General features: G+C 41.7%; 1 pseudogene; it reads right to left on the bottom strand.

Annotated features, from left to right (window-relative positions):
* Positions 1-7,858: 7,858 nt before the first annotated feature.
* On the bottom strand, positions 7,859-46,956 carry LOC108709034 (annotated as a pseudogene).
* Between the last annotated feature and the right edge of the window lie 4,373 nt (positions 46,957-51,329).

Genomic DNA, 51,329 nt, shown 5'->3' with positions numbered 1-51,329 from the left:
TACATGTACTGTTAATATGAATGAATTTTGTTACACCAGCGCCACCTGCTGGTCAGTTTCTCACCAGTCTGACCACCAAGTAGTCAAGGAAGTTGTCAGGAGAAAGAAAGAGACTGCTCTGATGTTCTTCTGCTTAGGAAAGATCTGAGAAAGGTTTCTATTTTTTTTTCCTAACCAGAAGAACATCAGAGCAGCCTCTTTCTTTCTCCTGACAACTTAAAATAGCACCCTCATCAATTTTACATTCACGTTTTTCAAAGATTTACTTATCCTTTAATATATAATGCATACCGATAACTTTATCAACCTATGGCCAATAGAGAGGTGGCTAACACAAATTATCACTCTCTATTATGGGTTCCAAAATAAATGACTAATCAATCAATATTGGTTCCTCTTCCCTACATAATGTTTCTTCCTAACCGCAATAGCAAGGATATGTCTTCTTGAAGGTTGGGCTGTTCCCACTAAAAGTTATTTAGAGCTCCCCTACTTTTCAAAACTGCTTTTTTTGCCTTTCTATAGGCTGAGGAACCCAAAATATAGAATGCTAAGATATAGTTAAGCCAGCTATTGGTCTTCTACCGTATATAGAGGAAAAGCCCTCATTGCCACTAAGATCCTGAAGGCCAAAGTTCATGAGTTCACTCTCCAACTATACATAACATACAGACAAACAGGAAGGCCTCCTAGGAATTCATTGCTAGGAGGGATTCCTTCCCACACGTCCCCAGATAATCTCCAGCATGATTGGTAATCATCAGACATAATCAGAACATCATCAGAACGTAGAATATGAACATCTGGAATGGATGTGTGGATTCAATGTACAGAATGAACCAGCCCATGAGGCAGCCCATCTGTACATTTGCTTTGTCCTTGTTAAGCACAAACTTGGCAAGTAGATTTGCCCCATTATCCAACAACCTGGGCCAAGAGCCGGATTGTTTTGAAATGACCTGTTACTGTTGTACTTTTAGGAATTTCCCACCAATATTAATGGAGGCTTCTGGCCTCATACAATAATGCTTTAAGGCCCAATGATAAAGCATATTTTCTATGGCCATTTGAAGTCCACGTTTCTGCTGTATGTCTCCTACAGAACAATGCTCAGCCATAGGGCCCTAAATCTATTAACTTTATTGAGCCCACTGGCTTTAAATGGCTCAACCATAATTTCATGCATCAGCGAAGGATAAATATATAATGTACAGAAGCCAAGTTAGGCTTGTATTAACACTGAGCAAGCAGAGTGGTGTAGAGCGTGGGGACCATTATATAGGGAACTGTTTTCATAAGAAAAAAACACATCATTGTATGTATGAAAAGTCTTGTTTTTCTTCCAAGAAGGCACACAGAGCTTGAGATAATCTGCCATCGCTTTGCTTACTTGTTTGGTTCATTGTTCCCAGTTCCTTTAACCCCTCTGTGTCAATGCTAAATGGACAGGACACTATAGACTCTCTGGCTCCAACATCATACACCTAATATTATGCTAACCGTACATTCATCTGCCCTAAGCATTTCCCCTGAAACAAAGAGGAAGTTTTCCTTGTACAGAGAGATATGAAACATGGATGCTGAAAGGACTGCTCAGTAGGGATGTTAAAGGGGAAGTCAATGCTAAAATAGAATAAGGCTAGAAATGCTGTATTTTGTATAGTAAACATAAACATGAACTTACTGCACCACAAGCCTAATTAAACAAACGATTAATGCTTTCAAAGTTGGTCACCATCTTGTAACTTTGTTAAACATCTTTGCAAGACCAAGACTGTGCACATGCTCAGTGTGGTCTGGGCTGCATAGGGACCGTCATGAATTATCAAAACAGCACAAGTCAAATAATATCTGCCAGAAGCTGATACAGCAAGACTGATTAATAATCAGAATATACAGACTGCACTGGGTCCTGTTTTGTCATGTAATCTAAAGTGGATTTTATAGTTTTTGTATTGTTTAATACAAATTTTCTCCAACGCTGCAGATTTAGTGGCTGCAGCAAAATAATCCTCCAAATAGAATCCCAGTTTATCTGTTTATATCTGGCTCCTCTAGCTGGAAACAGTAAAGGGTATGTAAAGGAATAATAAAATCCAGTCACAGACTGCTCTACAGGGAAACAAACAAAGCTGCTTGAGTTCTGCATGGCTGGGAAGTAAGGCGGGGGCTCCCCCTGCTGTTCATAAGTATGATTGTTTCCCTGCAGGGCACTTAGGGACCATCTGACAATTCCTATCCACAGCAGTAAATGAAGGGAGAATTTCACTGCATACAGCCAGGTTTCTTATAAAAACAGTACACATTTTTTAATTAAAGTATATTGGAGATAGGTTTCTTTTTCATTAAAGAAAGTAAAAATGGGATTTTATTTTTTGCCTTTACATGCCCTTTAATAAAGGTCTAGTGACATGCAACAAGTGTTAATTGTTTAATGGCAGCCAATATCACTGTTCTACACCACGCTCTCAAATCCCTGCTGGGTTATTCTTCATTAATAATACAATAATTAATAATAAAAAATGTCCTTTGAGTGAAGTAAGAAATAAATACCTATTGCACCACGAGACCACAGACCCCCACGCAATGCACCAAGAGACCATTCTGATTTACATCTGCTGGCACAATATTTTATCATTTGTATGAATTCCTTATCCCTCAACAGTGACATACTTCCACCAATGACCCATTTCACTACAACTCTCACACTTTCTCTTTTACAAAATAATAGTTTAAGCTAATTAATGGTACATGAAGGGATGTTGTAATTTGCTTTTTGATATGCCTGCAGGTTATGTATTACCGACAAAGAACTCCAATACAGTGTTTTTAAATTATTATTAGAGCAGAGTTTATTTCAAGCTGCACCCCCTAGGGAGGAGTAAGGCAGTGGACTATTAGTCTACTTATGCATTTTGGGTGATATTTGGGGTGAGTGCTTATATCAGCCCTTGGTACCCTTAGAACTATAGCAGGGTGACTTACCCAAATCTCACCCTAACTGTCCTTTAGGCGGGCCCCCTTAGCTGATAACAAGGTTACAGATATACAGAAAAACATTGGGGTAACAGTCACCCTGCTATAGTTCCAGAGGTACCCAGGACACAAATAAACACTCACCCCAAATCTCCCCCTAACTGACCTTCAGACTGGGCCCCTTAGCTCATAACAAGGTTACAGATAAATAAAAACATTGGGGTAACAGTCACCCTGCTATAGTTCCAGGGGTACCCAGGGTACAAATAAACATTCACCCCAAATCTCCCTCTAACTGGCCTTCAGACTGGGCCCTTAGCTCATAACAAGGTTACAGATATATAGAAACATTGGGGTGTCACCCTGCAATAGTTCCAGGGGTACCCAGGGTACAAATAAACACTCACCCCAAATCTCCCCCTAACTGACCTTCAGACTGGGCCCCCTTAGCTGATAACAAGGTTACAGGTATATGGAAACATTGGGGTAACAGTCACCCTGCTATAGTTCCAGGGGTACCCAGGGCACAAATAAGCACTCACCCCAAATCTCCCCCTAACTGGCCTTCAGGCTGGGCCCCCTTAGCTCATAATAAGGTTACAGATATATAGAAACATTGGGGTAACAGTCACCCTGCTATAGTTCCAGGGGTACCCAGGGTACAAATAAGCACTCACCCCAAATCTCCCCCTAACTGGCCTTCAGACTGGGCTCCCTTAGCGCATAACAAGGTTATTATAAGCAGAGGGAAAGGGTGACCAAATGCTAAATCCCAAAGGAAAAAGTGCATGTATAAGTACACCAACCTGCTTTATAGTTTATAAAGACAGTGAAGTAGTAAGTTAGAATTTAATTATCAGCTTGTGTTTTCTAGAAATGAATGGGGTGAGAGCATAAAGGTGAGGAGTTGTTAGCACGAGCAATAGATCCCCAGGCTGAAAAGTTTACACAGGGACCCAAAAACAAACCTAGGAACAAACAAGAATCTCCTTCACCCACAGTCTGAACAGTCACATATTGTCTGATTTGGAAACTCATATGTTTGGCCAAATAAAACTAGGGAAATTAAAGGGAATAGAGACCCAGAGGCCCCTTGCTTCTCACTTCTGGATCTGCTGATACTTCAAGAAGATTGAATGATCCATATGGACAAACTGACTTTAAGGTGATCTTCAGTCGGCCTGTCCAAACTCTCTGTCTAGTTGCTTGGTCTTAATTTCAGACTTTCTCGATCTGTATTTATTTATCCTTTTATGTCAATAGAAACATAGTACTTGAGATAAAAAAATACGTCATTGAGTTCAATCCTTGAAAACTGCTGTAGAAAGCTGTTCTATATCCATCTACCTGTCCATCTATGTTGGTTTATCCATCTATCACTTGCCTCTCTACATCTGTAGATACTGTCTGGCTGCATCTATGTAATAAGTCTGGCTGTATCTTGAATAACTCTATCTGAGTTTCCCACTATGCTGGATATAAGGCCAACAGCTGTACATAAATCATGGGATTTCAATATGAAAGTGTTGGACAGTAAGGGCTGTAGCGCACAGCTGATTGGTTTGGTGGGCATTGCATTCAGTGAGATATGGATGGATATTGTGGGACTGTAATGTCATAAATTCAATGTACACTGCAATCTCATTTGCTTTTATTTCACATGCAGGATAATTCAGTGTCCGATCCCCTAATCTATTCCTGTGCCGGACATCTGCACTGAATATTAAAGTTATAACTGTGTTTTCGAACAGCACATTATGTTCTCTTCCTTTCTGAAACTCAATTTTCCGTACTTTTTTTTGTTATTACTTTCTATACTTTTTATTAAACAGCATTTATCTCTGGTGAACTTGTGTTTCCGGCTCAGTGAACATCAATCAGGTTGGCTTCTCAATTACACGGCATCAACAGCGATGGAGAAATGAGATCTTACTGAATTCGCACATGTGAGGCTGATAAAAGACAAGTCTATCAAGTTCAGCCTGACTAGTTGATCCAGAGGAAGAAAAACAAAAAACTAAACAAGCAAACTTAGGCTGGTACAGAAACCTATATTATAAGGTGTAGCATATCTAGCCTACATCTTGAACTTTAGTTCCCCTTTAATCATTTTAGACTGTCTAACATTTAAGGGGTTATTTATTATAAACTCGGATGCCAGTGCTAGACCCCAAAAAAGTGATGTAACTGTAAAGGAAGCAGACCCTACGATTGCGCGAGCGGGGGGGGGTAACAGGGGGTCGAGATGGTGGGGTCTACTTTCTCTATAGCCACTCTACTGCCAAAAAAGTGCAAATAGGCATGAATAGGTGACACGGGTGAGTGTGTGCATGTGGGGGGAAGGGTTCGGGTACAGGAAAGGTCTCTCTACATGTTGGGGCCCGGGCCCCTCTGAGGATTTTTTTGCAGGTGGGCCCAGTACCCTCTGGTTATGTTACTGCACTTAGAAGTTCAAATGTATTTTCTGGGTCTGGCTGCACTTCTCTGTCTAGAATCAGGTCCTAAATCAGGCACTAGACACAGAATACAACTCCAGCAGGCATAAGGAAGCCCTGTCCTAAGGAGGCACGTGAAGTCCAGGCAGTAAGTACAACCTGCACCCGTCAGTGCTCATTTAATTAAATACATTACAATGCCACAATAACAATCCATAGCTCAATATATGTAATGGCAATTTTCTCGAGTTTTATTTCCCCTTTAATCATTTTAGACTTTGTTACACTCAAGGGGTCATTTAATATGCCACATTAGTGTTCATTTAAAAAATACTGAGCATTGAGGTTTGGCTGCACTCTTTCAATGAATTGGAAATCGGGAGTGGGTGCAAAAGTGCAAGGCAGGGAGCAAATGTGCAACAAATATGAGTTTGCTCCTGTTTTTTGCACTTAGCACCCTATCCTGTATTTAGTAAAAGACGTGTTTGTTCATGAACATTATGGGAATTATATAGTGTGGTGGGCCATGAAAATGGAGGTAACATTGCTGCAGGAATTGGCTGCAACAGTTGCAACCGGCTTCCAGCATCCTCAGGAAGTTCAGTGCTGGCTTAGGACCCAGAGAGGTGAAATAAAGCTGTAAATTTAGGTTTGACATGGATCCACTTCAGTGACTCTCTAGAATAAATACAATACCCCTAACCTCCCAGACTGTGTGTAGCCCAGATAGCATATAATATCAGGAAAATCCCATTGTCACAAAATGTGTTTTGTTAATCTGGGAATCCACCCCCCCCCCCCAGACCAGTCAACTCGCCTGCACATAATGGGAAGCACAGATGTCAGGGGATGGGAGACATATTTGCAGTAACATAGTAAGTATGATCTGTTCTTCAGGTGTTTGTATTTTATCCTTTGTTACTGTGACTGAATAGTTTAAATCCTTTCCGGACAGGTCTGTCCCAGGAGGTGCCATTAGTAGACTGTGCTCATAGCCGCCCTACACACAAATGTACAACTGTAAGCGCTTCAGAATCAGCTCCCGTCCCAATGGAATGAGCTCTCATCCCCCCCCAGAATAAGCTGCCATGCCCTGGTCACTTCATTATATCCCTTATACAGGGTTCCCCAACAATGTTCCCTCTTATTCCTTCTTGGCTAAGTGCTTCAAAAAAACTTGTGTGCACTGATTTTAATAACTATGTTTTTTGATGCAAAAATTTTGTGTTTTAACACAAAATTTGGTGTGACACCACAATTTGTTGTGAGCACTAGCTTCAAAATTTGTATGCGCACACACAAGCACACACCTTAGAGGGAACATTGGTCCCCAACCTTTTTTCTACCCATGAGCCACATTCAAATATAAGAAGAGTTGTGGAGCAACACAAGTATGAAAATAGTTTCCGGGGTGCCAAACGAGGGCTGTATTTGGTAGCCTCTATGTGGACTGGAAAATTCAAATGGGAAGAGACCCTTTACTAGTAAAGCAGTAGCCCAGGTATTTATGAAGTTAAAAAGACTTTATTAGGACATGCACTAGCCTAACACGTTTTGTGCCTGAATGGGCACTTACTCATAGGCTGTTGGTCTCCACTCAATACAATCCTTTTAAAGGGGGGGGGTCAACTAATACAGTTTACATATATTGCATCACACAGAGCCTTATCCAATCAGCAAAGTCACAGACCAATAGAAATATATTACATCACACATAACCCTATCCAATGAGAAAAGGGCACATTACACAGGATTTGGACCAATAGAAAAAAGTGGGTAGGTTAAGCACAGCCAATGTAAGTGTTTGATAGTAAAAGTACACAGTGTAAATATTATTTCCATATACTGTGAGTGTATCTAAGCTCCGTCCTATAGGGCTGGGTATGTCTTATGTGTACAAAGCAGTATAAAGATAAGACATAGACATTGGATGGATGAGTAGGACGTAAATACAAAGTGTTGGTGAGTGAATAATTATTTGACGAAAATAATTAAAGGTATAAATTAAACTAAAAATATTAAAGTTTAAAAAACTATAAAAGTTAAAAAACAATTGGTAGCAGGGTAATATTCATTTGTCTTAGGTCTCAAGGTCTATGTAGACTGGCAGCCTACAGGAGGCTCTCTTTGAGCTGGTTTAAATGAAACCAAAACTTGCCTCCAAGCCTGGGATTCAAAAATAAGCATCTGCTTTGAGGCCACTGGGAGCAACTTCCATGGGCCTGAAGAGCAACATGTTACTCAAGAGCTATTGGTTGGAAATCACTGCCCTTACTGGTTGTTTATACCTTCTCCCCGGCTCATAGAGTCCCTAGTGTAGGCTGAGGCTCCAGACTATGTTCTCACTCAATTAAGTCATGTGCCAGTGAGAAGATCTGCTGGGTTACTTCCTGACCTTGACTGTTTTGGGGCACCACAGGTCAATTATTTAGACACTATAAGAACTATTAAAGCGTGATCTTTCCAAGGCTGTAGATTGGCAAAGATTTTGGTCCTGCAGGTGGCATCTAGGACACAGTACATGCCAGGGACGTGAGCTCTGAGGTTAAGGAGAAGGAACAGAAAAACAGTCCAATCTGTCAAATCCTAGATTTGTGGATTATTGTGAGCTGAAAGCAAACTCGTTGCTTTCAAAAGAACAGAACTTCTGCCCACACTGTGCCCAAATAAACTGCCTGTGACTGAAGGTCTTGTAAATTCCTTCCCATGTTGCCCCATAATAATCAGGGAGACCTGTAGAACATCCAGCTATTACGGTTGCATTCAGTCTATAAGCCTAGGGTATTGTGGGTGCAATTGTAACTTTATCATAAACATACAGATCAGCAGATGTACCTTATTTCTGGGTGAAGTCTTCCGCTTACCTTGAATATCATCATTGAAGGTACAGTACTTGCTACGATACTTGTTCAGCAGACGGAATGCATTGGAATTGGCAAAGTCCTCAAACTGGATCCGGCTGTTCATCCCATAACTGGAAACAGTTATAACCAGAGATTCATTAGCCGAGTATAATACAAAGCCTGTAATTCTACTGATTACAAAGAACACAATGCAAAGGGAGAGAGGAGGGGGAAGCAGGTATAACCAGGGCAATAAGACATTATTGTACCATGGGGGAAATGATACAAGTGAAATTATTAAGAAAGGGTTTTGGGCCTCAGGTAGCTCTAAATAGAGCCCCATATGTTTATTTAGCAGAATGAATTAGCTCTGTACCCATCTCCCTTTAGTTAAATTAGGCACAAACACTTTTATCCAAATTACCAGCTATGAAGGGATATAGGATTATTTGCTAAAGTGAAAATCACAAATCCAAGGAAATGATTTTTCAGTTGAATTGAGGCCTCGCTATGCGCTCATTTAATAAGCCGGTCCCTGAAGCAATCTGCAAATCCACACAGTGATGAAATCAGACACATATCGGCAGCCAGAGAAACCAGGGGATTAATGGATTGAAAGCAAGGAAATGAAATATATATTTTCCCTTGAGTTGCTACAATGGAAAATGCAAAGGCAAGTGTGTTTATACCTAGCGTCACTGCTCATTTAATGCAGGAGGATTCACATTTGGGCCACAAAGACAAGACCCACGTTCATTCCAATCCCTATTCGTAATCTAAAAAGCTGGACGATTGTAGAGCACCAACTTGTAGCATCAGTAGCTGGCACTGAACAGTTTGGGATAGTGCACCCTCCCTATAGTCCCACCACTTTGCTTTTGTCTGGCACACCCTGGATTTTGTATTGGCAAATTGTGTGCAATTTGGGTTTGAGTATTGTTGATGTCATTGTGGGTGCAAATTACGCCATAAACCACTTATTAGTGTGCAGCATAGAAGGTGAGGGCCACAAAAGGAGCCCCGTATGTAACAGCTCTTTAAGGCAAGTATCAAGCAAGGGCTTCATTACATCTATGTGCCTCTACTTTTCACCTTGCACCCTATGCAGTAAAGGGTGTGCAATTATGTTCACAGGTGCAATGTGCATCACACGCAAAGCTGAGAATCCATGGACACTATTCATAAAAGTCAACGTAACCATACACGCTCCTTTAAACTTGCACCAAGAGCCCACCCATCATGAACCAGTGAATTGCACTCAAATATGCTTATGGGGGTATTATTATCGCTGCTTCATCAAATATATATGTCAGTTCAAGCGCTAGCCCAGCTTCACATTATTCCTTGTACAAATCCCTTCCTACTCTTTAAAATGAAATCTCCTTTCTTCTAATTTGAAGGGTATTAAAGAATAGAAAATCTGCTGTAACGGTGGGTGGCCATGTCCCAATATAACAAGCGTCTTAAGGAGGATTACATGAAAATAGATGAGAGTCTTTGCACTAAGCAAGGTACTTAACTTCAGTTATAGGCACTGGGCGAGTTCTTTAAAGGAGAAGGAAACCCCCAGGGTGCAAAAACCCTCCACCCTCCCCTGTGTTGCTCGCCCTCCATCCTCCCCCCTGGCCTACCTGTCCCGCTGGGCAAATGCCCCTAACTTGTTACTTACCCCTCTGCGCAGGTCCTGTCCACGGAGTTCACAGACACCATCTTCTTCCACGCGATCTTCTTCCTGCTTTGACCGGCGTTTTTGGCGCATGCGCAGTAGAAGCATTTTGCCGGTATGAATCTACTGCGCATGCACCAAAAGTCATGAAGTTTTCCGATTTCACTTCGTGACTTTTGGCGCATGCACAGTAGATCCGTACCGGCGAAATGCTCCTACTGCGTATGCGCCAAAAACGCCGGGAAGAAGATCGCGTGGAAGTAGATGGCGTCTGTGAACTCTGTGGACTGGACCTGCGCAGAGCGGTAAGTAACAAGTTAGGGGCATTTGCCCAGCGGGACAGGTAGGCCAGGGGGGAGGAGAGAGGGGAAGCATCACAGGGGAGGGGGGAGGGTTTTTGCGCCCAGGGGGTTTCCTTCTCCTTTAAGAGGAACTAAAGTCTAAAATAGAATAAGGCTAGAAATGCTGTATTTTGTATACTAGACCTAAACTTGAACTTACTGCGCCAGAAGTCTAATTAAACAAATGATTTATGTTTTCAAAGTTGGCCGGAGGGGGTCACCATCTTGTAACTTTGTTAAACATCTTTGCAAGACCAAACATGCTCAGTGTGGTCTGGGCTTCAGTTGGGAGGTTAAGCTTAGCAATCGTCATAAATTATCAAGACAGCACAAGTCAAATAATATCTGTCATCGAAGCTGATACAGCAAGACATAAAAATATCAGAATATACACATTGCACTGGGCCTGTGGATACAAATCTCTACACGGTCCCCTGCTGCTCTACAGGGAAACAAACAAAGCTGCTCGAGTTCTGGGAAGTAAAGTGGGGGGGAGGGCTCCCCCTGCTGTTTGAAAGTATGATTGTTTCCCTGCAGAGAATTTAGGGACTGTCCTATCCACAGCAGTCAGAGCAAGTAAAACAAAGGGGGAATTTCACTTCATACAGTCAGGTTTATTTTAAAAAACGTTAGACATTTTTTAATTAAAGTTTATTGGAGATAGATTTCTTTTTCCTCATAGAAAGTAAAAATGTGATTTTATTTGTTTGCCTTTACATACACTTTAAAAGAGAATTCACCAACTGAGATGTTTCAGATCCAAAGCTTGAACATCAAAAGTTCCTTCCTTTACTCACAACTCTGCTTCAATGCAACATTCCCAAGCTATCCCTTAACAAAAACAAAGCTTTGTTATGCAAAGTAAAATACGAGCCTGGAACCGGATGACTTTATGTAGAACGTTCAGTATAAGGAAGAAGGCATCATGGAGTTTGGTGCATATCAGAATTTATTTTTCCAAAAGTCCATTTCTTGCAGAAATTAATGTATAAAAAAAGCTGAAATTGGCACTGGAAGAAGGATAAATGACTTCAAAGTTGAAAAAAAAAATTTGGCATCTTTGATAAATTATTCAGATATTGGGAAAGTTCAGAGCAGTTTCATGTCATTTATTTTAAAAGTTTCATTTGGATCCCCAACCAGCCAGAGTCCCAAACCAGAGACACATCTCTGTATCTCTGATAAAAATCAGCACAGTTTTGGAGAGAGATTGAAGAATATTTGGGATTTTTTTTGTAATTATTGAATATAATGACTGCTTTAATGTGGTTTTTATTTCTGCTCTGAAAGTAAATCTTTTCCAAGATAATAATTGTGAGGTCACTGAACTGTTTTTTTTAGCATTTTAGAATACATTTCCATCAACATTTTGCCATGGGGCCACACATGGGCCAACCATAAAATAATTTGACCTTTCAGCCCACTGAATCTGAGGGAAATGGAGGTAAAGCTCCTTCTGTTCCTAATCTACTGATGCTCCGTGATCCCAACATGAAGAACCATTGAAAAGGTATATATTCAGCATGGACTGGACAATTGTGATCTGACGGCCCAGAGTCAAAATTTCTGGTCTACCCCCATGGTGCTATATATATCCATATAACTAGTCAGTATGGTCAAAACTGGCCCAACCTTTCAACCTCATCTAGAAATGCACGGTCAGCTTCATGGACATAAATATTCCGGGGCAGGGAGTGAAAATTAATGACTGTCTCTGTAAATTAAAGACAGTAGGTAACTACATATTTGGAATATTGTGCAATATTAAAGCACAATTTCCCTGAATCTCAGTCTTGCAAAGGCCAGGTGGTATCTAAAAAGTGTATGTGCACCTACCTGCAAGGTCTCTTTTTTTTTTTCGACAGAACTATCATTTCTGTTATTTCTCTTTTCAACATGGGATATGAGATTTTACATTTCTTTGTCAAATGACCTTACATAGCTAAAATTCATTGTTTGTGCTTTTTCGTGAATGTGTATTACTATCTTCTATTCATCTAACTTGCATCTAATGGTACCCCAGCAATCATACACAAGATGTCAGATTGGAAAGGATACAAAATTATTAGGCTGTGAGCCACTTGAGTGGTCAAAGTTGCCAAAGATCCACTTTTTTCGAGATCTTACCAAATGGAGAGACCACACACATACAAGATTATAATTACCCTACTTTATGCAGAAAATAGAATTAGAATGCACCTCCAATTTAATTTAATTCTGTCTTTTAGGTTGGACCCCAGAGGAGGAGAGGACTTGTTCCCAAAACTGCTATGCTACTGTAGCTTGCAGTGGTCAGCAGTTTAAGGAACCCTTTGCACTTTTTGTCAAAGATATACAGTCAGTCCAAAAGTACCTAGTACTGCAGCCCCCACTGTTACACCCTGCTTGTATAGCAATGTTGCTTTGGACAGTGTGCCTGCAATTGCAACTATATTTTATCTTCTGCTGCCTCCATAAGTTTCATCCTTGAACAGTTCTGGTTCCTGTAGCCAAAGTAAAACATCACAGCAACAGTCCATTAAATCCCATAGTTCCTTCCATGCCAAGAACCAGTCAAATGCAATGTAAACTGTGATTTAGCGATAGAGAGGAAATAATACTGCTGGCCAGTAACCCATTGGCTGGTCTTATCAAGAGGGGAAGCAAGGATTGGGCCCCAGATAACTGGGCTTCAAGCTAACTCACAGTTTACTGGCTTGCAAGGTTGTGTGTCTCTCTCTGCTCATTATCATGTTTTGGATGGATAAACTCTGTACTCCTTAGGGTCTCCTTACTGAAATCTTTCTGCTGAGATTGCGGCCGGAACTGAGTGAAGCCAACTTCTGGCACCTACAGAGATCCGACACACTGTGACCATTCACTTCTGGAAGTCTCAATGTGTGGTTGGGGGGGGGGTATCTGCATGCTATAAGAGAATGTTTCCAAAAACACAAGATAAAGGAAGAAGAATAAAACATATTTATATAAACTTTTGGATACGACTTTCTTGAAAACCATTTCTGTAGGCATAGGACAAATCCCAGAACTGAGATCCAATTAACCAGCAGAGATGAAGCAATGCTGCCAATCCCCATTACACGGCAAGAGTTTTTCATTTCACACATCCCCAGTCTGGCACGGATACAATAGTTGGACACTGCACAGATATAGAGGGAGTATATGTACATTAGGGGAAGGCTTAGCTTGCAGAATCAGCCAAAATATTTTAATACAGCAGAAAAAAAAACCTCTTATAAAGGGAGGGTGATTGGTAGAGAATTTTTCATAAGCTCCTGCGGCCAAACTATGCAGAGAACATCAGATACGAGAAAGTGAAACCTCTCGTGCACCTTTTTGATGGTTGGTTTGATGGTTGACTGCCCCAAATCATTATAGGAGGCATACAAAGATGGTTTAGTAGGAGAACACATCCAACAGAACCACGGTCGAACTGGCCCTGCGGGACACCTGGAAAAAACCCGGTGGGCCCCAGCCCTCATGACCCCTGCTATGGTTGCCACCTTTTTGATCTGCCCCTACCGGCTAGTGATGTAGAGGGTGGGGGCAGGAGTGTGTCATTCCGGGGGTGGGGTTTTGATGTTCCAGGGGCGGGATTATGATGTTTCGGGCAGCGTCACTGAGTTTTGCTAGGCAGGACTGCAGCCTTGGATTAGGTGAGTAGGGGAGAGGGGCAGATCTGAGGCAGGCCAGGGGCAGAACAATAGGGATTACAAATTTACTGGCTAATACATTGATGGTAAATTTGCAATGCCGGCCCCGGCCTTGGCTGGTATTTTAAAAGATAAGATGGTGAAATACCGGTCAGGTGGCCACCTCCCCATAGCTGCTGGCACCCACAAAAAAACAGCGCATGGGCATGGGGGGCTCTGGAGGTTTGTAGCCCGGTGGGCCCCCAATGTCCAGTCTGATCTGAACCAACAAATGAAAACAGAGCCCCAGAATGAGTCCAGTAAAGGCAGCAGGAAACCAGTAACTGGTGGAGAGATGCTCCTGCTTGTAGGTACCTCCAATGTACAAAGACACCTGTCAAATTGGCTGGAAGCCCTGTGGACCATAGAGCCTGCTGTGAACTTGCCCATAGGTGCTATTACATTGGAAAAGAATCATAATGAACTTCAAAGAAGGTCACAAAATACTCTGCATTACCATGTTTTTATAGACCTCTCGCCAAAAATCAATGTAGGACATAATTCCCCGATTATCGTCTTTGGCTGCCATAAGAATTCTATTGTGAGGTTAAGAAGAAAAAGTGGGGACTGAAGCCAGAGTGAAGGGGTCCTCTGGCAATGTCAAGCTTTCAGCATCCCTCTGATGGCTGCAGGTTATATAAAATATAATAAATGATGATGATGATAGTTTCTGTTTTTCACCCAAAGGAACCAACTGATGGGTACCCAATAAATGTCCTTTGGGCTCTACCAAAAAACTTTTGCCAGACAGATATTTTCCATGAAATGTGATATTTGTTCCCCTGCACCCAAAAATGAACTGCGGTTGCTATGGCAACAGAGGTTACTGTAACGGGACAACTGATGTTTATTAAGGCTACAGTTAAACTCTCTCTGTAATTATCTCACTGTAACATAATTACACGTGAATTTTCTATAAACACAAGGTTCCTGTGTCCGGCTATAGAACAGGGAGTATTTTTGGCCTGCGGCATTAACAAATGGTATCGAGTATTTCCCTGGGGACAAGCTCAATAAGACGAGGATGCAGCTGTTTATGGCCAGATGACTTGGATGTCAGTTCAGGCTTTTTATTTTAATATTTTGTTGAACTCCCTAAGCAATGGAGGTGACGTAGCACATGTCTGTACTGTGCATCAGATGTTTGCAATCTGACTTAACCTAATTGGTAACAGGATTAAAAGGAAAAAACGGGGAGGGGGGGAGAAAAGAAATAATTCTGTGCAAGGCTGGGAAATCCCTGGAAGCCAGAAATAACAGTGAGCGATTCCCATACCCCGTGCTGCATTCCTTCCCTCCATTTGTCATACTTAGAATAATCAGGAGTTTGAGGCTCCCAACAACTATAACAATAGGATTTAAGAAATGATAGAAATGCTTTGCCTCCAGCCACAAAACTAGTTCAAGTGGTAACATGCCAACTACTCAACAGTGAACTCCTGCGAGAGCCGGGCCAACACAGAAGAGTGTCCAGGGCAAGCCCCCAGCATGGCACCCATGATCAGAAACCTTCAACTAAGCCTCTTTCTCAACTCGGCCGCCTGCTCGACAACTTTTCTTCCACTGTGGCAGCCCCCCAATCTGAAAGTGAGAGAGATAGAGGCAACAGAGGCAATTGCTTAGGTAGCGTCACCACTTTATAACCCTAGGCACATGCCTCTTCTGACTAGCCTTAGTTCCGGCCTTGATTCATGACACTTAAAGGAACAGTTCAGTGTAAAAATAAAAACTGGGTAAATAGATGATTTACCAGGCAGTAACCAATCAGTGACTTGGGGGGGGGGGGCACATGGGTCATATCTGTTGCTTTTGAATCTGAGCTGAATTCTGAGGATCAATTACAAACTCACTGAACAGTTATGTCCCATGTGGGCCCCCCTTATAGTCACTGACTAACTCAGAGTTAGAGAGCTGAAAAGCAGGAAGTAGTGTTCTGGCTATTATGTTATACATCCACTCACTCCAGCCTTTATACATTACATTTTTGGCTAACTAACTATATTAGAATTTTTTTTAATTTTGCACAGCCTATCTATTCACCCAGTTTTTCTGTTCCCTTAAAGCAGAAGGAAATGTCCAAGTGATGGGGGTGTCAAATGTTAGGGCACCCTCTAAGGATTGCAATCACTTACCATACAACCTGGGCTCCTGTTAGAAGAAAACTGCACCAGCCCAGGGTACTTGGGAGCGTATGAACCTCCCTCCTTTCTTCGCATGGGTGCGCAGGTGCAGTAGAGTTAAAAGTCTTTTTCGTTCCACTGTGCATGCATTGGCCACAGGATTTTGAAGACGGAATAAGGGAGGAAGAGGATCACTTTCTTGGAATTACCCTTAACCCGTGCCGTTTTCAGAACACCAACCAGGGGTATCAGGTACGTGACTGCAATCCTTGGGGGGGGGGGGGAACATTTGGCATCAATTGGACTTTCCTGTCCTTTAAAACATAACCTTTATACACATATTAAAATGTATATGTTGAAAAATCATCTCCACCATCTCACAGCCTTAGAATGGTGCCTTAGTGCCCTTAGAAACAAATTATAATGTGAATTGTTAAAGAGTGTGGCTCAGTTACACGCCTGTTTCACTTCCATAGTCATTATCACCCCAATCACCACCCCACCAGTCAATTCTACCTATCCAAGTTGGGACTGGTGGTAACTATCCAAACCCATAGTCCACATATGATCCCGGCAACTGATAAACTGAAATAGAGACGTATGTATCGTAGCAGTGTGACACCATGGCAATTACTCATCTATGTGCATGGAAACAAGATGATTGCCTTTAAGGCCATTTTCTTTATTATGGGGATGGAAAAAGCTGGCAATAAAGACAAACAAAGCATCATTACATGGGGAGAAGCTATTACATCCAAAGGTCAGGCAATTTTTTCAAAAGCAGATCATTACATGTAATTTGCACTAGTCTCAGTAATGCATCTGGTACCTGCTATTTTCAGGGAGGAAAATATGGAAAGGGCAATTTCACTAGTTCCAAGAGCAGACGAGCCAAACGTCCAAAGCTTGAGAACACTCTGCTCGCAAAATGTAATTGAGGGCCCCTCTTCATGGTGTAATCTACAGTAAATGAGTGACCTGGAACCGCTATATAACTGCAATAATGTAATATTAATTTGTTACTTCTTGAACAAATAGAACGTCATGATTGTAGGATGCACATTTTACAATTATGATAAATATAGCTTGCCTGTCTAGTTCTGAAGGTTTGCCTTTCCTCTCTCAGGTTTTAATATCTAGAATTAACTACTGATAACAAAACTCTGGTATATTATGGACGTGTTTGCTTTTACAGAATGGACAATGCCTTGTTCCTGTAGCAGAGATTACACACAATAAGGGCAGAGAAAACACGGTCAGATTCGGGGAGATTAGATCTAACCGCGTGTCTCTGCCCTAAGAGATCCGGCCTACACTGGGGGCTGCCTTGTGTTTCTATGTATGTTTAACTTCATTTATAAAGCGATATTAGAATACGCGGCACTGTACAATATTAGAATGTATAAAAGTACACAATGGGATGACAAGTTAAGGTGGCCATACACTATTAGATCCATTTATTTGGCGAGGTCGCTAAACGAGTGGATCTTAACCCAATATGCCCACTAACGGCTGGGCAATATCCAAATGTTCAGCCCTGGGGCTGAACAATTTCATTACAATGCTGAGAATGGGTGCAGATGGGTCGCAGGACCGGATCAACTAGCTGGTGCGGTCCTGGATCGCAGAAAAAAAACAAACTTGACCAATCGATATCTGGTCGATTTTTGGCCTGATATAGATCGGGAGGACCAGTCGGGAGCCCCCACACATGGGCAGATAAGCTGGTCTAAAGGACCGATATCGGAAGCTTTAATTTGCCCGTGTATGGCCAACTAAACATAGAGATTTAAGGATACCAAAGACCAGGGGTGCCCAAAAGGTAGATCGGGATCTACCAGTAGACATTTAGCTGGTGATTAGTGAAATTCGCAAAACCGCAAAAAAATTGCGAAACAGCACCGGTGTCCGTTTTTTTTGACGCCGGCGTCCGTTTTTTTCGGCGCGGCAAAATTTTTTTTTGACGCCAGCGAATTTTTGCCCGCGAATTTTTGCCCGCGAATTTTCGCAGGCATTTCGCGAATTTATACGCTGCCAGCGAATCGCGCAAATTCGCCGCGAATTCGCGCCTGGCGAATAAATTGGCCCATCACTACTGGTGATCAGTGGATCTCAAGACACTGTCAACAAACAGTTTGTCTATATCACCCTCCTGTTTCATGCTTTTCATTCAGACATTTATTATGTTAAGGTCACTTAAAAAATAGTTGTTTGTTAAATATATCAATATACTGTACATTTTCCCATTAATCAGTATTTAAGTAATTTTTCCATGGAATATAATGCTAACAATGCTTTTATGGATGTTGATCATAATTGGGACAACATCACTAAAAGTAGACCTCACATTAGTAAATTATGGTCACTCCTGCCATAGACGTTTTCTCTACCTAACGACCAATGTTAGTGCGATGCAACGAATCCGTCAAATTATCGGGATTTTTCATCCAACGATTTTTCATCCGACATCGGTCAGAAAATCGATTGGGCAGGTTTAAAAATGTCATCATTCACAGTGAAATGTATCCATTGTCCAATTGTTTGCAGGGCCAAGCAGGCAGCTAGCCACAGTTTTCCTGGCTTCAACCAGACGATATCTCTTGAAATGGTCTTTTTAGTGATGGAAAAATCTTTCATTTAAATGATTGTTTGAGGATAAGCTTGGTCTTACGGTAACGAAAAGATCTTTTAAAAATCATAATGTCTATGGCCACCTTAAATGCCTTATGTCCCATAGAGCTTACCATCTAAGTGGGTGGATGACATGCAGACAAATATTGGGGGGGGGGCAAAAGTGCACCATCTTAAGGCATTGTCCAGGACCAGACTAATGTTCTAGTGCTCCAAAAGGTCGAATCTGAGTTTTTTCTTCAAGATATTTAGAGAGTGCTCCATTAGGAGGAGTTCAGCGGTGGAATTCCAGAGGTAAGGAGCAGGTTTTTAAGACAAGAGATGGGTGTGTCACACATACAGTGAGGTCCCACCTGTAGGTTTAGTAGGATAAGTTGAAGAATGTAGAACAAGACAATGACAGTATCTATCTAAACAGTATATATACAAGGGAGGGCCTAAACAACAACACTTGCCTGGAAGGCATGCAGAATGGCAATGTTTATTGTGACCATCTTGGTGCTACTGTCCCCATTTTGTCCTGCTGTCACCTTCCCACCCAACTATACCAACTATGCCTTTACCCTTCCTATGTACAACTGCTGTGGGAGGCCAATGTAAAGGGGCTTTTGCTCCAATTTGCAGCCCACTAAGCATAGGACTAAACTGAACACACACTTTTCCCCTTTCACTGGTCAATGTTATTTGATATTCAGAGAGGCTTTAAGCACCTGACAAACAGAATTAAAATTCAGTAAAGATTAAAGGGAGCAGGAATCCCAAGAATACAACCTGCTTCTCTCCCCACACACTAGAGAAGGACGATGTGCACTTAGGTGAGTTCAAAGGAAAACTTCAAGTCATATCATATCATGGGCTGCAGTTCATATTACTGATTATATAACTGATTTGTTTTGTGAAGGGAGATTTCATGAAACAGTAGTACTGTAGAACACTTTACTGCCATCCATAAAATAAAAGATGGCCAGCTATGGGAACTGAGTGTCAATTCTGAAGAAGATAACTGGGACTACATAGAAATGACCCATGATGGATTTTATTTTCTGAAATGACTTGAAGGACAACTAAAGCTTAACTAAAGAAGTAACTAGAAATATTGTACATGATGTTTTGTGCTTCTGTACCAGCCCAAGGCAACCACAGCCCTTTAGCAGTAAAGATCTGTTTCTCCAAAGATGCCCCAGTAGCCTTCAATTGAAAAATCCACGCGTGAATGAGAAATTTTTCTTCATCTTATCGTACAAACAACATTGAATTTTTTGAAATTTGAAAACCATGCAGAGTCCATAAATCACATTCACATTTCAGCTTTGTATATAGAATATCTATGCTCGAATGGAAGTCATACCTCATTGTCTGTTCCCACATCAAGGAGTACGGGAAGACAGTGCTGTGGGTGGACGCTGCCGCAAGCTGTGTATAGCGCAAGCTTTCCTGCGGGGATTCCCATGCCGTAGCTTCCTAGATCGCCAAGGCCGAGAATGCGCTCTCCATCTGTCACTACGATTGTGTCACGGTTGGCACCGTAAATCCAGAACCAATGCTAGGCACCCTGTTCTCTGCTCTTGCTTCCGCCTTTAACAGCCGCCTTTCACCTCGGGAGGAGCCCTCGGCTAATCGGATGCCGCCAGGTCTTATTAAGAGAAGTGCCAAGCGAAGGGTTCTAGATGAGCACGGTAAAGCAAAAGTCTTTTGAGCAGAAGGTCACAGTACAAGGCGAAGGCAGAAAGTGTAGTCAAATCAGGCCGGGTCGGGGCAGACAGAGTACAAGCGGAGTCAGACAGGCAAGGGTCAAACCAGGAGATCAATCAGAAGGGTTACGGATATAGAAGAGTCGGTTACCAGGCAGGGTCAGGATTTCAGAGATCAGAATCGTCAAAACAGGCAGGGGTCACGACAGGTATCAGATAACAGACAGAACCACAGATCAGAAGCACCAGGAACTCAAAAGAATGATCCTATAACGGGCAGTGGAAAAAATCCAAAATGTCCCTTTAAATACATTTCTTTCACGCCATTGCGCGCTGGCGTGATAGAGGCGTGCCGCACGTGTCATAGTTACCGGCGCATACTGAAGAGGAGCGGCGTGGCAGGCTTCCCCGCTGCAACGCTGGACCACCAGGGCAGTAAGTTATTACAGATTGCCTGTGGAGAACCAAAGAAAGAACAGAGCTCATGAGTGCCTGACGGTCCGGTGCATTTGAATGTATTTTCCATACAGGCATTGATCAATATCCTTATATCCAATACCTGAAATAGTGGGCTTCAAAAACATGCCCCACACAACATTAAACTGTATTACTAAACGAGTCATATAAGATACATATTGTATTATACTGTACATCCCTAACTGTTTTTCAAATAATAACTATTCAGTGTACCAGGGAGCTCTTCACTAGTTACCTTCCCAATGTTCTGTTGTTAGGCTGCAGGGGGGGGGGTTGTTATCACTCCAACTTGCAGTACAGCAGTAAAGAGTGACTGAAGTTTATCAGAGTCACATGACTGGGGGCACCTGGGAAACTGACAATATGTCTAACCCCATGTCAGATTTCAAAATTAAACATACAAAAATTCTATTTGCTCTTTTGAAAATTGGATTTCAGTGTATAAGTCTGCTGGAGCAACACTATGAACTGATTGATGCATTTTGAGAAAAAAAAATGTTTTCCCATGACAGTATCCCTTTAAGTTTGAATTTATTGCATTCCAGCAAGCAGCATTTGTTTTTACTTGCATCTGTTTTTTGTTGTGCACATGTTGTCTTGTTTCAATGCCTTTCTCCATTTGTTTCTGTTTGTAGCAATTGGTCTCCTCCAAGGGTGTTAACCTTGCAGCTATCGAGCTCTTGTGAAATACCACTACAAACACTAGCAAGCCACCAACATTTGAAATACATGCTAGCTGTCATATGAAACAAGGTGCCCCAGGCTTGTTAAAGGAAAGCCACCCACGATGCAGTCAACAAACTCCTCCTTTGTTACCAAAGGGTCAACCAGGTGAATTGCAACACAAGTGAAGAGGGTGTTTTGGCAAACAGGCAAATGAAATGGGATAGACAGTCCTCCTAGAATGTCCTGAATCTTCTTCCCAGCTACATCAGTCAAAGCTCAGTGCCATAGATAAAATCTGAAGGTCTATTGACCATAACTTGGCTGGCTTGGGGACCAAGGCAACAAACATAGAATGAAATAAAGACTGGACATCAAAAACATGATTTAAGAGTGAACCAATATGGTCTCCTTCTGGATTCCTGGTATTATCAATGGCCAATAGCTGGTCTAGAGTGAATAAATGGAAGAACCTTTATCTATGAGTTCACTCAACAAGGATACTGTAGGCATCTCCAAAACCATCTGGGGGGGTATGCCCCTTTACTAAGAGAATATAATAATAATAATAAACCTAGGGCTACTCACTAAAGCTATAATTCACTAAAACATAGGGATTCCCTTATTTTAATTTATAACTAATGTATGAGTGGCAGTGGTCGGACTGTGGAGGTATAAAGCAGCCAGATCCTTAGCCAGGTTCCCCAGGTAGAGTCCTGCAGCGGGTCAGGTATCCGTGGGTTACCCATAAAAAATGTGGGTACCCTGCAGGATGAGGGAAGGATTTTCAGTTGCGGGTCTGCATGTTGTGGGTCTCATCTGTATTTCTTATCTTATGTTATATTGTCTATATTTGACTCCTTTTAAAATTTTGCAAAGGTTTTGTCTGTCTTCGGCCACTTTTGATGATGTCACTTCCGGTTTGCAGCAACAGCACTTCCTGTTTAATGGTGGTCGGCGGGTTACGGATAAGGCAGTTGTGGACTGGGGTCAGGCAGCGGATCTAAGTGGGTAAATATGCAGGTTGTGGTTCGGGTCGTGGACTGCAGGTTCGGGTCTCAAAAATTGGTTCCGCTTCCGCAAATGACTCTACCTTCAGGTTAGTTGGACATGTAGCCTTTAATTTACCTCCATGATTCTTAGAAGCTTTGCATTCTGAGTGCCTGGTTTATATTTGGGTGCCTCTTACCAACTGATGCATTTAGTGTTGAAACTGCATAATATTGGTGCACCCAAACAGAATTCTTCAGAATTCCAGTGCGGTAATTAAAAAACCTTTAGGAGCTAAAATTCATTCTATAAATCACATTATTAGATACGGCATCGTTCCTTGCTTTTGATGGCTTGAAGTATAACGAATATGTAAGGAATTCTGACAAAAGCGATTGCTTTTCATGGAAGACTCACAGCAGAAAACCTTGGGGGAGATACAAATGCAGAATAAAGTGAAAAGTAATGATCTACAGAAACACAGATGTATCTCATTACTTTCCTCCCCCAACATGATCTGTCATTCTGCAAAACACAAGTCTGCTGCCAACAAGGCCCAGGGAGAGAAGCTTTGTGACGGGCACCTACAGCACAAAAGTGGCCACTTGGCATTGCAAATATATATGTCACTGCATAATGACCGGCTGCGAGAGAAAGAGAAACGACTGTGAGTTACTCCAGCCAAATATCCTAAAATGCCAAAGTTGGAAGATGGCAGCCAAAAATCAACATAGTATGAACTTCAGGCAGGGACAGGCAAGATTCTAGTTCTCTTATATTCTTCTTTGTGCCCCACAGGAACCATTAATATAGCGGCAAAACCAAAACAAAACTTCCCACCCTCATTTATTAAGATGGACAGTGGAATGCTTACCAACGCATCTGCATACAACACACAGAAACTACGACACTGTCACAAAATCAGAGATATTCAGAGTTCCCTGTATAACTCAGCCTGCAGCCTTGTGCCTTTATATGGTCACAGAACAACCCCTCAGTGACTTCTAATATCCTTATCATTTACAGTAGGGGGTACATTATCCCTTATAATACATGAGTGATACTCAGACTTCCCTGTATAACTCAGCCTGCAGCCTTGTGCCTTTATATGGTCACAGAACAACCCCTCAGTGACTTCTAATATCCTTATCATTTACAGTAGGGGGTACATTATCCCTTATAATACATGAGTGATACTCAGAGTTCCCTGTATAACTCAGCCTGCAGCCTTGGGACTTTATATGGTCTTTGTGTAGATTCATTTGCTCTTCAGCTAAGCATAAAGTATGTATGATTCTATGGCAATATCGATCAAAGTCACAGAGCACCCCAGTGATTTCTAATATCCTTATAATGTACATTATCCCTTATAATACATGAGTGATAATCAGAGTTCCCTGTATAACTCAGTCTGCAGCCTTGTGTCTTTATATGGTCACAGAACAACCCCTCAGTGACTTCTAATATCCTTATCATTTACAGTAGGGGGTATATTATCCCTTATAATACATGAGTGATACTCAGAGTTCCCTGTATAGTTCAGCCTGCAGCCTTGTGCCTTTATATGGTCACAGAACAACCCCTCAGTGACTTCTAATATCCTCATTATTTACAGTAGGGGGTACATTATACTTTCTAATACATGAGTGATATTCAGTTCCCTGTATAACTGAGTCTGCAGCCTTGTGCCTTTATATGGTCACAGAACAACCCCTCAGTGACTTCTAATATCCTTATCATTTACAGTAGGGGTACATTATACTTTCTAATACATGAGAGATATTCAGTTCCCTGTATAACGCAGCCTGCAGCCTTACTCAGAGTTCCTTGACCTGTGCAACACTGAATTCTGACAGTAGTCTTGCTTTATGGCCAAGACTAGTATCATATACCCTTTATCATAAGGTTAATTGACTGCACTGGTGCTTGTGCTATATATGTATGTATAACAATCAATATCTGATTACGGGACCCTCAAAACAACCTTACCTTAATATCTTCCTCTGGCCACGAGCATGGTTGCAATGTGACCTTTGTCATGAATAGTAATAAATAAACCTCTGGGGGGAAAAAAAAATTAACATTGGAGTATTATGAATTCATATTTAATTAAATAACAACACAGTGCAGGCCAAGCCTGTATAACACAAGATCACAGATATACAGATAGAGTAGACCAACTGGATGTGGCCCTCCAAGGGATTATTATGATTAGTGCTCGAGAGCTCCACGGACTTTGGATGGCATCATCATTGTACTATAATCTGTCCATTGAACATGCAATATAATTAATAGAACAATTAGGTCACTCACTATATGGAAACAGCTGGAAAGCTCTGGAGCAGACTTTCATTTGATTTCTGTCACACACTGTCTCACATTCCCACTGAAAGGAATATTGTGCTAAATGCGGCGTGTGAGCCAATGCATCTCGCTGATATGTAGAATTTAATAACAAAAAAGAACCACCTGGTCCGTTTAGTCTGTGAAATGCTTAAATGGTTTTGTTTTAACCCTTGAAATGTGTGTGTTTGAGTTCCTTCACTGAATTAGTCCTCGCCGCGTCAGCATGAAAGCTCTTCCAAGTGTTTATGACTCTTTCTCTATCGAAATGTCTCCTTTGTGCCCCCACCTGCATCTTGTAACTTCTGCCACCAGCATTCTCCTACGGGACTGCGTTCTAGAAGACATAATTACAGCAGCCACCAAACTAAAGATGCCAACACTGGGGAAGATATTGTCTGCTGACTTTGGTCCATTTATGAAGCCAACTGCTCTTTTTGGCCAAGTTGACAAGCTTTGTATCATCCGCTGAAACTCTGTCCCCACAGGATGTTGGAGGCACTTTGTCATACACTTACTGTATAGACTCCCAGTTGAATTGAGTAGTAGTTGCTTAAATTACACCAGTTTTAAAACCAAATCTCAGTGGTTACACCTCCTGCACCCATGGATTATATTAATATGTCAAAGGGCAAAAAAGGTTCAATAAAATAAAATAAAGGGTTCAATAAAACTCTCAGGAAAAAAAAACAAAAGTGCCCACTCTATTTGGCTCCAGGGCTATTTTAAGGTAGCAGTGGGCCCAGGGCAGAGATTTTGTTGGTGGACCCCCACAGATTAGACATTTACAAGAACTACTCTTAAGCAGGTAAATTTGAATATAATACTGTAGGCAAATAAAATGCTCTGCACTTGCTGAAATAAGGTTCAGGTGAGCTGCTCTGACCCAACAGTTATTGGAGTAGATAAACCAAAATATATAATTAAAAAAGAAAAGAATACATAAAGTAGATGGACATGATAACGAGCTCCATCCAGATGAATAAAATGATGGGTCTACCATTTCTGGGAGATGCTTAAATCAAAAGCTCTATTTGTGGGACCCCTGTTTCAGCTTCAGTCTGTCCTATTTTATACTCACATTATTTGGCTCTCCAGTCTGTCCTGCTCCATTTTCTAGATCTTTGCCTACTCTTCCTTGGTGCAGTCTGTTCTCAGTTCCCTTTTAGGCCCCTGTTCTCTCTGGCCTGAAAAACCCATTGTATTCCCCTTTAGGAATAACAAGATACTTTAGTTTTGTACAAATGTATCAATGCTTCATATCTTAGCAACATCTCTGCTCTATTCTATGCCTACTTGGAAGGGATCCAGTTAGTTCTGTTCTATAACTTCTTAATTCGACTCTAGTCTGTCCTATTTTATGCCCACTTTGTTCGTCTCTAGTCTTTTGCACTCTATGTCTTTTTAGATTGACTCCAGTTTATCCTATTCAGTGCCTACTTAGTTTAACTCCAGTCTGTTGTATTCTATGCCCGCTTGTTCTTTCGCCAGTCTGTCCTATTCTATGTCCACGTGGCCTTCACCATTCTGTCCTATTCTATGCCAACTTGGTCCTTCACCAGTCTCTCCTATTCTATGCCCACTTAGTCCTTTACCAGTCTGTCCTATTCTATGTCCACTTGGTCCTTCACCAGTCTGTCCTATTCTATGCCCGCTTGGTCCTTCACCAGTCCTATTCTATGCCCACTTGTTCCTTCACCAGTCTGTCCTATTCTATGCCCACTTGGTCCTTCACCAGACTGTATTATTCTATGCCCACTTGGCCTTCACCAGTCTGTCCTATTATATTCCCACTTGGTCCTTCACCAGTCTGTCCTATTCTATGTCCACTTGGTAATTCATCAACCTGTCCTATTCTATGTCCACTTGGCCTTCACCAGCTCCAGTTTATCCTATTCATTGCCTACTTAACTCCAGTCTGTTGTATTCTATGCCCGCTTGTTCTTTCACCAGTCTGTCCTATTCTATGTCCACATGGCCTTCACCAGTCTGTCCTATTCTATGCCCAATTGTTCCTTCACCAGTCTGTCCTATTATATGCCCACTTGGTCCTTCACCAGTCTGTCCTATTCTATGTCCACTTGGTCATTCATCAACCTTTCCTATTCTATGCCCACTTGTTCCTTCACCAGTCTGTCCTGTTCTATGCCCACTTGGTCCTTCACCAGTCTGTCCTATTCTATGCCCACTTGTTCCTTCACCAGTCTGTCCTATTCTATGTCCACTTTGTTCTTCACCAGCCTGTCCTATTCCATGCCTAATTGATCCTTCTACAGTCTTTACTGCTACAGTCCCAGATTTTTGCCTACAATTCCTTGTTTCAGTCTGTTCTTAATTCCCCTTTGGGCCTCTACTTTATCTTGCCTGAAAAACCCACCGTATTTCCCTCCAGGAATAACAAGATATTTTCATTTTCTATGGCAAACAAGTGAGACATTTATCAGTTCTTCATTTTCTACTAATGTATCACATCTATATTTTAATAACTTAAGACATCAATCAGGAGCAGAAGTGTCTGAAGCCTTTGAGTAGTGTTATAAAACAAATGCAAGCAGATCAGACTACAAGCTCTTAATAAGTTGCGCAAAAGGCAGTGTGAGACAAGAAAAATAGCCAGTGGCAAATGTCCAAAAAGCAGCAATAACTGGTCTCAATTCATGGGGAGCCTCCTGCCCACTGAGAAATAAATAATGGGCTAAGAGCAGAGAGGCATGTTAATAAATCATCAGATAATAAACAAATGATTCCTCCTGTTTCTACCCCAGCCATTAAATCAGCTTGAATAAAAAATAAGGCTTAGCTAATGAGTCCAAACAAACGAGGCCAGACTTTTTGCAGCTATCCTCTTAAGCCTCATTCAAGCCAGAAACAAGAAAAACAAATTGACTGATTTTTTTTCCAAAGGGAATTTTAGTCCTTTTTTTTCCAAATCAACTTTGTTCCAGCTGATGGATTTTGCTTTAAAGCAAAGTTCTAAAACGTACAGAAACTAGAAAAGTGCATTTGGCTTTTATGCAGTAGTTTCTCTCTTTATCCAAAGAAAATAATATGGGCTGTAAGACATTCCCCCCCTATGGGGCATTAATGAGACCAACTCGGCTCTAATGAAGAAGTTTTCTTTAGCCTCCTTGTCTATTTATAGGTACGCTGGGCTCTGTCTGTGCTAGTGTGCATCCACAGGATAATTACAGCTCCGTCTGAAACCTCCATTAGCCCCCGCCATGCAGATGGTGGATGTGCTTTAATTCTCAGAGCTCAGCTTATGTGTTTCTGCAAAAGAAAAGAGAACATTCACTTGGCCAATATACTCTCATGAGATCTAATTACATAATGTGTGTGAATGTAAAGGATAAAAATACAGTTGTTGGGTAGTCCATGGTTAAAATGGGCTGGTGGGACCATAGTAAAAAACATGGTGGGCCATGACAACCAAGACCCTCTCCCTGTCTGAGATCCTGGGCGCTGCTCCCTGACCTACCCCACTGGCCCCGAACACAGATGCAAGAAGAAAAAATAAGGTGGGGGGTTGCGATTGTCCAGGGGGTGCGTGTGCAACTGAGAAGGCAACCCCAGTGGGTCCCGGAACCTCAGTACAATGCTGGGGCAGTCCCATTAGCAGCTCTGTATATGCCAGTGATGCATGGACAATATGCTTTGTTGATAGGGTTTTCCAAATGCTGGTATTTTACTGGCCTAGCTGTTAAAACACCAGCCAAAACCAGAGGCAAGTATTACCAATAAACGTGCCAGCCTATCCGTTTAAAAGCTGACCCAATCCAACCCATTTTTTTTGCTTGATCATGGAAAACCTGCTATTGACACAACCACATGCACCATCACCCCGCATACTTCCAACATTACTCTACCTGCTTAAATCAACACTCTCCCTTAACATCAGAGGGCCACCCCCTAAAGCTCTCAGGACCAGGCCAGCCGGTGCCCGAGGCAATCTGGTGGACTGCATCACCCCCCACCACTGCGCATGCCCAAACAAATGTGAACAGGCACATATTAGTGTAGGACTCATCCAGCCAGACTAGGTGTAGGCAGCAAGAAGATATGTGCCTGGTTAGTGGTCCTTAAAATTATTTATAATTGGTTTCAACCCTCTAGTATAATCCTTCTCTACTACTTCTTTTCAGACATTAAAGAAGCCAATTTCCTGAGATAACATTTACAGTTTCATTCAGGGAAACAATAATAAAAATACTTTCCACATGAAATCAATCAATGAAAAGACTAAACATTCATACCATCCATCCACCTGCTGTGTAGTGATTCAACAACTTATTGCCAGCCCAGTATTGTAAATGTCTTGCTCCAAATCTAAACACATAACTGCGTGGGAGGGAAGTGAACACCATATTGGCTCATGCGCAGTTGGAACTTGTCTTCCGGTTCATGGCGACATTGCATGCGCCAAAAGTGCTGGATATTGCTGAAGGGAATGAAGAGGACCCGAATAAATCCGAAGAGACAGAAGATGCCACTCATGTGCTCTGTTGCGCTTACTCTGCACCTACTGTATACTTGAGTAATGAATTAGGGTCACTTTCAGGGGTAATCGCCTATGCAGGGGGGGAGCAGGGAGGGGGGACTATGTAGGGTACTTAGTAGTGGTTTTTACTATTGAGGGGTTTAGTTCTCCTTTAAAGGCAAATGACTTCTCTGTTAGAATAATTTCAGATGTGTTCTGGCAAAAAAAATATTCCCTATGGGCGATGGGACAAATTCCTGGTTGTCAGAGGAGAGTTTGGCTAATCAGAACCTGAAGGACTGATCTTAACAACTATATAAACTACATGTGTTTATACAAATGGCCTATAGGTGTCACTGTGCACATGAGTTGTGCTGTGCATGCACAGTACTTTATATACAGCTTGGGGTGTTAGAGTTATAACTACTGCATGAACCTGCTAATAAAGCACTGTTATACTCTACTCATTCTTGGCTACAAAAACATAACACTACAGGTACAAGGAAATGGATTTATACAGCATATTTTGAGCTCAAAGAGAGCAACCATCTAATCTTTGAACCCCACATACTCTATATAAAGAGCATGAATATATACTGCAGATCAAATAACCTGACAATTGTCAGCTATGGCTTACCAGAACTGGAACATACTACTATTACATTACTCCAAACTAATACTCCTAAATAATTTGTGTTGGTTGCTGCTGGTATTTGAACCAGGGTCTCTAGAATGAAAACTTAACTAATCGTTGAACTGAAATACTGTAACTTCCAAATGTCAAAATTCCAAAGGGAACTTCCATAAGGGACAAAGAGAAGGATAATGGACATATCACTTGTTTGGCTCCTGTGTCTCATGTATCCTATTCCCTTGCCAAGTCAGCACATTTATTTAGTCATGTCATTCTCGCTGTACATGGGGTCTCCCGGAGGAAGGCTAAAAGGAAAGCAATTTAACATTTTGTAAAACCGTATCCACATAATGGAATTACAAGGCAGGTCCTGCAGCAGAGGATCATTAATTGTTCAGTGGAAACACAGTTACGGTCAAATGGGAGGTAGGAACCAGTTTTATGATACCCATTTAAACAATTTCAGCACTTGTTTAGGGAAAAGAAAAATATACATGTCTAGAATAAACAATAAGTAGAATAAATAGAATAAGTAGACATGATATAGAATTATTAAACAAATGTCTTCTTCTCACATTCACACACTACCCATTTGTGGCCTTAGATTTGTCAGTGCAGCTTCAGAGAGATTTAGATACTTGGATACAGGTGAGTTGACCAAACACCAAAACTGAAGCACATGGTAGAGATGCACCCAGCAGGGAAGAACATCACAGGTGACATTTATCCACTGACGGAAGTAGATAAACTTGAGCAGCTAAATGCCAAGCTAGTCATACACTAGCCATCTTGTCCACTCAACTGCGTTGACAGCAGGAAAGAACATCACATGCCTGGACCATACACTGGTCTATATTAGTAACCAATATGGCTACCCTTGACAAAGTCAGTGACTTATTGTCCTATGCTTGTGCCCACAATGACCCATCAAACCAGATCTCAGTCAGGGAAGTTGAAAAACCCATCTGGCAAGGGTTCTCTCAATGTATCTACTGAGGACACCTTGTTGGCCTGGAAAAGGTCTCCACATGTGTTGGCCTCTTCTTGTGTATGGTCAGTTTTCATCTGTTGACGGATACTATGTAGAGCAGGGATCCCTAACCTTTTCTACTTGTGAGCCACATTTAAATGTAAAAAAAAGAGTTAGAGAGCAACACAGGCATGAAAATGTCCATGGGGATGTCAAATAAGGGCTGTGATTGGTTGTTTGGTAGCCCCTATATGGACTGGTAGCCTACATGAGGCTCTGTTTGGCAGTACATCTGGTTTTTATGTAACCAAAACTTACCTCTAAGCTAGCAATTCAAAAATAAGCATCTGCTTTGAGGCCACAGGGTGCAACATCCAAGGGGTTGGTGAGCAACATGTTACTCGCGAGCTACTGGTTGGGGACCACTGATGTAGAGCAATAAGGATGGGAAGAAGTAGGACCCTAGGTGGAGATTACTGGGGTATATGGACATGAATGGTTCCTATTAGCATTTGTACAGTGTCTATGTCTTATAAGAAGTAGGATCAGGTCTCATTTTTGTAGTTATCTGTATGTGGACAATTTGCCCAATATTCGTTTTATCGACACAGAATACCTGACCCATTGATCTTTTTTAGCTGACAAAAACTAGGGGTTTGCTATTCCGATGATTTTTGCTGCCTTTTAAGACACAACAAATGTTACTTCTTGCCTTTGATTCAGGTTTTTTGTTATTGATGATCACTATGTTTGACCTTGGGAACCACATGATGGGTTTCGGAGGCTTCTCAGTAAACGATGTATCACCAATCAGGTACAGGTATAGGAACTATTATTCAGAATGCTTGGGACCTGGGGTTTTCTGAATAACTGATCTTTCCTTAATTTGAACCTTCAAACCTTAAGTCTACTAGAAAATCAGGTAAAATTAAATAAACCCAATAGGCTGCATTATGTATATCTTAGTTGAGATCAAGTACAAGCTACTATGAGAGTCTATATCAAGGAGACACAAATAAATACAATAGTGGACAAGCAATCTGGTCATATAACAAGTTTATATCAGGAATTCTTTGTATTTAAATCTGTTGCTCTTCAGTCATGTCATGTGACTGGTCAAATAATGTCCTTTAAAGTAAATGGCTTATTGCTTATTGAGTACACATGGACAGACAAGCAGAATAAGGGAAAACAATATCCATTTAGCAAACCACAACTATAAATGAGTTTTCATTGCAGAATTTAGAATAAAACAGTTCTATATACTTTGTTTTATGTTAATTCAGGTGGTTCCGATTCTAATGCTATCAGCTGTGTGGGCGATAGTGTTTGCAGACAAAGTTTATTCTTGTGTCATAGTCGATAGGATCTCAGTGCAACACTGAAATTTTATCTCTCTGCAGAATAAACACTGGAATGATTTCAGGCTGACTAATGATTTTTAATAGGAAGGGAATATGCCTTAAATCAAAAGTACATGGACGTGCCAACATCTGCAAGCCATAACCCCGAATATGCACCGAATATTCACATACCCCATGAGGTAAAGAAAACAAACAGACAAGCCATCACCTGATAATCACAATGCAGGAAAGAATTAGATAAGCAATTCATTTTGTGAAATAATTTTGCTGTCAACACCAGAAGTAAAGGAATGAAATTATAAAAGTTTATAACTGACACTTTCCTATAAAAAAAAAAAAACAAAACAAACAGTCTTTCACCAAAATCAGCATGATTTTGCATACAGGCCCATTTTAACTGCAATAGCAAATATACACTGAATGGGAAAGAAGGTCAAAAGGGCTGGTAAGTAGAGGGTTGCAGCATTATTAACTACCCCTATGGTTCTGTGACCATTTAAAGGTACAAGGCTGCAGGCTGAGTTATACAGGGAACTCTGAGTATCACTCATGTATTATAAGGGATAATGTACCCCCTACTGTAAATGATAAGGATATTAGAAGTCACTGAGGGGTTGTTCTGTGACCATATAAAGGCACAAGGTTGCAGGCTGAGTTATACAGGGAACTCTGAGTATCACTCATGTATTATAAGGGATAATGTACCCCCTACTGTAAATGATAAGGATATTAGAAGTCACTGAGGAGTTCTAGGACCATATGAAGGCACAAGGCTGCAGGCTGAGTTATACAGGGAACTCTGAGTATCACTCATGTATCATAAGGGATAATGGACCCCCTACTGTAAATGATAAGGATATTAGAAGTTACTGAGGAGTTCTAGGACCATATAAAGGCACAAGGCTGCAGGCTGAGTTAGACAGGGAACTCTGAGTATCACTCATGTATCATAAGGGATAATGTACCCCCTACTGTAAATGATAAGGATATTAGAAGTCACTGAGGGGTTCTGTGACCATATAAAGACACAAGGCTGCAGGCTGAGTTATACAGGGAACTCTGCGTATCACTCATGTATTATAAGGGATAATGTACCCCCTACTGTAAATGATAAGGATATTAGAAGTCACTAAGGGGTTGTTCTGTGACCATATAAAGGCACAAGGCTGCAGGCTGAGTTATACAGGGAACTCTGAGTATCACTCATGTATTATAAGAGGTAATGTACCCCCTACTGTAAATGATAAGGATATTAGAAGTCACTGAGGGGTTGTTCTGTGACCATATAAAGGCACAAGGCTGCAGGCTGAGTTATACAGGGAACTCTGAGTATCACTCATGTATTATAAGGGATAATGTACCCCCTACTGTAAATGATAAGGATATTAGAAGTCACTGAGGGGTTGTTCTGTGACCATATTGTAACACCTATTTGGGCTGCATAGCACACAAATAGTTAAACTGTCCAGCTAGCAGTAGAAGCATGGGTTACACGCGACTTCACACAACAGGGTCAGGGCCTTCGCCATGTGGAAGAGTTCCCTCTATGGTGTAGTGCAACTACATCCCCCCAGGCTACTGTGCATACAACAAAAGATGGGCGCCAGGAGGTTCTTGCAGTAAAACAGAAAACGGTTTATTTAACTATGCACGAGGCAAGTGACCACAGGTTTAGTACTCACACAGGAGCTGAGGCAATAGCACATATCTCACACAGAGCTGCAGGCATTAGGCATTTCTCACAGAGGAAAGGTCTCCATTAGGCATTTGCAGTATTCACACATTCCCTCCTGGAAGTTGTCAGGAAAGCAGCTTCTACCCTACAGTCCCTCTTCACTGAGGTCCCTGACTGGAGGCAACACACAGAGCCTCTGGGAAGCTACTCCCTTACTGCAAATCCTTGTTGGAGCTTCAGCTGCTCTTTCTCTCTCACCTCTCTGCCTTTCTCTCCTAGAGAGACTATGACAAGTCTGCCCTAGTGTAACTATTCCTCATTCACAGGGTTTCCTGGTCCCCGACTTCTTCTTCCAAAGCACATGGGCCTTTCTGGGCCTAGCTGTACCCAGGCTCCCCTGAGCACACCCAGCTGGATCACCATCCACAGGCCAAAGAGGAAGAGGCCACTCCCTGCACACACTATATAGCAGTGTAGCAGGGGAGTGTCATTCTCTCCTGGCAGATCACTCTAAGAAAAAAGGTGGGGGCCTTAAAGCTGCAGGGCAGATTACCCAGTAGGGGTCCCTACATACACCCGGGGGAAAAACCCATTTCGTCCCGACAATGGTTTAAACATCCCCAACATATATCAACTTACAGTACCATCACATCCACTTCTGGTATCCTCTCCTAAGGCATACCTGGTAACAATGGTCACTGTAAAGGAAACACAGCATGCACAATACTGTATCAAACATTTTCAATTGCATAATAAACAGTTGCAGTTGGTCAACTTTATTACACATCAGCAAAAATACTTCTCCCCCTCCCAAGGGTCCACACAGGCCAGTCCTTGGGTGCAGAAACACTACTCAGCGAGTAGGTGAAGGCAGAAGAAATGGTGGTGGGGATCAATAGTCCTGAATTAGAACCCACTTAGTCCAGCAGTCCTTACAGCCAAAAAAAACAAGCAAGCAGCACTCTAGGCATCTCACTCTGCAGGAGTCCATAGAAGAGCTGTAGCAAACATCAGAAGAATCCATCCTCCAGGTTCTCCTCTTCCAGATCCATGATCCGGGATCACACATGAGCAGGAAATGGCTCCATCCGGGACATCCATCTTCCTCCCATCCAACTGACATCCGCAGGCCTTCGTGAAATTCGGGGCGAACCTCCAAGCCCGAACCCACGGCCAAATACTTTGAAGGAAATCCATACGATTCGAAGAATTCGTACGATCCATTCGTACACTCCGGCAAATTCGTACATCCATTCGTACGATTCGAACAAAACAATGCACAGCCTGGTTTTAGGGAATCGAGCCCCACGTTGGGCGCCAAATGTAACACCTATTTGGGCTGCATAGCACACAAATAGTTAAACTGTCCAGCTAGCAGTAGAAGCATGGGTTACACGCGACTTCACACAACAGGGTCAGGGCCTTCGCCATGTGGAAGAGTTCCCTCTATGGTGTAGTGCAACTACATCCCCCCAGGCTACTGTGCATACAACAAAAGATGGGCGCCAGGAGGTTCTTGCAGTAAAACAGAAAACGGTTTATTTAACTATGCACGAGGCAAGTGACCACAGGTTTAGTACTCACACAGGAGCTGAGGCAATAGCACATATCTCACACAGAGCTGCAGGCATTAGGCATTTCTCACAGAGGAAAGGTCTCCATTAGGCATTTGCAGTATTCACACATTCCCTCCTGGAAGTTGTCAGGAAAGCAGCTTCTACCCTACAGTCCCTCTTCACTGAGGTCCCTGACTGGAGGCAACACACAGAGCCTCTGGGAAGCTACTCCCTTACTGCAAATCCTTGTTGGAGCTTCAGCTGCTCTTTCTCTCTCACCTCTCTGCCTTTCTCTCCTAGAGAGACTATGACAAGTCTGCCCTAGTGTAACTATTCCTCATTCACAGGGTTTCCTGGTCCCCGACTTCTTCTTCCAAAGCACATGGGCCTTTCTGGGCCTAGCTGTACCCAGGCTCCCCTGAGCACACCCAGCTGGATCACCATCCACAGGCCAAAGAGGAAGAGGCCACTCCCTGCACACACTATATAGCAGTGTAGCAGGGGAGTGTCATTCTCTCCTGGCAGATCACTCTAAGAAAAAAGGTGGGGGCCTTAAAGCTGCAGGGCAGATTACCCAGTAGGGGTCCCTACAATATAAAGACACAAGACTGCAGGCTGAGTTATACAGGGAACTCTGAGTATCACTCATGTATTATAAGGGATAATACACCCCTAATGTACATTATAAGGATATTAGAAGTCACTGGGGTGCTCTGTGACCTTAATCGCTATTTCCATAGAATCATACATACTTTAAAAATGATTAGCTGAAGAGCAAATGACTCTACAGAAAGAGGGATCAAAGTAGGAACCAATGAGTAAACTTCTGCTTATCCAGTAGCATAGAATGCCGGGTCAGCTATATGTGGCTATCCAAGAGATATTCATGACCCCCAAAATGCTCAAGAGCTGTCATGACCTTAATGATTGGCTTCAGTGTTGGAACAAGGGGTAGGCCGAAGGGGCATGTACCTCTTTTCTCTGTCTAAACCTAATTCAGGGTCTTGGTGGATCACAAGATGGGCCACTGTCCCCTGTTCATCCTAATTTGTGTCTCTCATTTGCCCGCGGGAAGAGGGGAAGGGGGGCAGTGGCGGTTGGATGCCTTGGATGCGCCTTTTGGGCTTGGTTTAGGATGTAGACCTTCTACTTATCTGTGTACCATAAGCATCTTCACAGTAGGCTGCTAGGGCAAGTAAAATTGCATTGTATACATGGTTTTAACCTTATCTGAACTCTATATTGTCTCAAAATAAGGTCAACAATTGCCTAGGAAATCCAGGCCCAGCTACATTTCCTTGTTATTTTAAAGACCTTTAATCTGGTCACACCTTCCTTTCCCTTCCTAAGGAAGCTGGCCGGGTACCAGATCAATTAAGATAAAACAAATACTACAGTTAATTTCTATAATTCGAAAGTTAACTGTAAAGGAATATTTGTTGACCTTAAACAAGTGTTCAGATAGAAGTGGTATATACAGTATAGTGGAAATGATCCTTTACAGGAAGCCTTGAGGGGTGGGAAGCACAACCAGGGCCATTTGTATGAAATCATTCAATTATTATCTGTCACAATGGGAATGTACCCAGCAAAATAAACACCACTCCATTTTCCTGAATTCATTAGAATAATCTCTGTATTTCCTATAGACAATTAGCTCTGCTTCCGGAGTTATTCTCCCTTTTATAGAGTATGCAGAGGGGTCATACAGTGGAAAAGGCTTTATATACACGCAAATATAAAACAGAACCTCAGTTGAATAGCACAGATACATCCAGATTGGTAAAGCCCTACATCCAACAACCTGATTTAGTTTTACTAGATGTCATCAGTAGAATAGAATGATCTATGGAGACACATTTTACAGTTACAGTTTTTAAAGAGGTTGTTCACCTTTAAAACAGTTTTTGAAAATAATAAACAAAATTTGGTTTAATTTAAAAAATGGATCTTTTTAAATATCTTTACCCGAATAAGTAGAACAACATCGATTCAGAGATCCACATATTGCTTCAGTCTATATGGCACAGGTTAAATAGTGGATAACGGATAACATCATTATGTTTTACAGAGCTTATCTGCTGTCTGCTGTGTAACCTGAGCCTTTTCTCCTTTGAATGACTGCCCCCATGGCTACACAGCATCTTGTTTATATAAACTATAGTAGTACTTATCTGTTATCTACTGTGTATCCTGTGCTTGAATGGCTGCCCCCATGGCTACACAGCATCTTGTTTATATAAACTATAGTAGTACTTATCTGTTATCTACTGTGTATCCTGTGCTTGAATGGCTGCCCCCATGGCTACACAGCAGCTTGTTTATATAAACTATAGTAGTACTTATCTGTTATCTACTGTGTATCCTGTGCTTGAATGGCTGCCCCCATGGCTACACAGCAGCTTGTTTATATAAACTATAGTAGTACTTATATGTTATCTACTGTGTATCTTGTGCTTGAATGGCTGCCCCCATGGCTACACAGCAGCTTGTTTATATAAACTATAGTAGTACTTATCTGTTATCTACTGTGTATCCTGTGCTTGAATGGCTGCCCCATGGCTACACAGCGGCTTGTTTATATAAACTATAGTAGTACTTATCTGTTATCTACTGTGTATCCTGTGCTTGAATGGCTGCCCCCATGGCTACACAGCAGCTTGTTTATATAAACTATAATAGTACTTTTCTGTTATCTACTGTGTATCCTGTGCTTGAATGGCTGCCCCCATGGCTACACAGCAGCTTGTTTATATAAACTATAGTAGTACTTATCTGTTATCTACTGTGTATCCTGTGCTTGAATGGCTGCCCCATGGCTACACAGCGGCTTGTTTATATAAACTATAGTAGTACTTATCTGTTATCTACTGTGTATCCTGTGCTTGAATGGCTGCCCCCATGGCTACACAGCAGCTTGTTTATATAAACTATAGTAGTACTTATCTGTTATCTACTGTGTATCCTGTGCTTGAATGGCTGCCCCCATGGCTACACAGCAGCTTATTTATATAAACTATAGTAGTACTTATCTGTTATCTACTGTGTATCCTGTGCTTGAATGGCTGCCCCATGGCTACACAGCAGCTTGTTTATATAAACTATAGTAGTACTTATCTGTTATCTACTGTGTATCCTGTGCTTGAATGGCTGCCCCCATGGCTACACAGCAGTTTGTTTATATAAACTATAGTAGTTTTTCTGAATGTTACTGTTCCTTCGTTTTAGAACATAGCACTGAAATCTTACTTTGGCCACAACAATGAGGTCCTCCTTCTCTCCCTAAAGTGGGTACCATGTTGGATTGTGTTTTTATTTCTATCAAAGGGCATACAGATGTCTTGGTATAGGATAGAACCCAAAACACAGGCATGGAAAGGTTTTACCTGTTTGATTTAACTCAGTTACATATCTGATAAGTTCACTATAAAGGACCATTGAGCACTCAGTTCAGCTGCATGATAGAGAGTGCAGGAACATCTAGGCAAAGTTATTGCATGCACCCATATTTGTAGGTGTTAAAGTGGACCTGTCACCCAAAAAAATTATTCAAAATCCTATTTTATCACATTAGTCAAGCAAAATGAACTTTAATTACACTATATAAATTATTTGAATCTTGTTTCCTTTAGAGTGGAAACTCACAATTATAACAAGCAGGCAGGAGCCATTTTGTGGACACTGTTATTAAGACAAGCCTTCCATCATCTCAGAATATTGTTTCTGCACCAGAATGGGGGACCTGAAGTCCATACCCATGCACTGGTTACACAATTAAATAGTGAAGAGAATGGGGGAATGTGGGGAGAGCAGTGACATCTAGGAAGTGCTGAATGGAAAGTGAAAGTAATTGTCTGCCCCGCCTCTATGCCTAGGCATAGAGGCGGGGCAGACAATATTTGATTGACAGCTGAGATTTTTAAATGAGTTTACAACAGCTATGAATGCTTTACTAAAAAATAGAAATTGGATTTCATGTTTAATTTGAAAAGGACTTTTAGTATACAGATTTTTGTGTCTGGGTGACAGGTCCACTTTAAAGGAATGGTTTGGTAACATATCCCAGTGTAACACATATAAAAGCCACATGCTGCAGGGTTGATTAGAATAAACATTAGTGTGGAAACTGCACATAAACCAGAAAAGTCTATAACGTACTAAGGATCTGTTTAGGAATCAGGATTTTATAGATTGTCTTTTGTACATGGTGGAAGGCCTAGGCTGCTGGTAAAAGTTTCTCCTGTTTGATCAAATGAATAAAGAATCATTCACTTAAAAAAGTAAGCTTTGTTGTCGAGATAAACTCTCTTTGCTCTGAGTTCGATATTGGCCAATGTTCCCTAGGTTTAAAGGGAGTCATTAGGTTAACCAATGGATTTGCTCCAATCTGAGACAGATATTCTTGTGGAATGAACTAAACATTTTTTTTGTGCTAAATTATCTTGTCTCTTGCATGTGGAGCTGGATTCTTTTCCATGAGGAAATTAGAACTATAGGCAAAAGCAAAACAATTTCTGGGCCCCTTGCAAATGGTGGGAGAGCTCCGGATGCTTCTAGGCTCTTGGCTCCGCTGAAGCCCATGACAATAGGAATTAGAAATATTAACTGTGCAAGGGCTTCAGATTGGGAAGGAGGAGCCCTTGGGCAATGCATGCATGGTGGGGCCCTGCTTAAAGGGAAAACAAATGTAAAGCCAGGATAAGCATCTAACCTACACAATCAGTCAGTTGTATTCTGGTGGCTCCTAGTTAGGCTTCCCTGGTGTACATATTGAAACCATTTAGCAATTGTTAAACATGGGGGCAGATTTACTAAAGCGCCGATTGTTACAGAAAATTCGCCAGAAATCCCATCCGCAGGAACATCGCCAATTTACTAATAGGGGTAGAGGAAAATTCGCTAGAGAAAGAGACCGTCGATTGCACAGTTTCGCATCCTATCACCAGGCAAATTTGCGCTTAGGCGATCGATCGTTACTCCACACATTCACTAAAGTTCGAATTTTACAGAACGTTACCTCTTTCACCAGAGTTTCCAGAGCCCGGCTTAGATCTGGTGAACTGATACGATGAAGCGACATCCTCCTCAATCAGTGACATCATATCCTTTATGCTGAAAAGTCATAAAAGTTCTATTTTAAAGGGGCATTGCCTTTAAAAGTTCTAACTATTAAAGGGCACCAATCATGACCAAAATCATTTACTAAGTAAATACACTATGTGAAAGTTCAAGAAATCTGATTTTTCAAACAGTTAGAATTGTTTGTATAATGTAAATGATCAGCTCACTATTCCTTCTGCAAGATCTCCCCTATCTCCCCTGCAGTTCTAGCTGAGGCAGCCATCTTGGATTTCACTGGCTCCTCCTACCTATATCTTCCCAGCCAACTGTAGCTCTGAAATCTCGCACATGCTCAGTTGAAATTCCTTGTTGCTTATCAACCCTTCTAAGCTATTTTCAAATCAGCCAAACCTGTGTGTTAGCTGCTGTTCAGTAGTGCTGCCCCCTGCTGGAAGTTACTGTGTGTCCTTCATTTGCATAATGACTTTACCAGCAGGGGACAAGATAGGGAAATCTCCTGATACTTCTAGTGGAGGAGTTTACTTAAACAAGGCATTCTGGGTAGAATACTCAAAGCAGTGTTACAATCTGAGCATGCTCCTGAAATTTGCATATTAGAGTCTCTGTTATAGTCACAGTATGGCCTCCCTCAGTGAAAGAACCCATTTGACAAAGCAAGGGATTTTTTTAAAACCTGCAGTTTTTTCAAAAAACTATATATGTAGTTTGATTAAACGTGTTTAGCTTGTACTGGTCAGATTGTTAATATGTGTTTGATTTTGGCTGTGATAGGTGCCCTTTAAATATTTTTGTCTTAGCATTCTTTTTTAACCATTTGAGGGGCAGGCCACAATAGTTTTAGGGTGGGCTAATTTCTAGGGCATTAGAGGATCTTTTGTCTTTATTTTGCTTCCTTGGACATGTGTAATGGCCACTTCAAGCATTTGCACCAACATCTCTAATTAAGACATATATATGACCTATATGTACCCGCCCTATTCAAATTGACCTAAGTGTAAGAGTACTGACAAAGTTTCCCTGGGCAGAACTGAGCGCTAGTGAAATTTCCCTATGAAATGCTTGCGCTGATGAATTAACACTAGCGAAACTTCACCAGCGTTCAGCAACAGAGACCATAAAACTTTTTATATTTCATTTATGTAAATTTGTTCTGTTTTTCCATACATTTTCAATAAAGCACATAAGTATAAGGTTTAAATATGTCCATATGTATTTAATACAAAGAACAAACCACTGTCACACAAGTCTTGCTTTGTATTTGACACAATAAACGCACGGCATCGGCCATCATGGAATTGTGATTGTGGGCTGGTTTCTTTTCTTTCTACTAAATTGGTGGGGTGCAGACCCCCAAAACTAGGCCCCAGGTTGATCATTAAGGAAGTGTATAGGGTGAGCTGTAACCTACCCTATTGATAAGGAATACATGTCCACTCTTCCCTAAACTGTCAACTCAAAAGCCAGATACTCAGAGTATAGTTTTCTCCTCTCCGGAAATATTGGTAGACACGAGTGGAAACATCACAGCCCACATTTTTTCTTGTATTTTGAATTTGGATCAAGTTTCTACTTGATTATGTGACCATTGGGAATTTCAGGAGTTATTGTTCTCCATTTAACTTAAATAATATGTAATTCCGTTCTTTTACGTAAACTGCTTTGCAAAAACAAATAATGATGATAAGAGATAGACAAGAAGATTATTCAATATATATACGAGATAAAAGAATACGGGCTGATTTTCCTGCTCAAAATGTCAGCCTATGACTAGGAATGCCCCATTACCTTACTGAATGCCATGGGCATACTCTTAAAGGAGAAGGAAAGACTACAATTAAGTAAGCTTTATCAGAAAGATCTATTTAAATACACCAGTAAAAAAGTAATGCTGCTGCTCTGAGTCCTCTGCCAAAAGAAACAGCACATTTCTTTCCTTCTATTGTGTACTCATGGGCTTCTGTATCAGACTTCCTGTTTTCAGCTTAAACCTCCAGGGCTAGGGCTTGAGCATGCTCAGTTTGCTCCTCTCCCTCTTTCCCACCCTTCTGTAATCTGAGCCCAGAGCTATAAGTGAGCAGGAAGAGACTCAGGCTGGAAGGGATGTCACACCAAGCTAATATGGCAGCTCCTATCCTACACAAACAGAGAGAGATTCTAAAGCTGTTTACTATAAATAAGTAAATATAGTATTTTAGCTTGCACTATTGTGGCTAATCTATTGGCAATAAACTGCTTTGGTAGCTTTCCTTCTCCTTTAGGGTAGGGGCAGATGGGCAGATTCGGGAAGATTTAGTCATCTGGTGACTAATCGCCTCTTCTGTGGGGCAACAATCTCCACGAACTGCCATCTTCCTGCCTTCTGCCTGCTTGAATGAGAAAACGCCAGTGCAATGCACTTGTGGCGCTTCGATTTCCGGAATGGCCCAAAGTCACCGGCTCTTTCTCATTCAAGCAGGCGGAAGGCAGGAAGAAGGCAGTACGGGGAGATTGTCGCCCCGCAGAAGAGGCGATTAGTCACCAGCAACGCCGATCCTGACGAAGGAGCCTGATGCAGCTCCTGCTAATGCTGCCCCCCCCTTGCCGGCTTGCCTGTCGGGAGGGGAGGCAGGAACACTAGTGCGGAGAGCGCAATTGCACAGCCGCAATAGTACAGCCGAATTTCTGGTTTAAAAAACTGAAATTCGGCTCTTAAAGGTGCAGGAGTGGCTTTTTTCCGCCCCTGGAATCCTCTCTGGCACTGCCGCCTGAGGCGAGCGTCTCAGCTCACCTTATTGGCGGAGCGCCCCTGGTCGCCAGGTGACTAAATCTCCCCGAATCTGCCCGTCTGCCCTTAGCCTTAAGCTTTCTAAGCATTTGAGTTTAATCTTAAGATTTTAATCAGCACTGTAAAACAAGAGACTGTGTTGAGCAAGACAAAGCCATAATAATTTCTATATAAAAAAGTTAGTGGAACATCACATGAAACACTTCTGATCTACTATCCCCTGAGCCCCCCACCACCATAGATCTAAGGTTCATCGCAGTGGCTATGAAGCATATTTAAGAGTTCTGATGTTTTGAAAGTCTTGACCAACCCATCTGACAATTAGATTTCATGGATTGTCAGACTCCTGAAGAATGCATTCTAGCACAAAATGTAAGCAATTACATTTTTTTCAATTATCAAATCAGTAGATGATTTTTTTTATTTTGATCTGTTTGAATATTTTCCCAAAGTGGCGTGTGTGCGGCTCTCTCTTATAAGTACCTTATGTCTATGTTACCCACCTAAAGCTTAATTTCTTAGCATGCACACAGATTCTCACGTGGTCTCCTGAAAACAAGTCCATATTGCTGACAAGCCAGTCCAACAGTTGGCTTGTACACAACGGGCATGAACCGCTCAATGTCAGAGGTAAGGACACGGTAGAAAAGCTTTTTGTTCCTGTCTTATAAGGTCATCAAGATTATATATCTGTAAGAGTAAATGATTGAACCTCAGTCAGGTCATTGGTTGGGTAAATAGTGAAGCAGATGTTGGGTGATGTAGTTGATCAACAAATTGTTTTCTAGGTGGCATCAATTTTGCACTTGGAGAACCAGCTTAAAAATCAGTATTAGCATTGTATATTAGATTATTGAATGCCAGGACTGGTCTTGTTGCTGTCCAAAAAGTCCAAAAAGCAACACAGTCCACCATATTTCTGGAGAAGACACACTTTGCAGGCTTGAACCCTGAATCTAAAGGGATGCCAATGTCTTCAGGCTGTCATGAAAGTCTGAGCCTCATTGCATGCACTAATGTGTCAGTAATTACTACATATATGATCATTTTACATGTTAATAAACATGTTCAAGGTATAGCAATTAGAAAAAAAATCTCATACACACACACACTCATACATGTTTTTCCTTAATTTAGCTACAATAGATTACAGTGAATACATACAGATTACATTCTAATTGCATAATATGGGTTAAGGCAATTTGCCCTTTATCCAGAAAGGTTTAGGAATTTACTGATCTCCTTCAGTCACAATAACAAAAGAGGGGATTAGCTGGATGGGTTCATAGACCTTGGTAAAATATGGTCCCATGTGGAATTCCTTACAAATATTCTGTATGTATGGCTCTTATGTATACAGCATATCAAAATATTATTGCCATATGCAAATCTTGTTGTAGAACAGGGATACCCAAAAGGTAGATCGGGATCTAGCAGTAGACCTTTAGCTGGTGATCAGTAGATCTCAAGAAACTGTCAATAAACAGCTTGATTAAATCATCCTCCTATTTCATGCTTTTCATTCAAATATTTATTATGTTAAGGTTACATAAGCAATATATATTTTTTAAATATAGCAATATAAATTTTTCCATAAATTAATATTTAAGTAATATTTTCCATGGAACAGACTGCTAACAGTGCTTTTATGGATGTAGATCATAATGGTACAACATCAGTAAAATTAGACCTCTCATTAGTAAAGTATGGGCACAACTGTTGTAGAGGCATTTTGGTTATACCAAGGGTGGGTATTTAAGCAGAAAAAGGGAACACGACGTGACCACTACATACTTATCTAGATCGCTGGACTTGGTTTCATAACTTTTCATAACTCGTAGAACTTGCACATGTTGGCTGAGGAAGCAGGGAGGGAGGAGGCCATGAATTCCCAGCTGGAGCCTCTCTTCAAGTGTTAATGCCTTGCCCTGTGGATCAAAGAAAAAGGCCTTTATTTAATGAACAGCATCCTTACATTACAATAGTAGCAGTCTAGTTAATCCGAGCTGTATTCATTAAAAAAGAAAAAAAGGATGAAAAGGTAAGATGAGTGTTTAAATCAGTAGATGTACACCTAGATTGCAAGGGTGTCCATGTAGAGAAGACCAAATTCTCAGATCAAAGCAGTACTGGATATTCAATCCTTTAGGACCACTAGAAGGCTAAGCCGCAATCAGCGGGCATAGTTAAGTGCATCATGAGTCGGGTTTTGACAAGGTAGATCAGGGCATGTCCATGTGCTCGCAGGACATTTTTAACATTCTGCTTGTAGGCAGTGCAGACCCCGCACCCAGGGCCGCCATCAGAAATCACAGGGCCCCATACGAAAATATTTCCTGAGCCCACTAGGCTGCGCCAACCACAAGCCCCACCTACAGGTCCGCCCTCCCCACCCCATAGGTCCACCCCCCACCACACAAAAAAAAACCCATTGGTGGCTATGGTTCCCACATGTTAATAAAAAATATTGGTGGTCAGGGCCCCCCCATTTAAAAAAAACATTTGTGGTGAGTCCCATTAAAAAATATTGGTGGCTAGGACACCACATGGGGAAAAAAATAGTGTCCAGGCCCCCCCCCCCACGTTATAAGAAAATTGGTGGCCAGGGCCCCCCTTAAACGTCCATGAAAAAAACTTGACCTCCCAGAAGTTTAAAAAAAATTGGTGCCCAGGGCCCCACCACACAACAGGGACCACAAAGGGTTACCTTTAGGAAGGCCCTGCCATGTTACAGTTACTTCATTAGTGTGGCCCACCTGCTGTCAGTGAGCTGCCAACTACAGAAGGGAGGAGGGGAGCACAGGTGGCTGCATCTTCTTCCAGTGACAGCATTTTCTTCCCTTATTGGTCACAGAATTTCTAGTCCTGGTAAAGCTGCATGGTAATTGGATGAGCTGAAGGAGAAGTTTAAACCTCAGATATCCAATCCCTGAGCAGCTTAACCAGGACTTAAACTCAGTGACCAATAAGGGGAAGTAATGGACAGAAGATACCTCCCCTTGTGCTCTCACCCTGCCTTCCCGAAGTCAGCAGCTCTCAGAAAGCAGGGGGGCCTGGCTAATCAAGAAAGTGTAGCGTGGCACGGCCACCCTTACCCCCGGGCCCCCTACAACTCTCCCCCCTGTCCCCCCTGCTGGCTGCCCTGCCTGCACCCCAGGAGCATAGCAGAGCAGTGGGCTAATAATGGTGGCACCTTGAGGGTTAGGGCATTTTCTTTCAGTAGTATGGGGCCCCACGCATGGGAAGATTTCTGTGATAGGCAGAAATTATTAAAGACAGCTGGACAGTAACAGGACATCTGGTCAGGTCGGCTAATCCTTCAGGTAAGAGAGTATTGGCCTGTCTTTAGTCCTGTCTGGGAGAATATAAAACGAGATTGAAAGAGGTAGTGATGCGCGGAATGACAAAAAGTCAACCCGCATCCAACCCTAACCCGCTGCTCCACCACCCACCCCCAACCCTAACCCGGCGCCTCCGAATTTATAGACCCGTGCCCGCCCGACTATGATGTCATGGAAAGGGGTGGGCCAAACAGTAAGGTCCAGACCCACCTGTGACCCGCTGACCATGTGCGGAAGTAAGCCCAAAGTCAGGTTGGCCTGCACATCAATAAAAAGGGTAAAACAAGCTTTGAATATAGCACTTTCACAATATATCGCCTTAAAGGAAATCTTTCATACCAGTTACTTATGTCCCACAAATTGTAGTAATGCTTATTGCCACAATCAATCCAAATAAGCAACCACTATGATTTATTTCTGTACTGTAAACAAAAACAGGTGCACCCAAAGGGATCCCACACAAACAATTGTAGTACATACTAACTCCACACAGACACCAGTGCCAAAGATACCACTGTACCACCATACCATCTAAAGGCATTTTGAAGTTGGGGGCTGGTTGGCTAAAGCCTCTGTAGAATCAGAAATTATATTGAGCGCTACTGGCAAGCAACAACCCAGGGGCGTAACTATAGAGGAAGCAGACCCTGCGGTTGCAGGGGGGCCCAGGAGTGTAGGGGGCCCAGTGAGACCCTAATTAATTAGCAATTTTAATATATGTTGGTAAAATAGGCCAACTTATAAATATTTTGGGGCCCTAAATTGAATTTGCTATGGGGCCCAGTAACAACTAGTTACGCCACTGCAACAACCTCACTCTGCAGATGTCACTCTACAGATGGAACCATTTATGCCATATGGAATTATCATTTCTGGTTCAGTAAAACACAGAGACAAAGAGGAAGAATTCCAAAAACTCCTGCGCTCATGCCGTGACTTATGTCCCATACGTGGGAATAACTAAATGTTTTGTGTCGACAAAATCCGAATTTGGAAGGTACCGGCCAAACGTCAGGGGAAACATAACTGTTGATAGAATGGAATTAATTCAGAAAGACAAATTTTATTAATTAAAAATATCCATCCCTCCCTTGTTGTTTCACACTTGTGTAATCATTGTCCAATTATTTAGCACCAGTCAGCCCAATTACAATGAATCCCTTTATTATTTCAGATTTAATGCAGAAATGTAACGATTTCACAAAATGATTCATAGACAATTTATGTCCCTCTAAGGCAAAGTATGTTCCCCTCCCTGTCCTCCTGAAACAAATCCGGCCACCAGAAATATATAAACCATAGCACATGCTCAATTGGTTATTCACTTTGTTTTCATTTTTTGATTAATAAAGGCCCCAGTCTCTGGTGTTTTTGGAGTGAAATAAAAGATTTCTTGGGTTTGCTCTCGGAGTGGCAGACTCAAGTATTGACCAGAGGACACATCTGTTTGTAGTGTACTCACAACACACTCAAGTGATTACTATATAATTCATGCAGCCACCTGTGTGTTCTTATTGTAAGAAATGTGGAATTTTAGAAAAACCAAAAGGAGTCAATGTGGTGCATGGAAATGAGGGTTTTGGCACAAGCATTTATTGAATTAACAGGGACAAGTCCCCTGCTTTAAATTAAAGTTAATGTTCTATTTATTTTAACATAAAGACAGTAACTTTTGTGAACCCAGAGCACTGCTTCTTTCATCATTTGCAATTCTACATGCAAAGTGGGGCAGCCACATTGGTTTGCATCAGACTTAGCAGTGCATCTAGTGGACACAATATGGAGGTTGCCACTTGAAAATAAAAGTGGCTATACAGTTATGACCAAAAAATATTGATTCCTGAAATTTAGTTTTCAGATAATGCACACGCTATGACTTACATCTTATCTTAGTCCACAGAGAAATGATAAACTGGGCTGGAGAGGAGAGGCAACTTTTAGGAGGACATCACAATTTCCTTCCTGACCTGAAATGGGGTAGAGAAATCCTCAATTCTCAAGTGTTCATGATCAGTTGAGGCCGGTGCAAGTCATCTTCACTTGTCTTTGGCCGTTCCAGAAATCTATTAACTTACTCTAGAACTCTGGTACACATGGGTAGACTAAAGGTGGCCATACACGGGCCGATAAAAGCTGCCGACAGACCGAGTTTGCAGCTTATTGGCCCGTGTATGGGCGAAAGTCGGGCAGATCTCGATCGGATGGGACTAAAAATCCTGTCGGATTGCAGCCGCATCTGTTCGTTGATGCGGTCCCGCGATCCGACCGCCCGTAAAGCCACCGCTGGATCCGATCGTTGGGCCCTAGGACATCGCCAAACGAGCGGATCTCACCGTGTAAGGATACTTAAGTCCCAACTGAGCAGATGTTTACATGATTCAAGGAAATTTTGGTTATGCCCCCAGCTCAGGTATGGGATCCATTATCTAGAAACCCATTGACCAAAGAGATCCAAATTAAGGGAGGCCAACTCCCATAGACCCAATTTTATCCAAATAATCCAAATATTTCAAAATTATTTTTCTCTTTAATAATAAAACAGTAGCTTGTACTTGATCCCACCTAAGATATAATTAATCCTTATTGGAGGCAAAGCAATCCAATTGGGTTTATTTCATGTTATTTTCTAGTAGACTTAAACGGGTTGTTCACCTTCCAAACACTTTTTCCAGTTCAATTTTCAGATTGTTCCCAATAAATAAAGACTTTTTTCAATTACTTTCCATTATTTATTTTTTACCGTTTCTCCAAAATCTAAGTTTAAAGTTGAATGTTCATGTCTTTGGTGTTTGAGTCTGGCAGCTCAGTAATTCAGGTGCAGACTCTGAACTGTTACAATTTTGCAACACTTTAGTTGATCCATTTCTCAGCAGCATCTCTGGAGTATCAGCAACTATTGTATCAATTCTAACAGCTGCCTGTAATGAAACCCAGAGATTCTGCTGAGCAGGGACAAAGTTAACAAATGACTCAACTAAATGTATCAATTCAGAACAGTTTAAAGGGTCGGCGACCCCCCTCCCAGAGCTGCTTTAGAAGTTGAAAAATTACACTTTACACTTCAATATTACAAAAATGGTCACACATAGAAAATAGAAAGTAATTGGAAAAAGTCGTTATTTCTGATGAAGTGTCTGAAAACAACTAGTTGTTTGAATGTGAACAACCCCTTTAAGGTATGGAGATCCAAATTAAGTAAAAGATCCCTTTTCCAGAACACCCCAGGTCCTAAGTATTCTGGATAACAGGTCCCATACCTGAACTAGTTTTTTATAAACTTATCCCTTTGAATCATATCCTTGAAAATATTTTTGTAGACAAGTCTTGGGGTGATGGCAGACAAGAGATTGTTGTGAGTAATGTGATTTAATTAAAGGAGAGCTAAACCCTAAAAATGAATGTGGCTAAAATTGCCATATTTTATATAGTGAACTTATTGCACGAGGCTAAAGTTTCAGCTTGTCAATAGCAGCAATGATCCAGGACTTCAAACTTGTCACAGGGGGTCACCATCTTGGAAAGTGTCTGTGACACTCACATGCTCAGTGGGCTCTGATTGGCTGTTGAGAAGCTAAGCTTAGGGCTCGTCACTAATTATCCAGCAGAAAATGAGCTTCCCTGGCTGTAATATAAGCTGATGCTACAGGTTTGCTGATTATTAAATTCTGATGCTAATTGCACTGGTTTCTGTGCTGCCATGTAGTAATTATGTGTATTAATTACTAATCAGCCTTATATTGTGACATTTCTATTCTATGTGTACTGTATATTGTGAGTGGGTCCCTAAGCTCAGTAAGTGACAGCAGCACAGAGCATGTGCAGTGAATCAGCAGAAAAGAAGATGGGGAGCTACTGGGGCATCTTTGGAGACACAGATCTTTACTGCTAAAGGGCTGTGGTTGCCTTGGGCTGGTACAAAAGCACAAAACATAATGTACAATATTTCTAGCCACTTCTTTAGATTAACTTTCCTTGTCCTTTAAGTAAATTCAAATGTTAGAGAAGGGGATTGTATTTCCTAGAGATTCGCTGCACACAATAGCACAAATTTACCCAGGGGGGCAAAGAAATTGCATCTGCCATGGCCCTTAAAAGTCGCCAAATGAGCGGATCTCTCCTCAATATGCCCACCAATGGCATGGCAGTACAATGTTAATCTGAATGTTCGGTCCTAAGGCCAAACGATCGGATTTATACGAATGAAATAAGTGCCGACGGGTCGTAGGACCACAACAACTATCTGATGTGGTCCACTATCGCAGGAAAAATCAAACCTGCCTGATTGATATCGATTGGGGAGACCCGTCGGACGCCCTCACATACAGGCGAAATGGGCTAAACGACCAATATTGGCAGCTTTAATCTGCCTGTGTATGGCCACCATTCAATCAATGCACAAATAATATTGTATGAAGGTTTGTTTTTTACGATATTCAGTGTGTCTATGGCAGGAGACGAGCCAACCTATACCGGCAGAAGACTTGGATATCAGTCGGCTCGTCGATCGGGTTGGCTGGAAAATTTCGATTGGGCGCTTTTGAAGGTACTAGAACATCAGCCATTGTTAGTGCTGAATTGTCAGATACAGGTAGAATTCTATT

This window comes from Xenopus laevis, chromosome 2S, assembly GCF_017654675.1.
Source record: "Xenopus laevis strain J_2021 chromosome 2S, Xenopus_laevis_v10.1, whole genome shotgun sequence".
In the NCBI taxonomy this organism is placed as follows: domain Eukaryota; kingdom Metazoa; phylum Chordata; class Amphibia; order Anura; family Pipidae; genus Xenopus; species Xenopus laevis.
The sequence above is the reverse complement of the archived record's forward strand: the minus strand, read 5'-3'. Positions and strand labels throughout refer to the sequence as shown.